We start from the raw sequence: 72,089 nt of genomic DNA, 5'->3' as shown, positions 1-72,089 counted from the left end.
TTTCAAGAGGTTATCTCTCATTCTGTAGCAATAGATGTGCTGATTTAATAAACTGGTTGCTTAGGAACATCATTACTTGATTGAGTTTGTGTTAGACATGTAGCTGGAAATGATGCAAAGATAGACATACACTGTGCTTAAATGTATTTTAGAAAAATCTAACTCAATTACAGTATGACACAAGACCTCAGAAAAAGCTAGAGATACTTTCTGATTCAACAACCTTGCACACAAATATTTCAGGCATGATTTTGTTTTATTTCTAAGCTGTGACTACAGAACGACAATTTATTTATGTTATTATTTATAACATTTATAAATTGCTTTACAGACTACATTAATGTCACCACCCTCCTGCGCTCCGTTATATCTGAGATGGTTTACCCAACACCTGCTGTTAGTAGTCGTGGTTAATGTTGGGTATCTCACGGAACTCAGGGGATGGTGCAGGAATACTAACCTCGTCCCACCCTTTCAAAAAGATGTGGGAGGAAAAATAAACTAAATTGGATACTTTTCTAAATTAACCAGAACCACCACACTGTTAAGATTTTTAAACAATAAGTCAAACTTTAATTTCAGAAATTACTATAACAATATTAATAACATTTAAAAGAAACATTAGCTGTAAAACAATGAGCAGATAAACCCTTTTGCTGTGTTATCTTACTTTCCTTTGTATCTCTTTTTCCTTCTAGGTACCTTTTACTCACGTCAGGACACCCAATATCAGATAAGTATGAAAAGAACCTTAACAACCTCAATTATTTTATGTATTTTCTCTCTCTGTGGGTATTTCCCTGAATTTGATTCTTTGTTGTTTCTTTTCTCTTCTCAGGTCACTGTAAGCAGCCCACCCCTCTCATCCAGGTAATAAGGTAAGTATGTTTTTTTTCTTCCCTATCAGTCTTTCACTCTTTACTTCTAATCTTTTTATATGTCCCAAAATGTCACTTATCTGTCGTTGGTTCACTCTCCGTTCCTGTCGCCGTCTTTCTTGCGTGGGGGCCCGTTGACAACAGATGTTCTATTTCTATGAAGTCTTCCTCCTAAACCTTTCTTTAAGCAAATGAAAAGGAGGCAAAACCCTCTCTTCCTGCTTCGTACTGGAACTCTAAAGGATTGGTTCAAAAACTGTGGCCAACTTTTCTTTAAAATCAAATTAACCAAAAGTTCCCTATCTTCCAGGTCTATACTTTAGTTTTGTTCCCTGAACTTGTGTTGAGAGAGATTGATTGTCCCTTCCACACAATCACTCCCTCACAATTCTTTTATTACTCTTATTCAAACTCTTATTTCAACTCACTACCCCTTAAGCTGTAACTCTACTTCCCTTGAAATAAACTTTAAATTTATTCCCAAACCCTTTCCCAAATACTCCTTATGCTACTACTACAATTACACTAATAACCCTCTCTTAACAAATTCCCCTTAACTCCTACCCTATTCATTCATTCACCCTACCCTAATAAAATTTTAAAACTTATTCCATAAATCACACCTTCTTTACATACCTTACTTTCATTCACCATCAATCACTAGAAACTTTTCCCAATATCTTAACTTTTACCATTAAAACCCTCCTCTCACTACCAGCACCTCCTCAGCACCTCCACTCTCTCAGACCATCAATCTCACTCTGCCCAACTGCCCACTCCCCGGTTGCCTTGGTTACCAGCCTCGGCTTGCCTTCCAAATCAGCCTTGGCTTGCGTTCCAAGACCCTTTCAGCCAATCCCTATTACCAACATTCTAATTCTGGCCAGCAGTGCAAAATCCCCATTTTAACCGCATAGAAACTAATAGAAAAATAATAAAATTAAATAAAAACCCAATAAAACTTTATCCGAATCACCCCAAAATTTCTATACCAATTAAACCTCCCATTCCCTATTAAATCATGCTTTTAAAATGTAAAAATACCAATTTTTACAGTCTGCCCGCAATTATCCCTCCTAAACCCCTCTCAAAAATCCCAAAATAATTTGAAACCCACTCTAAAAATTCAATACCCCTCCCCTCTACCTGCTACGTCGAATTTAAAAATTTACCACATTTTTTAACCCCTTAAAACCCACACTACTCCAGAACACCCCCCAAAAATATTAAAATTTAAAATCCAACCCACCACAAAAATAAACAAAAATACCCCGATCCCAAATATGCAAAAATAATTCCAATCCGTCAAACCCCCGATTTTTAAAAAATAAAAAACGCTATTTTAATATTTTAAAATTAAATAAATTTTCGGCTCAAAAGACCCCTTACCTTAATGTGGATTTTCCCCACACGTGATCCCAACCAACGGATCCGGTCCCGCTGGTCCTGGGCCAAAAACGGAGCGAAAATAGAAATCGGGCCCAAAAATGGCGATTCTTCTGGAGCTCCGGCTTAAAAATCGAGGCCCAGGCTTGTAGGCCTCGCCGGAGCTCCATCAAAAAAAAAAACAACTAGCGTGCGTGCGCGCACCCCCGTTACACCCGTCGCGCTCCTTCCTCTGGCCAGGCAGGCCCCGCTCACCACTCCCGCCCCGGGGATGCACCCGATCATCCCCGGAGGTCTAAAAATGACGGCGCTGTTCTGGCGCTCCTCTCTTCGCTCCCGGGAACGGGCCCAAACGTCCCCAGGAGTCCAAAACACGGCGGCTGTAGTGCCCGCAGCGCGACTCTCCCGAATGCCGGAGCGACCTGGCCCAAAACAAAAAGAAGCCCCGACGCATCCCCGGACCCAGCAAAATTGCGGCGTCCCTCCCACCGCGCTCCTCCAGGCCCCATTTCCTTCTTTTCTCCCGGGGACGTGCCCAATCGTCCCCAGCCACCCAAAAACGTAACGCTGTCTCCCGCAGCGTCTTTTCTGCCCCTGCAGCGTCCTGACCAGACTGCCTCCTCGTTCTCTCACCCCGGACCCCCAAGTAAGTATAATTTTACTTTTTTTTTCCTCTTTTAACCCTGGTTACATTAAGTTGGTAGGATCCTGAGGCCAGAGGCATACTGGGCAAGTGAAGGTCCTGAAAGGATCCTTAAACATTATTTCCATACCTTCCGGGGTGTCTCTGTGGCAGATGTTGTATTATCAGCAAAAAGACAAACCATTTACGATATTCCATTGTACAATAACACTTATGAAAATATTGATAAGAACTGGACCAAGAACAGATCCTTGTGACACACAAGTGGCTATACCTCTTTCCTTTGATAATACCACTTCTGGTAATACCCCTTTCCATTGTGAACCACTACTCTTTGTCTCTTCCAACTCAATCAGTTTCTAACCTAGTCAGTCAACTTTAGGGCCCATAGCAAGAGTGTATGATTTACCTTTGCAGAACAAAATTTAAGTATATCACATCTAGTGTTCTCCCCTGGTCCAACTTTCTGGTTAGCCAGTCAAAGAAATCGATCAGATTCATATGACAAGACCTATCTCTATTAAAACCATGGTGTCTCAGATCCTGTAATCTTGGATTCCAGAAACTGCACTGTTGCCCACTGTTGGCAAGAGGATGCTGGGCTTGATGGACCTTTGGTCTGTCCCAGTATGGCAATACTTATGTACTTATGTTTCAACAGTGACTCCACTGATTTACTTATTACTGAGCTCAATTTTTGTGAAGAAGGACCATATTTGTCTATCCCCAGTCTTCTGGATCTTATGTCTGACTTTAAAGAAGTGTTGTAAAGGTCAGCGAGCAGAGCTCCCAGTCTCACCCAGGTTTCCAAAATATCCTCACATGTGTCCGGTCCAGCCCAAACCTTTAAGATCTAACTTACTTTCCTTTCTACTCAGAAATATTTGTTAAGCGATTCCGTTGTTTCCTCATCAGTCTCTCTATATTTCTCCCTTTCACTACTGAGTTTTGAAATGTCACTTTTGTACTTTCTTCTCTTGTTAAAGCTACGGATACTGACATTCTCAAAGTTTTGGATTTGAAATAAACTGTGACAGAATTCAAAAAGCTGTGAAATAAATGCAGAAGATCCCCTATACTACAAGAAAATGGAGTCCAAGTAGAGAGTATGTCCACTCAAAGCAAACTGTAAATGACTATCTGATTTTAAAAAATCAAACAACCTTAAAGGTTTTGCTGTTGCAGTTCTTCCTTTTTCTGCAGTTCTCCTGTAGTTTATCGAGCTTTTTACCTTAACTTTTCATCTACTTTTTTAAAATCCATAATTAGTTTACTAACAAAATTGTTTGCTTCTCTTTTACAATATCTCCTTTCAGTTTTGCCCACTGCATCCCAAGATTAACCATAAACCTTTAATGCATTTTTTTTTTGGGGGGGGGGGGGGGGGATATGCAGAGTTACTGTAAAAAGATATGTCCAACATTTCTCCTTCTCTGGCTCCTCTCCCCTCTCCATGCAGCATCTCACCCTCCCCATGCAGCATCTCACCCTCCCCTCAACCCCCATATACAAGATTTCACCCCTTCCTCCCCCTCCAACTCATGTCCAACATTTATGTCCCTCATTCCTCCTGCATCATCTCTCTTTCCCTCTACCAACCCACCCACAATTCTCCCTCTGTTTGAACGGGTTCCTGGCACCAACAGCGATTCCCACATGGTGCTTGTCGCTAACCCAGAAGCCTCCCCTTGGTTTCATGATTTTTTTAACTTGTCATTTTTACAGGGTCAGGATTAATTGTGCTAGCTTACCTTTATCTCTTTCTCTCTGCCAGTTGCTTACAAAATCTTTCTCACCGATGGAGGACTGTTGTTTTCCTGTGACACATGGCTGGGGCCAGGGCCGGTCCAACCCAGTAAGCGAGGTAAGCATGGCAGGAGGGTGCCAACCTCTGGAGGGCGCCACCACGCCATGTTTACCCTCGCCACTTACCTCAGCTCCCGGACCCCAACAGCAGCCCTGCCTGCGGTTTCCTGCTCTGGTACCTGCGCCGCCCAGGGGCATTTAAATCTTGTATTTAAATTTACCTCCGATGTCGCAGCAGCTGCGCAGCGTCAGTGAAAGCGCTGCTGCCCGACGTCTCTAGCTTTCCCTTCGCTCGTTCGTTCCCTCTCAGTGTCCCACCCTCATAAGGAAATGACATCAGAAGAAGGCGGGACTCTGAGGGAACGAGCGAAGGGAAGGCTGGGAGACGTCAGCAGTAGCGCTTTCACTGATGCTGCGCAGCTGCTGCAATGTCGGAGGTAAATTTAAACACAAGATTTAAACCAGAGAAGAGGGCGGGCAGGTGGACATGGGAGCGGGAGGGCAGGGGAGAGAGGAGCATTAATCGATGGACATGGATGGGAGGGCAGGGCCCAGAGAGAGAGGAGAAATTGCTGGACATGGAGGGGAGGGAGGAGAATTGCTGGATATGGATGGATGGAGGAGGGAAGGGGAGAGAGGAGCATCAATGGACAAGGATGGACAAGGATGGGAGGACAGGGCCCAGGGAGAGAGGAGAAATTGCTGGATGTGGAGGGGAGGGAGGAGAATTGCTGGATATGGATGGATGGTGGAGAGAAGGGGAGAGAGGAGCATCGATGGACAAGGATGGACATGGATGGGAAAGCAGGGCCCAGGGAGAGAGGAGAAATTGCTGGACATGGAGGGGAGGGCAGGGAAGAGAGAGGAGAATTGCTGGATATGGATGGATGGAGGGGGGCAGCCGGGGAGAGGAGAATTGCTGGATATGGATGAATAGATGGATGGAGGGCAGGGGAGTTGCTGGACATGGGTGGATGGAGGGGAGGGCAGGGAGAGAATTGTTGGACATAGATGGAGGGAAGGGAAGACAGGTGTAATATTTTCAATGATGCCATGGCTAGTAAAAGGGGTGTGACTACTGTAGGGGCGGAGCCATAGTGATCCCGCCCCTGGATGGGTAGGGGTGCCGACTAATAGGCTGCAAGAGGGTGCCAGAAACCCTAGGACCGGCTGGGGCAAGCTACCAATCACAGCTCACCTGTGATTGGTCACCAGAGCCTGTCTAGTGCCTAAAAGGGCGATCCTGATTTGAAACAAAGAACCTCACTCCTTGCTTCCCAATCAGGATCGCCCTTTTAGGAGCCAGACAGGCTCAATGACCAATCACAGCTGAGTTGTGATCGGTAGCTTGCCCCAACCATGTAGATTTCCTGGAACTCCATACAACTTTGTTTAAATATGTTGATATTATTAAGTGATGTCCCGGCGCTTGCCTGTGAACCTCCCATCTGCCCTGCGGCACACCTGTGAGTTCGCCATGGTGCATTGAGGTGCTGCGGCGCACAGTTTGGGAATCGCTGTACTAGGTACTTGTGGCCTAGATTGGCCACTGTTGGAAACAGGATATTGGGTTGAATGGACCATTGGTCTGATACAGTATGGCTATTCTTATGTTCTTATGTTAGGATAACAACATAATATTTACCATATAGCCCCTCATTTGCATAGCTCATTCTTCCTTTTTTTTTTTTTTTTTGCATAGGCACTCCATTTTGGACCTCTTTCTGGAAGTGCCCTTTATAGAATAGTGCTGAGTGTGAATTTTTCCCGGCGCCTAATTTTCAGTGGTGTCATATACTGAAGTTGCCCCTTAGCACGCGTAATAACGCCTTCTTGTATAGCTTGCTAATTTTAGCATGAATTAAAGGACCTTAATTAATATGCACCATAAAAGCTATTACATAGGCCCCTAGGTGTCTTCAAAAGGCAAGAACTGGGAATCAAATTCATGGCAAATTCCTTCTCTGCACATATCCAACAGATCGCCAAAACCTGTCGTTTCTTTATTTACAACATTAGCAAAATTCGTCCCTTCCTTTCTGAATACGCTGCCAAAACCCTTATCCACACCCTTGTCACCTCTCGCTTGGATTATTGCAATTTACTTTTCATTGGTCTTCCGCTCAGTCATCTCTCTCCTTTCCAATCTGTCCAAAATTCTGAAGCACGGCTTATTTTCCGCCAAAATCGTTTTACCCACACTAGCCCACTCCTTAAGTCACTTCACTGGCTCCCTGTCCGCTTCCATATACAGTTCAAACTTCTCTTACTGACCTTTAAATGCATCCATTCTGCAGCCCCCCCATTACCTCTCCACTCTCATCTCTCCCTACATTCCTCCCCGTGACCTCCGCTCACTGGACAAATCTCTCTTGTCGTCCCCCTTCTCCTCCACTGCTAACTCCAGGCTTCGTTCCTTTTCTCTCGACGCACCTTATGCCTGGAATAAACTTCCTGAGCCTGTACGTCTAGCTCTATCTCTACCTGTTTTCAAATCTATACTGAAAACCCACCTTTTCACTGCTGCTTTTCACTACTAATTTGCCTCCCCCCCTTGTTCCTTCTCACCCAGTACTTCCCTTGCCCTTAATTGTCTTGTCTGTCTGCATTATTTTAGATTGTAAGCTCTATTGAGCAGGGACTGTCTCTCTGTGTCAGGTGTTCAGCGCTGCGTGCGTCTGGTAGCGCTATACAAATGCTAATAATAATAATGGCAACGCCCCAGTTGACAATGATATATGATATCTGACATTTGACATAAGTTTATGCTAATGAGAGAACAATAACCAGGCAAATTTTCAATTGATAGTGAACTTAGAGAACATATGTTAACTCATATTTTTAAACTTGCTGTTTCATTAGGGTCAAATACTGTAGATTCCTGCTGCTTCTGAAACTGGTGTTTAAGTGCCCCATAATAGTTATCTACAGGCAAGAAAACATGTTACCCATTTTGCCCATAGAGATGAATTACCTTTTTATTCCCATCTGTAAATCATTCGATATAAGGTACAACATTATGAAGCTTGTATGACCTTTTAAACTGTAAGAAAAATAATTGCTCTGAATTTATAGGGGTCAAAAAAATGGATTCCTGGGAATTACAATATGGCAGTGATTGAGTTACCATTAGATGATCTTGCTCTTCGGAGCCCATGAGATGTGACCTACATGACATTTTAATCTGATGTGTCATTTAACTCTCAATACCAAGGGAAATAACATTGTAAAGTTGTGTTACCCAGGCAGCATTAAGATACATGCCATGCTCAATAAGAATCATTTCTAAATGTTTTTCCTTCTTGAATACTCTGAAGTTTATCGATTTGAGAACATTTAAGCAGGGAATATCTCTTTGACCTAGCTTTACCTTCTTTTGAAACTGCATTTTTTCAGCCTGTGTACCTAATAGGATGCACAGCAATGTCCTTTAAACACAGATTTATTGAAACTAAGAAAGGATTATCAAATATTTCATTTTTTTCATATGAAGCATAGCAATACATTTGTACAACTATGGTATCAAACTTTAAAAACAAATTGTGATACAATTGTTTTAATTAAAAAAAAGTATAATTCACGGTGATTTTCTAATGTTGTCACTTCAAAATATATTCTGAGTGAATGTAAATTCTTAGCATTACCCATTATTGCCAGTTTCCTCTTTTATATTAGCATACATTGTTTTTGCCTGACATCAGGACTGAGTGCAACAGAGTTCTAATATTAGTCTCCAGATGGGTTAGCTTTGCACATACTGAGGCGAATTCCATATATGGTACCAAAAGAATCAGTGCCGTAAAAAGCGATATTCTATAAATCTCGCTTAAAGTTAGGCACAGTTTATAATAGTGCTTATACCTAGGAATTGCAAATGTATGTGCCTAAATTAGGCATGCATCCCTCTCGTTCTATAAAGTGAAGATACTTACCTGTAGCAGGAATTCTCCGAGGACAGCAGGCTGATTGTTCTCACAAGTGGGTCGTCGTCCACGGCGGCCCAGGAACCAGAAAGAAATTTTGCTAGCAAAAATAAAGACTTTCGGGAAAGTTCCGTCGCACGAGCAGCATGGACTGCGCATGCACGAACGATTTCACGCCTGCCGCATGAGCTTGTCCGCTTAGTTTAATCAAAAAGCATACAAACAAGAAACAACAATAACAACAACTCCAAAGGGGAGGAGGGCGGGTTTGTGAGAACAATTAGCCTGTTGTCCTCGGAGAATACCTGCTACAGGTAAGTATCTTCACTTTCTCCAAGGACAAGCAGGCTGCTTGTTCTCACAACTGGGGTATCCCTAGCATCCAGGTTCACCTAAAACAATGAACATTGGTCAATTGGGCCTCGCAACGGCGAGGACATAACATAGATTGACCTGAAACCAAAATCAACTAACTGAGAGTGCAACCTGGAACAGAATCAAAATGGGCCTAGGGGGGTGGAGTTGGATTCTAAACCCCGAACAGATTCTGCAGCACCACCTGCCCAAACCGACTGTCACATTGGGTATCCTGCTGAAGGCAGTAATGAGATGTGAATGTGTGGACTGATGACCACGTTGCAGCCTTGCAAATCTCTTCAATGGAGGCCGACTTTAAGTGGGCCACTGACGCAGCCATGGCTCTGACATTATGAGCCGTGATATGACCCTGTAGAGTCAGCCCAGCTTGGGCATAAGTGAAAGAAATGCAATCTGCTAGCCAATTAGAAATTGTGCATTTTCCGATGGCGACTCCCCTCCTGTTGGGGTCAAAAGAAACAAATAACTGGGTGGACTGTCTGAAGGGCTTTGTCCGCTCCACGTAAAAGGCCAATGCTCTTTTGCAGTCCAAGGTATGTAATCTGCCTTCGCCAGGGCGGGTATGAGGACGGGGAAAGAATGTTGGCAAGACAACTGACTGGTTCAAATGGAACTCCGACACCACCTTTGGCAGGAACTTAAGGTGCGAGCGGAGGACTACTACTACTACTACTTAGCATTTCTATAGCGCTACCAGGGTTACGCAGTGCTGTACAAGTTTAAACATGGGGAAGGACAGTCCCTGCTCAAGAGAGCTTACAATCTAACAGTAACAAACTATGTAGTCAGTGCAGATATCATGAATGGGGAAGGTGGTTAGGCGCCAAAACAAGGGAGAAGAGATGGGCTTTGAGTAAGGACTTGAAAATGGGCAGGGAGGGCGCATGGTGTATGAGCTCGGGAAGTCTGTTCCAGGCATAAGGTGATGCGAGGCAGAAGGGGCGGAGTCTGGAGTTAGCGGTGGTGGAGAAGGGTACAGATAGGAGTGATTTGTCCTGAGAGTGGAGGTTATGGGGGGGAACATAGGGGGAGAGGAGGGTAGAGAGGTAATGGGGGGCTGCAGATTGAGTGCACTTGAAGGTCAATAGGAGAAGCTTGAACTGTATACGGTAGCGGATCAGGAGCCAGTGAAGCGACTTGAGGAGAGGGGTGATATGAGAGTATCGGTTCATGCGGTAGATAAGACGTGTGGTGGAATTTTGGACAGATTGAAGGGGGGATAGGTGGCTAAGCGGGAGACCAGCGAGGAGAAGGTTGCAATAGTCAAGACGAGAGGTAACGAGTGAGTAGACGAGGGTTCGGGTGGTCTGTTCAGAGAGGAATGGGTGAATTTTGCTAATATTATAGAGGAAGAAGCGACAGGTCTTAGCTGTCTGCTGGATATGGTCAGAGAAGGAGAGGGAGGAGTCGAAAATGACTCCGAGATTGCGGGCTGAAGAGACGGGGAGGATGAGGGCGTTGTCAACAGAGACGGAGAGTGGGGGAAGAGGAGAGGAGGGTTTGGTTGGAAAGACAAGGAGCTCAGTCTTTGCCATGTTCAGTTTCAGATGCCGGTTGGACATCCAGGCGGCGATGTCTGAAAGGCAGGCCGAAACTTTGGCCTGGGTTTCGACTGTGATGTCGGGAGTGGAGAGGTAGAGCTAGGTGTCATCGGCATAGAGATGGTACTGGCAAGGACTACTCTGTTGTGATGAAATTTCATATAAGGTGCATGCACTACCAAGGCCTGAAGCTCACTGACCCTACGAGCTGAAATAACAGCCACCAAGAAAACGACCTTTCAGATCAAGTACTTCAGATGGCAGGAATTCAGTGGCTCAAAAGGAGCTTTCATCAGCTGGGTGAGAACGACGTTGAGATCCCATGACACTGGTGGAGGTTTGACTGGGGGCTTTGTCAAAAGCAAACCTCTCATGAATTGAACAACTAAAGGCTGTCCAGAGATAGGCTTGCCCTCTACACGGCGATGATAAGCACTAATCACACTAAGGTGAACTCTTACGGAGTTGGTCTTGAGACCAGACTCTGACAAGTGTAGAAGGTATTCAAGCTGGGTCTGTGTAGGACAAGAAAGAGGATCTAGGGCCTTGCTGTCACACTAGATGGCAAACCTCCTCCATTTGAAAGAGTAACACCTCTTGGTGGAATCTTTCCTGAAAGCAAGCAAGACTCGAGAGACACTCTCTGAAAGACCCAAGGAGGCGAATTCTAAGCCTTCAACATCCAGGCCGTGAGAGCCAGAGACTGGAGGTTGGGATGTAGAAGCGACCCTTCGTTCTGAGTGATGAGGGTTGGAAAACAGTCCAATCTCCAGGGTTCTTCGGAGGACAACTCCAGAAGAAGCGGGAACCAAATCTGACGTGGCCAGAAGGGTGCAATCAGGATCATGGTTCCGCGATCTTGCCTGAGTTTCAGCAATGTCTTCCCTACTAGAGGTATGGGAGGATACGCATACAGAAGGCCTGTTCCCCAATGTAGGAGAAAGGCATCTGACGTTAGTCTGTCATGGGCCTGAAGCCTGGAACAGAAGTGAGGGACCTTGTGATTGATCTGAGTGGCAAAAAGGTCCACCGAGGGGGTGCCCAATGCTCGGAAGATCTTGTGGACTACGCCCATGTTCAGTGACCACTCTTGAGGTTGCATTATCCTGCTCAACCCGTCGGCCAGACTGATGTTTACGCCTGCCAGATAAGTGGCTTGGAGAAACATACCGTGACAGCGAGCCCAAAGCCACATCTGGACGGCTTCCTGACACAGAGGGCGAGATCCGGTGCCCCCCTGCTTGTTGATGTAATACATAGCAACCTGATTGTCTGTCTGAATCAATGTGATTTGGTTTGACAGCCGGTCTCTGAAAGCCTTTAGAGCGTTCCAGATTGCTCGTAATTCTAGGAGGTTGATTTGAAGACCTTTTTCTTGAGAGGACCAAACTCCTTGAGTGTGAAGTCCATCTACATGAGCTTCCCACCCCAGGAGGGATGCATCCATCATCAGCCCTTTTTGCAGCTGAGGGATTTGGAATGGACGTCCCATGAGGTACTTTGTCAAATGCCTTTTGAAAATCCAGATACACAATATCAACCAGCTCACCTTTATCCACATGTTTGTTCACACCTTCAAAGAAATGTAATAGATTGGTGAGGCAAGATTTCCCTTCACTAAATCCACGTTGGATTTGTCTCATTAATCAATGCTTTTGAATATGCTCTATAATTTTGTTCTTTATATTAGTTTCTACCATTTTGCCCGGCACTGACGTCAGGCTCACTGGTATGTCATTTCCTGGATCACCTCTGGAACCTTTTTTAAAAATTAGCTTTACATTGGCCACCCTCCAATCTTATGGTACCATGCTTGATTTTAAAGATAAATTACATATTACTAACAATAGTTCTGCAAGTTCATGTTTCAATTCTATCAGTACTCTGGGATGAATACCATCCGGTCCAGGCAATTTGATACTCTTTAATTTGTCCTTTTCCCCCTCAGTCATCTAGCGGTCCAACTGATTCTTTTGCGGGCTTCTTGCTTTAAATATGTTTACTATGTATTTTTGCATCCAACACAATATTTATTTTTCAAAGTCCCTCTTTGTCTTCCTTATCAGCGCTTTGCATTTGACTTGCCATTCCTTATGTTGTTTCTTATTATTTTCATTCGGATCCTTCTTTCATTTTCTGAGGGATTTTATTTTAGCTCTAATACCTTCCTTCATCTCACTTTTTAAGCATGCCAGCTGTTGCTTGGCCTTCCTTCCTCCCTTTTTAATACATGGAATATAGCTGGCCAGGATAGTATTTTTGAACAGCATCCACACCTGATATACATTTTTCATCTTTGCAGTTGTTCCTCTAAATTCTTTTTTCACTGTTCTTCTCATTTTATCATAGACTCCTTTTTGAAAGTTAAATGCTAACGTATTGGATTTCCTGTGTGTACCTACTCCAGAGTTGATATCAAATCTGATCATATTATGATCACTGATATCAAGCAGCCCCAGCACCATTGCCCCCTGCACCAGATCATGAGCTCCATAAGGACTAGGTCTAGAATTTTTCTTCTTGTTGTTGGCTCCTGTACCAGCTGTTCCATAAAGCAGTCCCTGATTTCGTCAAGAAAGTTTACCTCCCTAGCATGCCCTGATGTTACATCTACCCAGTCAATATTAGTGTAATTGAAATCACCCATTATGATTGTGTTCCCCAGTTTGTTAGCCTCCCTAATTTCTGATAATATTTCTACGTCTGTCTATTCATCCTGGCCAGGTGGATGGCAGTACACTCCTATCACTATCCTTTTCCTCTTTACACATGGAATTTCAATCCATAGGGATTCCTAGATGTGTTTTGTGTCCTGCAGAATTTTCAATCTATTTGATTCAAGGCTCTCCTTAGCATACAGTGCTGCCCCTTCACCAATTTGATTCACCCTATCAGTACGATATAATTTGTACCCTGGTATGACAGTGTCTCACTGGTTATCCTCCTTCTACCAGGTCTCAGAAATGTCTGCTACAGTAGTACCTCAGTTTTCGTTGACGTCGGTTTCGGATTTCGTTGATTTTTTCGACGAGAAATTTGTCTCCATTTTCGTTGGTTGCCTCGGATTTCATTGAAAAAGAAGGACGTCCATCTCCCAATTTGTATCGGAAGATAGACGTCCTTCTCCCGATTTTGGCCGTCCTCATTAATTGCCTCGGTTTTCGTTGGTTTTGGATTTCGCCGATTGTTTTCTGACGGATTATTGATGAAAACCGAGGTTTCACTGTATATCTAATTTTTCATTTAGTGCAATATATTCTAACTCTCCTATCTTATTTCTTAGGCTTCTGGCGTTCGCATTTAGACATTTTAAGCTATGTTTGTTGTTCCTATTTACATCTTGCCCAGCAGTTGACAGTGATAATTTGCAATCTTTTGTCTGCTTTATATTTAAAAACACCTGGTCTATTACTGTCTCTTTTGCACCCTCGCTATCGGGATACTCTATCTTCCCTGTTTTGGTGATATCTTTGAAAGATACCTTGTTCTGATCCACGCGTTTTTGAACGATTGTTGGCAGGGCCGGTCTTAGGCAGGGGCAACAGGAGTGGTCACACAGGGCCTCACACCTCCAGGGGCCCCGCGGTGCTTCCTCTCGCTCTCTGCCATTTGATCTTCAGCTTTCATTCCAGCCGCCCTGCGTTTAAAAAGTTGTAGCGGCGGCAGCGAAAAAGCAGGTTTGCCTCTAGCTTTTAAGCCTTCCCTTCTCTCTCAGTGAGCACTGTGCCGCCTTTCTCTGATGCAATTTCCTGTTTCCGGTTTCCACGAAGGCAGCACAGTGCATGCTGAGAGAGAAGGGAAGGCTTAAAGGCTAGAGGCGAGCTTGCTTTTTCACTGCCGCCACTGCAACTTTTTAAACGCAGGATGGCTGGAAGGAAAGGAGAGCTGTGGAAAACTGAGGGCATGGGTGGGGCTGGGAACTGAAACTCAAGGGCTGAAAAGGGGGGGGGGTAAGTAAATTTGGGGGCTGGGTTGGGTGAGTCACTGGACATGGAGGGGAGGGCAGAAGAGAATCGCTGGACATGGATGGGATAGGATGGAATGGGAGGGAAGGGGACAGAGGAGAATCACTGGATGTGGATGAGAGGGGAGGACAGGGGGCAAAGGAGAATCAATGGGCATGGATGAGTGGGGAGGGCAATGGGGGGGAGGAGAGTTGCTGGACATGGATGGATGGATGGAGGGGAGGGCAGGAGAAATGCTGGACATGGATGGAGGTGAGGGAAGACAGGAAGGAGATGCACATGGATGGAGGGGAGGGAAGAGAGGAGAAATGCTGGACATGGATGGTAGGAGAGGGCAGGGGACAGGAAAATCACTGGATGTGAGTGAGAGGGGAGGACAGGGGGGCAAAGGAGAATCACTGGACATAGATGGGAGGAGAGGGCAGAGAAGAATTGCTGGACATGGATGGGTGGGGAGGGCAGGAAAGAGGAGAGGAGAGTTGCTATGGATGTATGGAGGGGAGGGCAGGAGAAATGCTGGATGGAGGTGAGGGAAGACAGGAAGGAGATGCACATGGATGGAGGGGAGCGGAGACATTCTGGACATGGATGGAGGAGAGGGGAGAGTTGGATTGCTGGATATGAATGGAGGGGAGGGAAGAGAGAGGACATGAGATGAAGTGAGATGAACATGGATGGAGGGGAGGAAAGAGAGGAGAAATGCTGGACATGGATGGAGGAGAGGGAAGAGAGAGGAAGGAGATGCATATGGATGGAGGGGAGGGAAGAAAGGGGAAGGGGATGCATATTGACGGAAATGGGAGAAAGGGAAAAGAGATAAACTGCACATGGCTGGAGAAAATAGGCAAATGTTGGATCCACTTTATACCTCCTCCAGTGAAGTCTGTGGAGGACCCAGCTTTTACCTATAGATGTAGGGCAAGAAATGAAAAAGAAAGGAGGAAAGTAAAGAAATAAATGGAAAGGAAGCTCTGGAAGTGGAGTTAAGGGAGCAGATAGAGAGCAGCAGAATCAGAGACTGGGACCAACATGATCAGATAAAGTCACAAGACAACAAAGGTAGAAAAAAAATCATTTTATTTTCATTTTAGTGTTTGGAATATGTCCAATTTGAGAATTTACATCTTCTGTCTTATTTTGCAATATATAGCAATGTTCTGTTTATCTGGTATTGTGCTGCATGCAGAGTCTGTGTGCAAATTTGGTGTGTGTCATTTTGGGTATACTGGAGCTGTAACAGCTTACAGAAATTATTTATAATGAAAAAAAACCCAAGTTATTTTTCTTCTGCACTGGTATAATTTTTTCAATGATTACTGTTTATATGCGCCATGGCTGGTAAACGGGTGTGGCTAAATGTGCCAACATTGTCCAGTTCAGCACACTATTAGCAGCCAAGTTCATACAAAGTTAATCATGTTCAGCGAGAAATAAATCTGTTGGCTCGGGCTGCTTGCTATCTGAATATTGTAAGGAGTATGGTAAGGAGCATGCAGGAAGAAATAGGCTGGGGAGGAACCCCAACTACCAAAAAAGGAAAGAAGATACTGGGGAGGGTCCGATCCTGCCCAAGAGGGACATAAGGGTAGAAAACTACAAGTCCCAGAAAGCCCCAGGAGAGCACCTAGTAAAGAGGAGAAATAGGGTGCACATCCCAGAAGCTCCAGAAGGGGGCCAACCAAAAAGGGAGAAAGCTGAGGCTCCACCTTGGTGGAAAAGGTGGTGGAATAAGTGGGCGGGGAAAGAAAAGCCCCAGAGCCCGGTTAATGAGGAAAAAGGGAATCAGCTGCAAGAGGGGTGGGGAGAGGAGAAAATGGACTGGGCTCCTGAGGAGGGAGGGGGGAGATGAGCCAGAGGAGATGGAACAAGGAGAACCAGAGGATGTACCAGAGGAACCCATGGAACTGTTGGCTCTGACTCAGTCAGAGCATGAGGTATAGTGGGCTGCCCGGGTCAAGCGGGAGGAGGTCAGGAGAATAAGGCTGACCAAGAGGGTGGGACCCGAGGCTTTGACCCCGCACAAAGCCTGAATGCGAGTGGGACTGTGTTTAAAAGAGCCTTACTGCAAGTAGGGCTGTATGTGGAAAAGCAGTGCTGCAATTGGGACTGTGTTGAAAAGAGCCTTACTGCAAGTAGGGCTGTATGTGGAAAAGCAGTGCTGCAATTGGGACTGTGTTTAAAAGAGCCTTACTGCAAGTAGGGCTGCATTTGGAAAAGCAGTGCTGCAATTGGGACTGTGTTGAAAAGAGTCTTACTGCAATTAGGGCTGTGTTTGAAAAGCCTGGCTATATTTTGAGAGACTGTGTTTGAAAAGCCTGGCTATATTTTGGGGGACTGTGTTTGAAAAGCCTGGCTATATTTTGGGGGACTGGGTTTGAAAAGCCTGGCTATATTTTGAGAGACTGTGTTTGAAAAGCCTGGCTATATTTTGGGGGACTGGGTTTGAAAAGCCTGGCTATATTTTGGGGGACTGGGTTTGAAAAGCCTGGCTATATTTTGAGAGACTGTGTTTGAAAAGCCTGGCTATATTTTGGGGGACTGTGTTTGAAAAGCCTGGCTATATTTTGGGGGACTGGGTTTGAAAAGTCTGGCTATATTTTGAGAGACTGTGTTTGAAAAGCCTGGCTATATTTTGAGAGACTGTGTTTGAAAAGCCTGGCTATATTTTGAGAGACTGGGTTTGAAAAGCCTGGCTATATTTTGGGGACGGTGTTTGCAAAGCTTGGCTATGTTTTGAGAGACTGGGTTTGAAAAGCCTGGCTATATTTTGGGGACTGTGTTTGAAAAGCCTGGCTATATTTTGAGAGACTGTGTTTGAAAAGCCTGGCTACATTTTGGGGGACTGTGTTTGAAAAGCCTGGCTACATTTTGGGGGACTGTGTTTGAAAAGCCTGGCTACATTTTGGGGGACTGTGTTTGAAAAGCCTGGCTATATTTTGAGAGACTGTGTTTGAAAAGCCTGGCTATATTTTGAGAGACTGTGTTTGAAAAGCCTGGCTATATTTTGAGATTGTGTTTAAAACAGCCTGGCTCTAGTGAGAGGTATGAGAAAAGCCTGGCTGTAAATTAACCTGTGTTTACACAGCCCTGGCTCTAGTGAGCTGTAGAAAAAAAAGCCTGCTGAAGAAAGAAAAAAAGGAAGAACAGGAGCTCTTAGCTGGTGGGGGCAGGGCTCCACCGCCGGGACCAGCAAGAGACTTTCTACAATATTCAATCACTGTTTCATTATTTCTACCGAGTATTACATATTAAGGGGATTCGTTTTAATTCATTTATCTAGTCCTTACGTGCACATGGTTTTTCTTTTTAAAACCAAAGGTTTCCTAGTATAGCATTTTTTCATGTTTGAATTTGGTTTTTGTATACAAGTTTTGCTTGATTTGTCTTTATTTGAAATAAATGAAAATGTAACATATCTTGTCAAGAAGGGCGGGACTGGGTGAGGGCGGGGATGGTGGGACTGGGGGTGGGGGACCCAGCGAACTGGTCTGCACAGGGCCCTGCAGTTGCTAAGACCGGCCCTGACTGTTGGCTTTCCCCCAGTTTCTAGTTCAGGACATTTATTTATTTATTTGCTGCACTTGTATCCCACATTTTCCCACCTATTTGCAGGCTCAATGTGGCTTAAAAAAATGTTACAACAACATATACACATCATAGAATAAGAATTTCAGAATATAGATACAGATAGGTGCATAAGAATATCATGGCAATCGTATTAACATAGTAACATAGTAGATGACGGCAGAAAAAGACCTGCACGGTCCATCCAGTCTGCCCAACAAGACAACTCATGTGTGCTACTTTTGTGTATACCCTACTTTGATTTGTACCTGTGCTCTTCAGGGCACAGACCGTATAAGTCTGCCCAGCACTAGCCCCGCCTCCCAACCACCGGCTCTGGCATAGACCGTATAAGTCTGCCCCGCACTATCCCCGCCTCCCAACCTCCAGCCCCGCCTCCCACTACCGGCTCTGCTATCCAATCTCGGTTAAGCTCCTGAGGATCCTTTCCTTCTGAACAGGATTCCTTTATGTTTATCCCACGCATGTTTGAATTCCGTTACCGTTTTCCTCTCCACCACCTCCCGCGGGAGGGCATTCCAAGCATCCACCACTCTCTCCGTGAAGAAATACTTCCTGACATTTTTCTTGAGTCTGCCCCCCTTCAATCTCATTTCATGTCCTCTCATTCTACCGCCTTCGTATCTCCGGAAAAGGTTCGTTTGCGGATTAATACCTTTCAAATATTTGAACGTCTGTATCATATCACCCCTGTTTCTCCTTTCCTCCAGGGTATACATGTTCAGGTCAGCAAGTCTCTCCTCATACGTCTTGTTACGCAAATCCCATACCATTTTTGTAGCTTTTCTTTGCACCGCTTTGATTCTTTTTACATCCTTAGCAAGATACGGCCTCCAAAACTGAACACAATACTCTAGATGGGGCCTCACCAACGACTTATACAGAGGCATCAACACCCCCTTTCTTCTGCTGGTCACACCTCTCTCTATACAGCCCAACAACCTTCTAGATACAGCCACCGCCTTGTCACACTGTTTCGTCACCTTCAAATCCTCAGATACTATCACCCCAAGGTCCCTCTCCCCGTCTGAACCTATCAGACTCTCGCCACCTAACACATACGTCTCCCGTGGATTTCTATTCCCTAAGTGCATCACTTTGCATTTCTTCGCATTGAATTTTAATTGCCAGACCTTAGACCATTGTTCTAGCTTCTTCATTAATGGAATAATAATTTTAGAATTGTTACAAATAAGAGTGTACAAGTAAATCATGTAGGATTGGAAGTGGATTGATAAATAAACATAGCATAATGATATCAGGACAAGATATAATATTCAGTCATGAGGATGTAATTAAGATGCACAAATGGGAGGGTTCCATAATAGTTGTAATTGGAATAATTTGGGAGTCAGATCGTTATGAGGAATCTTTTTTGTACGTCTTTATGAAGGGAGGAGTGGCCTAGTGGTTAGTGTGGTGGACTTTAATCCTGGGGACCTGAGTTTGATTCCCACTGCAGCTCCTTGTGACTCTGGGCAAGTCACTTAACCCTCCATTGCCCCAGGTACAAATAAGTACGTATATATAATATGTAAGGCACATTGAACCTGCTATGAGTGGGAAAGTGCAGGGTACAAATGTAACAAAAAAAAAAAAAGTCTTTAGTAATTTTCGGAAGGTTGCCAAGTCATGTGTTGTTTTTATGGTGATCGGTAATTCATTCCATAGTTGTGTGCAGATGTATGAGAAACTAGATGTATGTATAGATTTGTATTTAAGTCCTCTGCAGTTGGGATAGTGCAGGTTTAAGCAGGTGCGTGATGAACATCCCAAGCCAGTCAGGTTTTCAAGATATCCACAATGCATATGTGTGAGAAAAATGTTCATATACTGCCTCCACAAATTTAGGCATGCATTTTATAGAATAGGTCACAGGGCAGATCTGCCTATAAATCCAAAATGACAGCCAATTAACACCAATTATTGATTAACGGCTCATTAACTAATTAGTGTACAGTTGGATTTTGGATCCACAGCCAAATTTGGGTGACCTATATTCAGTCCACGGGATAGGCCTTGAGGGCTCCATATCTCCACACAGGGCATACTGATTGATCCTTTTAATCTCATTGGCCCTACAGCTTGCTTTGTAGAATTGCAAGAATAATGTGGTATTGTCTTTTGTGCAGAGGTAGAAGCTAGTTTGTGTTACTTATAAATATGAGAGAGCTGCAGCTAAGTGTTTTAATATTATATTAGGACCAAAAAATGGGAGCCATTGAAGCAATAAGTAGAATCTTAAACGTTTTATTTTGATAACACTGGGTGCTGCATAGTTCTATGTTTGTGCTGTTTTGTGTTTTTATTGAGAAAAATTAATAATGATATTGAGGAGAGACTTGCGGACCTGAACATGTATACCCTGGAGGAAAGGAGAAACAGGGGTGATATGATACAGACGTTCAAATATTTGAAAGGTATTAATCTGCAAACGAACCTTTTCCGGAGATGCGAAGGCAGTAGAACAAGAGGACATGAAATGAGATTGAAGGGGGGCAGACTCAAGAAAAATGTCAGGAAGTATTTTTTCACGGAGAGAGTAGTGGATGCTTGGAATGCCCTCCTGCGGGAGGTGGTGGAAACGAAAACGGTAACGGAATTCAAACATGCGTGGGATAAACATAAAGGAATCCTGCTCAGAAGGAATGGATCCTCAGGAGCTTAGACGAGATTGGGTGGCAAAGCCAGTGGCGGGAGAAGCAGATGGTGCTGGGCAGACTTATACGGTCTGTGCCAGAGCTGATAGTGGGAGGCAGGACTGGTGGTTTGGAGGCGGGGATAGTGCTGGGCAGACTTATACGGTCTGTGTCCAGAAAAGGACAGGTACAAATCAAGGTAAGGTATACACAAAAAGTAGCACATGTGAGTTTATCTTGTTGGGCAGACTGGATGGACCGCGCAGGTCTTTTTCTGCCGTCATCTACTATGATATTTGAACAAACGAAATACATAGAGACAAAGAAAGGCAGTGCGTCTATGTGTAAGCTAGTGGTTCCCAAACTTTCTCGGGTCACGGTGCCCCTGGGCTTCACATTTCCTCTCAAGTATTGCCCCCATCGCCGCCACTGATGGTATCGAGTCCTACCTTCCATCCAGCTTCTGACCACCTTCTCTCCTCTTCTATCTAGCTTCAGCTCCACCTTCTCTTCCTCTTCTATCTAGCTTCTGCCCACCTTCTCTATCCTTTCCATTCAGCTTCTACCTTCTCTCTTCACTCTTTGTCTTTTTACTCTTCTATCCAGCATCTTCCCTCTTTCTCTCCTCATCCTTCCAATGTCTTTCTCTCCCTACCCATCCATCCAGCATTCCCCTCTTTCTTTTCCTACCCTTCCATCCAGTGTCTTACCTCTTTCTCTCACCATCCTTCCAGTTTCTTCCTTCTTTCTCTCCCTCCTTCCATCCAGTACGTTCCCTCTTTCTCTCTCCATCCTTCCAGTCATGGTCTCCCCCTTTCTCCCCATCCTTCTACCCAGCATCTTTTCTCTCTCTTTCCCTTTTCCATCCAGCGTGTTCCCCAATTTCTGTCCACACCTTTCCACTTATCATCTCTCTGTCTCTGTCTCTCTCCCCCTCTTCTATCCAGCATCCCCACTCTTCTATCATTTTTCCTCCCCTCTCTCCATTCAGCATCTCCTGCCTTTCTCTCCACACACCCCCTTCCCCTTCCACCTGGTATCTTCTGTTTCCTGGCCACTGCTGCTTCTCCCGATGAGCAGCAGTGGCCCTCTGCACCTGCTTTCTGTTGTTTTGCTGCTGCTGTTTGGGAGTATGAAACACCTGGTGTCCTTCCTCTCTGAACACATATTTCCGTTGGAACATCTTGGAATCTGCAGAGTCTTCAGTCTCTCATCACCACCAAGGTTATATCCATGTGTATTTGCCATATATATGGGCCGCATAGCCTCAGTTCCAAGTGTCACCTTGACATGTAACATGTACTTTCCATTTACTGAGAAAGCACTGTAGCTTACATGCAGCTGCAGGAAGAAACTAAAAATATGCTGAAGACAGCAAGGCTAGGAAAACTGAGGGCTAGCAGGACCATATTACAGGTCTAGTAAAGGAAGGAATATACAGTAATTAAAGGCTAGATTCTATATATGGCGACAGAAAAATTTCACGTGGAAAAAAACATAGGCATATTCTCTAAAGTATGCCTACATTTTATAGAATAGGCTTAAAGTTTGCACGGTATATAGAATACGCTGAGCGCCTCTTCAAGAGGCCAAGTTTAGTTGCGGCCATCTACGACACATTTTACTTGGTGTAAATCCTGACTCCTAAATTAGGCGCAGAGTGGGTGTATTTTAGAAATGCTCATGCCCCTCCCATGGCCATGCCTCCTTTTCAACTCACGCGATTTAGAATTTAACACACACCACATTACAGAATATGCTTAGCGAGTTGTGTGCGTAAATCTTAATGCCAATTAATGCTGCTAATTGCTTGTTTAACATCAAACTGACAGCACTGATTAGCTAGTTAACCAATTAAGTTACGCGTATTGTTATAGAATAGGCTTTGATTTCCGCACGGAAATTAAGGCACGATAAATAGAATCTGGCAGTAACTGTGTAGCTGCACTTTGAGCAAACTGTAATGCACAAAGGGGTAGATTCAAGAAAAAGTGCCAAACTTTAGGTACCAGAATGATGCACGCTAAGCACAAAATGTATAATGGAAATTCAATGTGAAACTAGCCTTATAGAATACTAGAGTATATCCTCAGTTTTGCACCCAAATTTAGGCGCGAGCACTTAACGCTATGCCAAAGGCCGATGTAAGTGCTTGCGCCTAACTGATGGCAGTTAGGCATATTGGGCCTGATTCTATATACGGCGCCTAAAATTAACACACGCTAGGTAATTACTCCTAACCTTATTCTAAATACCGCAAGTAAATCTACATGCAGTATTTAAAATATCCTTAGGTGTAGTTAATGCGACTGAATCTACGGGCGCCCATTTACGCCAATGAAAAACGGGTGTAAATCCCTGCACATAGATTTACACACACTGGCCCATATTTTATAACAATGTGCGTAGATTTTGGAACGCCCACCCATTTCCATGCCCCAAAACCACGCCCCTTTTTGCCTGCATGTGTTAGAATTTAGGCGCAGTACATTACAGAATACGCTTAGCAATGTAGGTGCGTAAATTCTAATTTTTGTCAATTAGTGCTCATTATTGCTTGTTAAGAGCTGATAACAATGCTTAATAGATTGTTAAAACAATTCATCTACACACATAGTTATAAAATATGCCTAGATTCACGCACGGAATTGCGTATAACTCTAGGCATGCTATATAAAATCTGGGGGATTGGGGGGAATTCTATATATGACTACTACTACTACTTATCATTTCTATAGCGCTACAAGGCATACACAGCGCTGTACACCATACACAAAAGACAGTCCCTGCAAAAAATCCACAGGGAAAACATTTTCACTGAAGTATATTCTATAAATGGCGCCTAGATTTAGGCACGGTAAATAGAATACGCTTAGTTGATATCATAGCACCTAAAAGTACTTGCGTCAATTTACAACAACAAAAACATGGCATAAATTCCAGTGCGTAGATTTAGGCACAGAGGGCCATATTCTATATAACAACGCATGTAAATTTCAGAATGCCTATGAAACGCCCTTTTCCTTGCCTATAACCATGCCCCTTTTTGTCTGCGTACGTTAGAAATTAGGCGCAGTACGCTACAGAGTATGCTTAGTGAGTTGTGCACATAAATTCTAACTATTTCCAATTAGTGCTCATTATTGCTTAAGTGTTATCAATGCTAATTAGCTTGTTAAGCTAATTGTTACGCACGTTGTTATAGAATCCACCTGGATTTCGGCGTGGATCTCTAGGCGAGCTATATATAATCTGGGGGATCAGATTATTCTGTAAAGGTTATGTTCCTAAATTTACACTCCTAAATTTTTGAGCATAATTTATGCTCCTAGATTTACGCTCATAAATTTAGAAGCATAATTAATGCTGTTAAATGTATGCTAAATCTATGAGCGTAATAGGCCCTAAATTATTTTATATATTTATTTTTTATTGCATTTGTATCCCACATTTTCCCACCTATAGGTAGGTTCAATGTGGCTTACATGGAACAATGAAGGCGGTTACAAGGTATCCAGTGGGGATAACAGATCAATAGAGACAGCGAGTGGGGTTAACAGTTCAATAGAGACAGTGAGAGTCTGTAGCAGTTTCTCGCGGGAGTATTTAGCCAGGTTAAGACCTTTGGAGATTCAATGTGGTTTACATGATTCATCGTTAGAGAGTTACAAAAAGATTTGAATAGATTACACTTGTAATTTAGGAGTGTAAATTTAGGAACATAACTTTTATAGAAAAAGGCCCATAATTCCTGGTATTCCAAAAACCTGTATGCTTAATTCCTAGGCACGCACATGACCTGCCTGTGCACATCAAAACAACCAAAAAGGAGGGAAAAAAAAAAAACCTCACAAAGCCATGAGACGTAAAAAAGAGACAGTGAGGAAAATCCAAGGAGGATAACAAAGAAGTCTTTATTGAAGATACTTAAAAAACGACCCGACACGGCAGTGTTTTGGCCCGAAGGCCTGTCTCAGGGGTCTTGGTAAATCTCTGGTGTTGCAGTGTAGTACTCTAGAACGGAGAAATTTAATACATGGATCTGGCAATCAAAATCCTTTGTTTATCCTCTATCTTGTAAAAACGCTGAATAACAATTGCCGTGTTGTTGGCTGATGTAAATGATTGCCAGATCCGTGTATTAAATTTCTCCGTTGTAGAGTACTACATTGCAACACCAGAGATTTACCAAGACCCCTGAGACAAAAGCAGCCAGTGCACAAGATTGTGAGGTGTTTATAATTCTTTTACAAGAAGTGTTTTATTTTTCTTATAAGTGTGACCCAAACCAATCGGTGTCCTGTCTAATCTTGTTAGACAATAGTTTCTTAGTATTTATCTAGAACATGGACATTAATAATAGGAACTATAACTGAACCATTATTAGGAACCTGCATTGTATTAGTATCCAGTTATGCATCCAGTTTCTCCTACATAAGCACACAACTCTGGAACGCATTACCAAAAGCCGTGAAAACAACGTATGACCACCTAAAATTTCCGGAAATCACTAAAAACTAACCTGTTCAAAAAAGCATACCCTACTGACCCAACCTAAATGCCTGGACTCTGCAACACAACAAAACCAAAGCACGAAATGGACATAACATAACTCTTCCGCTCAACGATGCCCTAATGGTGTCTGTTCTACACGAACCTTATCTTATCACAGCATCACTTTGTATTTGTTCATACCAGAGTTGGCGAATGCCTCTCCGGTACTATGTAAGCCACATTGAGCCTGCAAATAGGTGGGAAAATGTGGGATATAAATAAAATGAACTTCTGCTTTAGCAACATTGAAACAGAATCTATTTGCAGATAACCAAGTTCTAGCTTTATGCAGTAAATGCTACAATTTTAGTTATTTATGTTTATAAATACTAACTAGTGTGAAAACACCTGCTTAATATTGATGGTGCATGCTTTCACTGTGGGTGTGCACAGGGAGGAGTTTGGGTAGAGTCTGCACCTGTGTGAGTAAACTATAATATTCCTTAATTTATGTGCACACCTGTGGAAAATGCATGCTAACATACCATCCCTCAAGCTGGTGTAAGTGCCAGTGACAAGAATCCTGAAACACTATGGTTCAGATCATTATCCCCAAAACAAAAACTAAATTTATATAAATATAAATTCTGCACAGAAAACCAACAAAGTGCTCTATAGTGCAAAACAAAAGTGAATCTCCACTTTTTCTATAATTGCACAACGTCATGTGATGTAACCAAATAGAACAAGTAAATTGTCTCTCTCAAAATCAACACTGTTTTGTCATTAAGATGTGGTTCTGTTTTATCAAGCTTAGGAGTAATTACCTAGTGTGTGTTAATTTTAGAAAGTTTTGGAAATCCTCCTGATGAAGCTCATTGAGTAAAGCAAGGATCCATGATGGGGATTTATGTATATGGGGACTGTTTTTAGTTATGTTAATGTCTACACAAGTGATAAACCATCCACATTCATAGTTTGTTCTTCTTTTGAGATGTTACATCAAGGGACATCACATTTCCTGCTGGATGCTTTCAGATAAGTACCAAGAAAAAATATTATATATTTTTTTTTTTTGAGAGAGAGAGAGAGAGAGAGACCCCATTGATCCGGCATTCAGGCCCATTTCTAACCTCTCGTTTTTCTCTAAGGTTCTAGAAAGAATACATCAGCAACTTTCCTCTTTCCTGGACAAAACATTCATTCTTCTCCCCCTCTAAGCAGGCTTCAGACAAAGCCACAGTACTGAGACATTTGCTTGACTTTCATGATACCATCCGCATTGCCCTCGATCAAAATTTATCAGTAATCGTTGTATCGCTTGACGTATCTCATACTTGGCAGTTCCTTCACCACCATGCTTAACAACCACCCTCTGCCACTCAGATTCCATTTAAAGTCTGTGAGTTATCTTCGACTAACATCTCTCGTTCAAACCACAGATTGACTCTGTTCTCTGCTCTGCGTTTTTCACTATTCAGTGCAATTGGCCTGCCAAAGGAATCCTACCTCTAACCGCCGTACGCTCCCTCCTCCTCAGCTTAGTCATCCCTACTGCAACTTCCTTTACATTGGCCTCCCTCTTTACTCATGGAAATGTCTGCAACTGATGCAGTCTACCGCTATCCACTTACTCCACAATTCTAAATCATTTGATCACATTACTCCTCTCCTGCAAGTGGAACATTGGCTCCCAGTTTCCTCACATATTTCGGTCAAAATTCTCTTCATGGTCTTCAAAGGTCATCTCCCATCTGCCCCTGATTACAGTTGACTACTCTTCCCTTACATCTCTACCAGGTCACTGCGCTCTTCCAGTACTGGCCAACTCTCCATCCCACCCCCATCCATAATCCGTCTGGACACAACTCGTACCTCTTCCTGTAGCTACATCGGCCCAAGTTTATGGAACTTCCTGTGAGTACAATTACGCCTAAGTTGCCCTTAAGACTTATTTGCTCCAAACTCCTGATACCTCTTCACTCAGCTCTGCTCCTTCCACTGTTTCTTTACACTTATCCCTCCTCTGTGATATGCTATCAGTACAGCTTTTATTTGCCATTGGCTGGCCATTCCTCCCCCCTTCCCCTTTTGATTGCTTTCTCTGATTCATGTCTGACTTTTACTCAAAAATATATCATCAGAATTCCTTTATTTTATTGTAAACTGCCTTGGCGCCAGTTCTGGCTTAGGCGGTATAGCAAGCCCGGTGTATAAACAAATAAATATCAGAGGTAGGAACTGATGTAGATCTGGTGTTTTATATGTAGGGCATGACAGTGCATGTGGGGGTGTGAAGGTGGTACCTAGGAGTATGAGGGAATGACTGCTATGGTTGAGATGTCTAAGACGTCTTCCTCACACAACAATGGGTACAGAGTAGAACAAGGGCATTTTTCTGTAGAATACACCATATAAAACGTCTGATACTGTTTTCATTTCCATAATAGAAATGTGACCCCTCTCAAGTAGGAGGTATATTATAAATTAATACACAACCCTAGAAATGTCATTCTGTACCTATAGATCTTTTCTACCATTCTATAACAGCCCCAAGAAGGACCTTCCAAAGAAAAGACACTGTAAATATTGTTGTGAGCTCTGAATTGTCAATGCACCTATTGGATTACTACAGTTTTCTACAAACCCTCAATGCAAACAGAAACCATGACCTCAGACAGACCCTCTCCGAATGCTGAATAAATGACCACAAACTAAAAGTAAAAATACGTAGATGAAAATTAACCTGAAATCTCAAGATACCAGACTTTGCATGTAATACAACACCAGGGAAACTGAAAGAGATGCAATTCCTCTTTTACGTGCAAAATATAAAAATAGCCAGTGGCGTTCCTAGGCTGGCTGACACCCGGGGCAAATCGCCGATGCGGCCCCCCGGCGAAATTACACACCCCCGGGTGCATTTTTACCTGCTGGGGGGGTGCCGCGCGCCTGTCAGCTCCGAGTCCACTCATTCCCTGCTGCTCCCTCTGCCCCGGAACAGGAAGTAACCTGTTCCGTGCAGAGGGAGCAGCAGGGAGGGAACGAGCGGACTCGGCTAACAGGCATGCGGCACCCCCCCAGCGGCGTGCATCTGGGGCAGACCACCCCCACCGCCCCCCCCCCCCTTGGTACACCACTGAAAATAGCAGATGTCAATTCTCCAAACAGACATATTCCAACCACTAAATAGAGAATATAATTTTCTGCCTTTGTTTTCTGGTGGTTTTATGTTTCCAATTATATTCATGCCGGTCTCTGATAATTCTTTCTTCTATCCTCTTTGCTAGCAGTCCAGGGCCTCCTATTCACTTGCCATTTCTTGTTTCTCCTTCTTTCCTTATGTCTTCTTTCCTTACATTCAGTTTTCTTCCATTTATTTATTTATTTTAATTTTTTTATTTTATTTTTACTTTCAATAAATTACACAAGTAAGAAAATTTCTTGAACAGAAAGAACAATGTCACAAATCTTTAAAGGAAAATTATTATAGTTAACGATATTCTCATATGTTTCTTAAGTCTACAAATTAACAGATGCAAGGTACAATTCAAGGAATCATATCCAAATGATAAAGGGAAAAAAAAGTGAAGGAAGAACCCCCCCCCCCCCCCCCAGGTTTTATAATTCGTTTTACGAAGTAGATATTACAGAAGCTGATAACACTCAAGTGGTATCTCAGAATTCGTTGTTAATAATTGATCCGTAGATTTCTTAACATAGGGTAAAACATAATAAATTCTTGATACTGGAGGATAAAGTTGCTCTGGTATTTTCAAGACTTCTGATAAGTATCTCTTAAAAGTAATTAAAGGAGCCACAGCTGGCACTTTAGGAAAGTTTATAAATCGCTAAGTTTTCATTCTTTTCTGATTTTCCAGACTTTCTATTTTCCTTTGTAACAATAAGTTCTCTTTGATTAATGCAGCTTGTCCATCTTTAATTTTATCAGTATCAGACTTAATTAACTGTTCAAAAGACTTTGTTGTATTTTAGTTTCCAATTCCACAATTTTTTCAGGAAATACCTGAGTAGCCATCAACATTGAAGCAAACTTGTTAGAGAAAGTGTTCTCCAAACTCACCAAAGCGTCCCAAATCGTCTCCAAAATAATTTGTTCTGGATTTTTTAACATTGAAATACCCAATTGAAGCTGTATCTTTGCTTGGGCTCTTCCACTGCCCGGATGAATCACTTCCTCAATCTCTGCTCAAGAATCCCCAGTGGAAAACTGAGCAACTCTGTTCTGCGTTGCTACACTCGGCAAACCATAGCTTAGGGCTGCCCCTGCTCCCAGGTCAGACAACCCCTCCATAGGTTTTGTCGATCCAGGATGCCCGTCCTGCAAGGCTGACTGCATCACCAGAGGGCTCCGCACGTCTGGGCTCAAAGAGATGTTGTCTTCAAGCGGGGAGAGCGGTTCACTCCTGCTGCTTCTCCCTGCAGCAAAGAAATCTGCCTAGCAAGATCGCCTGGGGTTGTGAAGCAACTAGCAGAGGGAGCAGGGAATACCCTCTGCTTTCCCCTTCTTTTATGCATAAAAGAATGAAGGAGAATTAACAAACTCGAAGTTAAGGTGGGTTAGAGGAGCAGCTTCCAACACTTCCTACATAGACGCCATCTTGCCTCCCCCTTGTATCTATTTTTTTATTTTTCTACTACCTAATCTCTCAAATGTCATTCCTCCTTCTCACCATCTGGTCTTCAAGCTTTACTGTTCCTATATAGCTTTCCATTTTCCCACACCTATGTCCAATATCTTTCTTCTCTCTCATCTTCTCCTCCACCTATGTAAGGCATCTCTCCTCTGTTCTCTTCCTTTATGCCCAGCAACTCCCCTCTCATCTCTTCCTGCACCTTTCCCAGCATTTCCCACAATCTTCCCTCCCATTTCCCCATGTTAAACATCTCCAATCTCCCACTTCTCTTATATCCTGCATTTGTCTCAATTATCCCTTCCACCTCCCTCATGTACAGCATCTCCTCCAATCTCCCCTTCTATCTTACCCTTTCCTTATATCCAGCAACTCCTATGATCTTCACTTTTATTTTCTACCTCCTCCATGTCTAGCATATCCCTTGACCACCCCTTTCTCCTTCCCTCCTTTCACCTCCACTATGTCCAACATATCTTTTGATCACCCCTTCTATCTCCCCCATATCCAGCATCTCTCCCCAATCTCTTTTCTACAACTTTCTTGCACAGCATCTCTCCCAGTCATCCCTTCCATCTGCCCCATGTCCATTATTTCCCCTCACATCACTTTCTGCACCGCCCCACTAAGGCTTGAAGAAGAAAGACAAAATTACACTGCATGCTCAACATCTTTCAGTCCCACCCCCTCTGATGTAACGTCTTATGTCAGAGGGGGCGGGACCAGCAGATGCCCAGCATACGCATATATTGTGAGGCACCACTCTGCTGGTTTTTTTCTGCCTCATTGGTCTAGTGCCCAGGGAGGGTGTTTGCAGGGCCATGCCTAGGGTCTCTGGCGCCCCCTGCAGACCATCAGTTGGTGCCCCCCTGCAGACCATCAGTTGGCGCGCACGCATGCGCTTTAAATGTACCTCTCTCCGGCTCCGATGTCTGCGCAGCGTCAGTGAAAGCGCTGCCTGTCTGACGTCTCTCCACCAGCCTTCCCTTTGCTCGTTCGTTCCCTCTGTGTCCCACCTTCCTCTGACATCATTTCCTTGAGGGCGGGACACAGAGGGAACGAACGAGCAAAGGGAAGGCTGGTGGAGAGACGTCAGACAGGCAGCGCTTTCACTGATGCTGCGCAGACGTCGGAGCTGGAGAGAGGTAAATTTAAAGCACCGGGGAATCGGGGATGGAGTGAAGGAGTAGTTTTTTTTAATACAACTTGACGGCGCGGTGCCCTTGAAGGCAGGCGCCCCCCTGCAGCGCTTACTGCGCTTACTGTGTTGGCACGGCCCTGGGTGGTTGGCTTGTGGTCTGGACAGAGGAAGCAGCCCCTACCATTGATCAGTCCCCAGCTTTTTGCTGGGCTCACTCTATGGTAGCTATGGTAGCGTGTGAAAACATGTTATGTAGGTGCAATTTCATAATACTACCCTCTTTATTTGCAGTTAAAAATGTCTAAAAACCTTGAACATTCAATAATATTATGCACCTATGATTATTACAGAAACAGAGAGTGGTGAGACATAATAACAGAGACTTGCTTCATTTTTACAATGGTCTTTTATTTTTCCAGGTAGTGTGCCCCTCCTTTCTACAAAAAAAAGTAGATTAATTTGGAAGTGAGCTTTCTTAATTGCTGGCTCAGACACAGACCCTTCCAGTTCAGTGGATTCTGGCTCTGCAGTCTAGATATCAAACAATTAAGAACATGAAGGAATGAGATGCAGAAATGCTTTCGTAAATAAACCATCTCTTTTCTTCCCATCCAGTTATGCATGAGCTGCCCGGGTGGAAAGAATATTGTTTAATTTTCCTTTTGAATAAAGGACATAGGAACCTGAGTAATATAAAGGGTAATGATGAACTTGACTGTACTGAAGCTCTATTGAGGGCAATAAAAATGTATTAAAACAAGAATTATTTTGTACACTGTGCTGTACTTCAACATCCAATTCTCAGCAGGCTATAAAATTGCTTCCAGGGTAATGAAATTACAGAAGAATTTTAATTTCATTTTGGATCTCTTAGCATTACAAATTATTAGGGAAAGATGCTTGGAGAAGGTGATTTGCAATTTCCACTGAGGAGTTTCTGATTGGACACTATTTATTAGCAGATTAGCGCCTGTGAAATGTTTTTATAAATATTAGGTTGTGTAAATTGCCCTATGCATGGATTCTCACAGTTTATTCTGGTTTCATTGTTGTAAATGATAGAGAATAGTGATTACTGGAATGTATTATGTGTCTGCAGTACTTGTGGATGCATAATTCCTTAGACTCAACTCCCTGACGCTTGCAGGAATTTTATTAACTCCTCCCTACCTGTATTATTCTGTTTCTAATGTTTCTCCATCTATTCCTCTCCTGAAGCCCAGCTGTCATGGTTTGCTTCCTCAAAATCATTTGCAGCGGACACTTGTGTGTCTGAAAAACATTTGATTCTCTTGGTTTCAAATGCTGCTTTTCCTAAATCTCCTAAGCCAGATGTTCCCAATCTTTCTGGGTGTGGGGACTCCCCATCCAACTGCCAAAAATACCCCATGCACTTAATGTAGGAGTCCTGAGGCAACTTTCAGTACACACGAAAATATATGCACAAAAATTTCAAAATGATAACTCTTAGGGGAAGTCTGTGCAACGAGCTTGGAGAATTCTGCTCGTGGAATTGGAGGAAATATAAGCATCTTTGTGTAGAATTCCAAGTATAAAATGAAAACCAACTAGAAACTGTGGACTGTTATGTTGACCACCTCCTCCCCTCCACCACCGTCAACCACCACCACCACCATACACGTACAACCTATACCTCCAGTACATATACACATCCCCACTCCACACCCACATCCATCTCCTGCTGGTTGCTTCGCCTCCTGCCGTCTTTGATCTTTGTTTTATGTAAAATGATGATCAATATGTACTGATATTCATTCACTACAGGCCTCTTTTACAAAGCTGTGGCAGAAGGGGGCCTGCACTGGCATCAGCACGTTTTTGACGCTCATTGAGGCCCCTTTTACCGTAGAATTGGAAAAGGTGCAGCGAAGGGCGACTAAAATGATAGCGGGGATGGGACGACTTCCCTATGAAGAAAGACTAAGGAGGCTAGGGCTATTCAGCTTGGAGAAGAGACGGCTGAGGGGAGACATGATAGAGGTATATAAAATAATGAGTGGAGTGGAACAGGTGGATGTGAAGCGTCTGTTCACGCTTTCCAAAAATACTAGGACTAGGGGGCATGCGATGAAACTACAGTGTAGTAAATTTAAAACAAATCGGAGAAAATATTTCTTCACCCAACGTGTAATTAAACTCTGGAATTCATTGCCGGAAAATGTGGTGAAGGCGGTTAGCTTAGCAGAGTTTAAAAAGGGGTTGGACGGTTTCCTAAAGGACAAGTCCATAAACCTCTACTAAACGGACTTGGAAAAATCCACAATTCCAGGAATAACATGTATAGAATGTTTGTACGTTTGGGAAGCTTGCCAGGTGCCCTTGGCCTGGATTGGCCGCTGTCGTGGACAGAATGCTGGGCTCGATGGACCCTTGGTCTTTTCCCAGTATGGCATTACTTATGTACTTATGTACTTACGGGTAAAAGAGAAGTTTTTGTTCTTTAAGGAAATGCGACCATTTTGGAGGGGAGCACTTACCTAAGGGCACCTGCACTAACCAGGAGGTAACCGAGTAGCACGCGGCACTGCCCGATTACTGCCTGGTACACACCGGTGGGACCTACCACTGGGCTGCTGCGGTAGCCTGGCGGTATTTCACTTTTAGCGGTCGGTAAGCCCGTGTTGGGCTTACCGCTGCTTTGTAAAAGGACCCCTATCTATATATGTATGCAAATTTCAGCTGTTGATATTCAAATTGTTTTATAGTTAACACATGGGAACACATAATACAAGATTCACAAGGTGGATACCCACAAACTCTCTGTACAGGTTTTTTTTTTATTTACTAATAGATATGATGTAATTAACCTAATTGTATGTGCCAACACAAACACATATATACATGCATATGTCAGTATTGCAGAGCATATATGTGTATGTTAGTTAATTCTGAAACATACATTTGTATGTTTTCCAGCTCTGACACAGAGCTTAATATCCTTTGCCAGTATCATTTTTGTGTTTGTGTGTGTGTGTGTGTGTGTGGGGGGGGGGGGGGGGGTAGTGGGGGGAAATATGACTCCTAGCAGTAGTAGGGTGAGACTACCACTAGGGGCACCATTTTGGAGGCAAAAAGAGATCACTTCTACCCATGACTCATTGAGGTCCAGATGCACAAAACTTAACAAGCCAGCAATGTGCTTTTTATCCTGGGTTCTAGCCAGTTTAGCGAGCACGAGTTTAAAGAGACATGCACAAAGGGGTTCTGCGGCTCTTTTACTGTGACGGTAGCAGCCAATGAGAATTGTATGCAAAGTTATTTTAATAAACTAATTACTATTCAAATGTGCATTCTAAGTGATGGATAGGACTAAACTAAACAATACAAATGGGGGTGAGATACCTAGATCAATCGGATGAAAATCAAAAATTGTTGGTTAGGTACTCAAAATAGTATTTCTTTAGGTAAGTACTCTTTAAGAGGAAAAAGCCTCGAGAAACCCCTTGACATAAGAAAAAAGTCAAACAGGGGTTGGATTTCCTCATCATCGGCCAAAAACCTCTATGTGATATCTTTAAATTGGCTCCACAAAGCCTGCAAAGAGGTGGGAAAATGTGGGATACAAATGCAATAAATAAACAATATTTAAACAAACTTAGCTCAATAAAGTTGGTCTCTGTGCTTCTTTGTTGATTTTAACCGTGATCACGGTTGCACTGCCACAGTTTAGAGGCCCTTGCTCACATGTGGAAGCCAGTTCCTGCAAAGGAAGTGCACAGGTGCTGGACACAGGAGACACTCCAGTGGTCAGACTGCAGCTCCATGCTGCTGTCGAGCAGGGGGAGAGCACATCTCTCTAGAAATCACAGGCTAGCAATTGTGCTGCTGATAAGTTAAAATTAAAAAAAAGCTACATACAGTTTTCTTACATGCTGTTTGTATGTGTGTATGAAAGTCATAGCACCAGGGGCGTATCTGAGGTTCGGCAGTAGGGGGGGGCAGGGGCTAGAGTGAGGGGGCACATTATAACCCCCCCCGGCCGCCGTCCCCCCCCCCACCGCCGTTAACCCTCCCCCACCTACCGCCAACCCTTTCCCCGCCTACCGCAGTCACCTACCCCCCCGAGGTCCGCTCCTGCCGTTTTTTAAAAATATTACTTCAGCTGGCGGGGGACCCCAACCCCCACTAGCCCAGCCGAGGTCTTTAACTTCTTCATCCTCGTGCTGTTAAACCTGCAATGCATCCTTCCAGTTGGACGGAGTTTGACGTCGCAGCACGTTGACATCCTGCACGTGCAACGTGCTGCGACGTCAAACTCCGTCCAACTGGAAGGTTGCATTGCAGGTTTAACAGCACGAGGATGAAGAAGTTAAAGACCTCGGCTGGGCTGGGGGGGTTGGGGTCCCCCGCCAGCTGAAGTAATATTTTAAAAAAACGGCAGGAGCGGACCTCGGGGGTAGGTGATCGCGGTAGGCGGGGAAAGGGTTGGCGGTAGGCGGGGGAGGGTTAACGGCGGTAGGGGGGTCCAGGGCGAAATCTGCGGGGGCCCAGGCCCCTGTGGCCCCACGCAGATATGCCCCTGCATAGCACATACTGCTCTGAGCATGCGCAGAACAGCCAGTCTTAGCGTTTGGCTGTTCTGTGCATGCTCAGCTGACTGATTAGCTTCCCTCCTACCGAGCTGCTCGCTGTTTTTGCAAGAAGCTCATTTGCATCCTATTTCTTTTAAGTATTGCTCACTATTTGCAACTCAGTAATTTTTACCGAGGTGGAAATAGCAATCAGTGTTTTACCAGAGCTTTGATGCATCTGCCTCTGAATCATCAGGTACGGGACCCTTAGGTCCTTACTGATTTGGATGGGCTTTGGGTGGGGGCGGGGTCTGCATCCAGGGGGCCTGATCAGGGGATTGGGAGGCTTGATTGGAGGGGTTTTCATCTGAGGTAGGAAGTTTGATTGGGGGAGTGTTCATCCAGGGGCAGGGAGCTTGATGGGAGGTGGTTGTGATGGGGGAGGGGATGCAAGTAGCCCCACTACTTCCTTAAAGTTGGGGCCAGGAGCGTCAAGCCCTGGCTTTGAAGCCCAATGCTCCTGGCAGAATAAAATAACTTCAGCTTTTTATTGTGATGGCCATAAAGTGACTTGTGGTGTGCACCTGCAAGTCACGTTATTGTTTTTACATAGAAACGAGGTGCTTTACATTAATTTGCATCTCATTTTACCGCTTGCCCCAGGATTGGTAGCATGGAATGTTGCTGCTAATTGGGTTTCTGCTAGATACTTGTGACCTGGATTAGCTACTGGTGGAAGCAGGATACTGGGCTAGATGTACCATTGGTCTGGCCCGGTATGGCACCCCAGCCTTGAGCAGGCTATGTCCTGCCCTGAACCCCACTTACGAGCTGGACTCCAGGAGTGGAGGAGTGGCCTAGTGGTTAAGGTGGTGGACTTTGGTCCTGGGGAACTGAGGAACTGAGTTCAATTCCCACTTTAGGCACAGGCAGCTCCTTGTGACTCTGGGCAAGTCACTTAACCCTCCATTGCCCCATGTAAGCTGCATTGAGCCTGCCATGGGTGGGAAAGTGCAGGGTACAAATGTAACAAAAAAAAAAAAAATCCACCCAAAGCTCTGACTCCTTCACCAGTTATTGAGAGTAGGGCATAACTGCTCCTCATTTTTTGCTCAGTCTTAAGGTTGTGCTTCAGGATCCCCTTTCTCTTTCTTTGGGTCACTTGGCAGGGGCTTGCAGGCAACCAAAGACCCCTCTAAAGGGCAAACTATCATTTTGATCTCCTCTCAATCCCCTCCCCCCTCTATCATTCTTCAGAACTAGGGCACTATCTCTATGCATTTTATTTTCAAACTACTCCCCATGGGCTGGGCCTCCTCCTACATAGGGACTTCTCAGTCACTCCCCCCCCCCCCCCCCCCCCGTGACTCTCTACAGGGACCTATTCTATTAATACCTGACCCAATAGGGGATCACATTTATATCAGGTAGCCTCCAAGAACAGTGGGATAAATATCCTCACATCCATTCCACTTAGCCCAATGTGGGAACAGTTCTCCAGCTCTACAAAAACTTGTGAGAGCCTCCTACTGCACTCTCTGACCTGCTGTTGTTGCATGGGGCCTGATCACTGAAATCCCCAGCTTTTAGAGTTCAACTGCAAGGGGAGGAGGGAAGGTAAGTGAGGATATATATCCTGCTGTCCTTGGAGAACATCTGTTACAGGTAAGTGTAATACCCCATGATATGGGTATTACTAAGCAGTGAGAGATTTTTCCAGAGGCTCTTGGAGGAGGGAGGTCCCTACCAGTGGAGTTGGAGGCCTACACAGGGTAGGGGTTGGCAGAGAAGTTGTTCCCCTGTAGTGAGTGACAGCAGGGGTGGAGTTAGAAAATTACAAAAGGGATTGCAAGGAGCTACATGAGGTCTTTGGTTGCCTGTACTCCAACCAAGACGCTTGGGAGCCCTGGGGGATCCTGGAGTAAAAGAATGAAATGCAGGCTGAGTAAAGGAGTAGTTGTTGCCCCTCTAAGTGGCAACTGAGAAGGAGACAGAGCTTCAGGTAGATAAGGGGAATCTTCATCTTGGAAAAAAGACGGATGAGGGGGGATATGATCGAGGTCTACAAAATCCTTAGTGGTGTTGAATGAGTAGAAGTAAATCGACTTTTTACTTGTTCCAAAAGTACAAAGACTAGGGGACACTCAAGGAAGTTATATGGAAATGCTTTTAAAACAAATAGGAAGAACTATTTATTCACTCAACGAACAGTTAAGTTCTGGAACTCTTTGCCGGAGGATGTGGTAACAGCGGTTAACGTATCTGGGTTTAAAAAAAGGTTTGGACAAGTTCCTGGATGAAAAGTCCATAGTCTGCTATTGAGACAGACATGGGAAGCAGCTGCTTGCCCTGGGATTTGTGGTATTGAATGGCATGATTTGGGTTTCTGCCAGGTACTTGTGACCTGGCCTGGCCACTGTTGGAAAACAGGATACTGGTCTAGATGGACCATTGGTCTGACCCAGTATGGCTACTCTTATGTTCAGCCTGGAAGCAGGAACCAGAGCAGGGAAAGCCTGTTCAAAGCCAGGGTGCAGTCCTGTGAGGTGCATCGCTGGAAGAAAGGACAGCCTAAAAGGTCTGTGTCTGAAAGAGTTGGATTGGTATCAGGAGTAACAGAAGCAGCCTTGTTCCTGACACAACAGAATCCACGAAGGACAGGAGTCTGTGTAAATATGTACAGCTTGGAAAAGCTCAAAGAGTGGCGCAGATTGGCTAAGATTATCATGAATAGTCTTAGATGGACAATGTACATAAAGAGTTTCTGAAGAGTTTACCTGCTGGTTGCACAAGTTCCAGTAAAGTTGGTTTGCACTTTATCAAACTACTGGAGTGTAGTGTGAGTCTTAGTGAGAGAGTGAGAATGCTCGTTCTTGGAATGAGCTCCCAAAGCCCTGGATCTCTTTCCCTAGCTCGACTTCAGGTGAACTGAAACTGTGAGCATGTTGTGTGTGGTCTCCTGGCACATCTGTTAAAATTTAGTTTTGTGGCCCGGGTCAGACGTGAGTTAGCGGGGCTGTGAGACCCAGGTTACATAAGTAACTTTGTTTTCTCTGAGGACAGGCAGGATACATTCATCCTCACATGTGTAACTCCTTAGGCACAGGCTTCCTTCAACAAAAAGGGAAAATAATTGAACCTGAGCCTCACTTATGCAAAGACCACTCTGTTGTTGAAAAACTTCATGTAATGTGGGTCAGCTACTAGAACCTGGAGCTCACTGACCCTGCGAGCAGAAATGACTGCCACCATCAACATAACCTTCCAGGTCAGGTACTTTAAACGGCAGGTATAAGTGGCTCCAAAGGAGCTTTCATCAGCTGGGTTAAGACAACATTGAGGTCCCATGACACTGCATGGGAGGCTCCAATAGAAGCAAGTATCACATAAAATGAACAACTAAAGACAAAGCAAAGGTGGGTTTACCTTCTCCTTGTGATCATATGCACCATTCATAGTAAGGTGAACCTAATGCAGTTGGTCTTGAGAACTGTCTTCAAAAGTTGTAGAAAGTATTCAAGTAGTTTTTTATGGGACAGGAAAAAGGATTTAAGCTCCTGCCATCACATCAGATAGTAAATTTCCTTCATTGAAATTCATATGCCCTTCTAGTGGAAACTCTTCTAGAAGCCAATAGAACCTGAGCCACACTAGTAAATTCAGGGAATCAACCATTACCCTTTCAACATTCAAACCATAACTGCTAGGGACTGGATGTCAAGATGTAGAAAGGTTCCCAGACCTTGAATGATCAGTATGGGAAAACACTCTAGTCTCCAATGTTCTCTGAAGGAGACCTCCAAAAGAGAAAGCCATATCTGTCTTGTCCAGTGAGAGACAATCAGACATATATAATAGGCCCTTCCCCTAATGGAGAAGGAAGGCATCTGAGGTTAGTCTGCTGTGTGATCTTAGTCTGGAACAGAACTGAGGAACTTTCTTTTTGTGGTGACCGGCAAAATGGTCTATCAAGGGGATACCTCACTTTCAAAAGATCTTTTGGATTGCCCCCTCACCTAATACCACTCATGAGGTTGCAGAATCCAACTCAGCCTGCCCCCCTGACAGATGTTTTTTTTTTGCCAGAAATGTAGCTCATAGGGACATTCCATGAGAAATGATGTATTTTCACATTCTGTCTCCCGCTTTTGTTTGAATTAGAATGATGTAATTGAATATCCAATCTCTGAAAGTCTTTAGAGTGTTCCAGATTGCTGTTAGCTCTAGGAGGTCTGTCTGATGAAGCCTCTCCTGAGCAGACCAAATTCCTTTGAGTGTGGTGCTTATCTATATGAGCTCCCCCTCCCCCCCAACCCAGATTGGATGAATCTGTGTTGAGGACTTTTTGAATTTGAGGAATTTAGAAGGGGATTCCTTTAACCAGCTTGGATTGATCCATCCACCAGGACACAGAGTCCTGAAGAGGAGATGTAATAGATATAACATCTTGAAGACAACCTATGGCTTACTTTGACTGGGTAGACAGTGTCCATTGAGCTCGTCTCAAATTGAGGTGTTTCAAGAGAGTTACATGAACTGTGGAGGACATGTGGCCTAGCATCCTCAATATTTGACCAGCTGATACCTACTGGCTCTTGTGCACCTCTTCTGCTGTACAATAGAATAGAATACAATACAATGCCATCAGCTCTTTTATATTTCACCAAATCACCCCCAGGGACCCAGAGTAGATTACAGAAATGTAACCAAACAGATACTAGGAATTTTACAATTCTACAGTCATCAACCCCCCTCCCCCGAAACAATTTAAAAAGAAATTTACAAAATTGAAACATTTTTAAATGGCAGCAAAAACCAAGTAAGAAGGTTTAGAACAAAGAGACTAGGAGTCTGGACTTCTACATGGCAGATGAAATTTAATGCAGACAAGTGATACCACAGGGAAAAATAATCTCAACTATAAGTACAAATTGCTGGGTTATGAGTTAGGAACAAATGGAAAGTTAGGAACTATCCAAAAACAGATGGAGAACAAAACTGAGACTATTATTATGCTTCTGTGTAGGTCTCTGGTGCAACTGCACCTTGAGTGCTACTACTACTCATATCTATAGTGCTACTACATGTACACAGCATATGCAGGTACTTTCTCTGTCCCTAGAGGGCTCACAATCTAAGTTTTTGTACTTGGGGCAATGGAGGGTTAAGTGACTTGCCCAAGGTCACAAGGGGCTGCAGTGGGAATTGCACCCAGGTTGCCAGGATCAAAGCCTGCTGCACCAACCATTAAGCCCATTCTCTACCCTTAGAAGATGGCTGTGGGACAGGATCTCATTTTGGAGCCTGTCCTGTCTACACAGGGACTTGAACTCTGGACCCTCGGATTAAGTCTGATGCTCTACCGACTGGGCTATGCAGGCCCTGCCTGCAGTTCTGATTGTCTCATCTCAAGAAGGATATTGTGCAACTAGAAAAGGTTCAAAGAAGGGCAGCAAAAATTATAACGAGGGTAGAACACCTCCCTTATGAAAAAAAGAAAAGATGACTGAGAGGAGCGGTCTAGTGGTTAGGGTGGTGGACTTTGGTCCTGAGGAACTGAGTTGGATTCCCACTTCAGGCACAGGCAGCTCCTTGTGACTCTGGGCAAGTCACTTAACCCTCCATTGCCCCATGTAAGCTGCATTGAGCCTGCCATGAGTGGGAAAGCGCGGGTTACAAATGTAACAAAAATAAAATAGATACTATTGGAGGTTCAACATGGAATGTTGCTACTATTGCAGATTCTACATGGAATGTTGCTATTCCACTAGCAAGAATGTTGCTATTCCACTAGCAATAGCAACATTCCATGTAGAAGCCTGTGCAGCCACATTGGTGATCTGCAAGGGCCGACTTCTACATGGAATGTTGCTAGTGGAATAGCAACATTCCATGTAGAATCTCAAATAGTAACAACAGTGGAGGAGTGGCCTAGTGGTTAGGGTGGTGGACTTTGGTCCTGAGGAACTGAGTTGGATTCCCACTTCAGGCACAGGCAGCTCCTTGTGACTCTGGGCAAGTTCACTTAACCCTCCATTGCCCCCATGTAAGCCGCATTGAGCCTGCCATGAGTGGGAAAGCACAGGGTACAAATGTAACAACAAAAAAAAGTATAGCAGAAGTTTGTAAAATTTTGAGTGGGTTGGAATGGTTATAACCTATTAGACAACACAAAAACAAGAGGGCAGAGGTTTCTGAAAATCTATTTTCTCCCAGTTCTAAAAACCTGTGAACATAATACATTGGGAAGTTTTAACTTTTCTTCTAATGGTAGTTGCCTCTCCAAACAGGCTCCTTTCATACCCCAGGGAGGGGGGTTTCATTTAGGTCAGATAAAAAGTTAATTCTAGCCTTTAACCTTCTTGAATATCTTCCCTAACAGCTGTCTCAGTGGAATGCTGAGGTAAGGTAAGAAGGAGCACCATCAAAACCAATTTTGTTGTCCTGTAGAAAAAAAAAAAATCCTTGCCTTGATGGATCCCAAAATAGTATCTGCCTGCATCAGCACTGAAATCAAATCAGATAATCCTACTGCCTAATCTGTAGTCTGCTGGGGAAACTCATCTGAGTTGTCTTAAACGTAGGCACTGATGTACTGCAAGCACAATTTTCTCTGGAGGTGATGGACAATGCTTCTGTTTTTCACAATTTCAGAAGCTCCAGAATTTGGACTCGAAATATTTTCGGTGGATCTGAAGGACAGACTGAGGCCAAGAAATCAATCCACTTTTCAGCTGCTTTCACCCGTTTACCATCAAATGATTTTGGTATCTACTCTCTTAGGTGAATTAAAACATGACACATCACTGCAAAAGACATGCATTGCACAATCTTCTGATACATTAAGATTGTATAGGAAGCAAAATTGTAATGAAATAAAAACCCCTGTTATTTCCTTGACAATGAGTGTAAAGGGTACCTTGACTCAGGGCATCCATTTGGAGGCTCTCACCCCCAAAGACTCTCAGAACAATTTTTTGCCCTCCACTCAGCATACGTACAATGTTCCTCAAAGGAGTAGTTTGTCTCCGTGGGGAAGGACTTCCCTTCAAGGCCCAGGAATAGATTGCCCCTTCACCATGAATAGACACTGATATGAGGTGCTCTGACTAAACGAGCAAAACATATAGAGGGAGATTCTATATAAAGCCCCTGAAAAATCTGCACAGAATAAAATTACGCCTAGGCGTTTTCTCTAAAGTACGCCTCAATAATTTAATAGAATAGGTTTACATTTCTGTGCGATATATAGAATAGGCCGAGCGCCTCTCCACGCGATCAAATTTCATCGTGGCCATGTATGCCGAGAAAAACCTGGTGTAAATGCCAGCGCTTAAATTATGCACGAAGCAGGTATGTTCTATAACCATGAGCGTAGTTTTTTGGAACAAGCACAACACGCCCATTTCTAGGCCCATAGCCACGCCCCTTTTTGGATGTGCACGTTAGAATGTAGGCGCAATGAGTTACAGAATACACTTATGGGGTATGAACATTAATTCTAATTATTGACAATTGGCGCTCATAACTGCTTGTTATGGACTGTGATCAACATTGATTGGCTTGTTAAGCCAATTAATTTACACACATTCTTATAGAATACGCCTGGATTTCAGCATGGAATGTTGTGCGCTATATAGAATCCGGGGTATGGGGGGGGGGGTCATTCCATAAAGAAGGCATTAACATTTACATGTCAAATTATGCATGTAAATGACTAGAACACTGGCATATAGGAGCATACTTGAGCACATCCTATATAATAATTTCCACCTCCAACGCTCTGAAGCTGACTCCCGTGGCACTGAAGGGTTCGTAGGCGGTTCATGGGGTTCGTGCTGCCTGTAACCATCTGTCTCAATGTCCCATCCTCGCGTCATAACGTTATGACGTCGAGGGCTGAACACTGAGAGGAGAAGGGACGCAGCATAGTTGCCAGGCAGAGTTCAGGGTCCCTCCCTCTGTCCGAGTTTCAGGCTCCCTCTCTCCCTCCACTCCCAGTTCCCTGGGAGGGAGGGAGGGGGGACCTTGGAACTGGGAGGGAGGGGAGCACCCGTGGCACACACTCTCAATTTCACACACACTCAACTCACACACACACACACACACACACTGTCTCTCTCAAAGACACACTTGCACCCAGTCTCACTCTCTCTCTATCACACACACACACTCGCACATTCTCTCTCTCTCTCTCTCTCTCTCTCACACACACACACAGTCACTCTCACACACACTCTCTCAAACCTACACACTCCGAGGAAAACCTTGCTAGCGCCCGTTTCATTTCTTTCAGAAACGGGCCTTTTTTATTAGTATACACATAAATGCTAAAAATCTGGCTACACACTGTTCTATAAATATGTGTATATCTTCCATAACGCATATTTTATAGGTGCGCTTACTTATACGTAGAATCTGGATGGAGCATGAAACTCACACTTATGTGAATATCCCTGGATTCTATAAATGGCGATGAACGTTACGTACGCATATCAGTGCACACAGCCAGTTTGCGCAAGCAACTTAGTTGCTTAACAAGTCAATTAGTGCCAATAATTGACTGCTAACAACCAATTATTGGCGTTAATTGACCTTAATTAGGATCTATGCACAAATTGTACTGTATAACAATCTGCGTGTAAATCTTAATGTGTGTAAATGTTTTGGGGCACGACTAGGGGCATTTCGGGGTGTTCCACAATTTTATGCACATAAATACAGAATTCAGCCGAATCACACCTAATTCAGGCGCCGACATTTACACCTGCTTTTTAGTAGGTATAATTGCTGGAGCCTAAAGTTAGGCACAGTTTATGCTCTAAGTGCACTTCTATGAAGGACATACACCTTTTATAGAAAAGCGTTCAGCGTTTTAAAGTTTCAGCGCCAATGTTTAGGTCCTACTTATAGAATTTACCCCAGTATAGAACAATATGAATGCTGTGCATAATTCTGGCATCTAGGCCCGAGCATTTACATCAGATCTATGGCTGACACAGGTGTTGTGGCCTAACCAGAGGCATGTGCATGCTCCCAGTTATGCTACGATTCTATAAAGGAAAGAAGTGTCTACTTTCCTTTACAGCATAGGCTCCCAATAGGTGTCTAAATAAGTACATAAGTACATAAGTAATGCCACACTGGGAAAAGACCAAGGGTCCATCGAGCCCAGCATCCTGTCCACGACAGCGGCCAATCCAGGCCAAGGGCACCTGGCAAGCTTCCCAAATGTACAAACATTCTATACATGTTATTCCCGTTATTTAGTAGCAGTTTATGGACTTGTCCTTTAGGAAACCGTCTAACCCCCTTTTAAACTCTGCCAAGCTAACCGCCTTCACCACGTTCTCCGGCAACGAATTCCAGAGTTTAATTATGCGTTGGGTGAAGAAAAATTTTCTCCGATTTGTTTTAAATTTACTACACTGTAGTTTCATCGCATGCCCCCTAGTCCTAGTATTTTTGGAAAGCGTGAACAGACGCTTCACATCCACCTGTTCCACTCCACTCATTATTTTATATACCTCTATCTTGTCTCCCCTCAGCTGTCTCTTCTCCAAGCTGAAAAGGCCTAGCCTCCTTAGTCTTTCTTCATAGGGAAGTCGTCCCATCCTCGCTATCATTTTAGTCGCCCTTCGCTGCACCTTTTCCAATTCCATTATATCTTTCTTGAGATGCGGCGACCAGAATTGAACACAATACTCAAGGTGCGGTCGCACCATGGAGCGATATAATGGCATTATAACATCCTCACACCTGTTTTCCATACCTTTCCTAATAATACCCAACATTCTATTCGCTTTCCGAGCCGCAGCAGCACACTGAGCAAAAGGTTTCAGTGTATTATCAACGACGACACCCAGATCCCTTTCTTGGTCCGTAACTTAGGTGCTTCTTTATAGAATGCCCTCATACTGCACTGAGGGGTCTATTTATCTCTCTCTCTCTCTCCTCTCTCTCTCAGGCTGCGTAGATGGTCAGCCAGAGCCAAATACTACCTCCATAAGACTTGAAGTCTTGTGATGGCAGAAGTCAGGTAGGTTATGATAGGGGAGCATCAACACATGGCTGTCTGAAAGTGGTCTACAGTCTGGATAGATTTTCTGTCACCAAAGGAAAGTGTGAGTTCACTGATTTGTACTACACATTATTACATACTGAGGCCCCAATGCACAAAGCTTACTATGCTGGTTGTAGCCAGTCTAAAGCAAACGTTATTTAGCAAGTAATGAACAAAGGCTCTAACATATGCCGTTAGCAGCCACCGAGAACCCCATGCAAATGTATTACAATGAGCTCATTAGTATTCTAATGAGCATTCCAGGAGATACACAGCTCCAGAGCTCCTTGCTTTAACTAGGCCATCAGGGTAGTCTTTGCTGTGCGTGTGTGTGTGTGGGACCACCAGGATGATTTAGTGGAAAGGGTGGGGGTTACTAGACCACCAGGGAGTTTCTTAAGTTGTGCAGGGGGGGTGGGAGGTTTAAAGGGGTCTGCTGGACTCCAGTAGACCCCTCTTGAGCACCTCCCTGCGCAACTCAAAAAGCTCATCGGGGCTGTCTGTGGCAAGCTGCCAAATGCACAAATATATTTGACAGCTCAGGTTACAAATAGCAACCCATGCTCAAAAGGGGATCCTTTGTATCTCATTTGCATGAGATCTCTTTTCTGCATCGGTTGCTGTTTGCAGCACCTGTATTTAATGAGTGCTGCGATGCATCAACCCCTGAGTCATTTTGATTAGATTCAAAAGTTGAAACCCTCAGTAAAGGAGTTATAGTTGTACAGTACTAATAGTAAAATAATATATTTTATACTGTACAAGAGATTTAAGGCTACCTATTAATGTAAATAAATAGTTGAGTATTGTGGATTTAAAACACTTTTATCCTCCCCTCTGAAGGGATACCACCTTGTTGTGGTGGAGGGGCTCATGTGTTTTGTTTTGAGAGAGCTCTGCTGTAGGGCCACCCATATCAGACAGACCTCTGACCAGAGAAAAAGTATCCCACCAGGACAAGATGGCTGACTGAGCAGATGTGTGGTAGGGAGCTCCGTGATGATCTGTTGGGTTAAAATCTGCAGGAATAACATGATGACATGCTAAGGGAAAATATGCTCCTGTCCACCTGCGGAAGCATTACCTGTTTCAATAGTATCCTTTGAGGAAACTCCACAACGAACCCATTTTAGTTTAAAAGCTGCTCTATCTCCTTTTTAACAGTTAGTGCCAGCAGCCTGGTTCCATCCAGGTTAAGGTGGAGTCCATCCTTTCAGAACAGGCTCCCCCTTCCCCAGAATGTTGTCCAGTTCCTAACAAATCTAAATCCTTCATCACTGCATCATCGTCTCAACCACACATTGAGACTGTGGAGCTCTACCTGCCTCTTGGGTCCTGTGCGTGGAGCAGGGGGTGTTTCCCAAAATGCTACCCTGGAGGATCTGGATTTCAGCTTTCTACCTAAGAGCCTTAATTTGGCTTCCAGAATCTTCCTCCCACATTTTTCCTATGTCATTTGTACCCACTTGTACCAAGACAGCAGACTCCTCCCCAGCACTACAATTAATTGACAGGCGCCTCTACAGCTCTATAGGTCTCCAGGGAACCTGTCTGTCCCTAGCAATTTAAAACAAAATACTGAAGCCTCCTTCCCCCCCCCCCCCTTTACTGGCAGCAATTCAGTTCAAGGACTTCTGCTCAGCTTAGAGGGAACAATGGCCATAGGACCTAACTGTAAGGGGCACACACATGGCCATGTCTGTCAGGTACGTGCATAGTTTATACAGTAAATGCTATAAATTGTGCACATCACTTGTTGAACCAAGGTGCACCACGGTCATGCCTACACATGGGTGCATCAATGCCAGCCTTATGCTAGTATTCTATAATGGAACCTTGTCACCATAATTTTATTTTATTTATTTATTGCATTTGTATCCCACATTATCCCACCTCTTTGCAGGCTCAATGTGGCTTACAATGTATCATGGATAGTGGAAATGAAAGGAGAATTGACATTTAGTGTTACAGAAGTATTTTGGGTTGCATGGTAATGGAAAACATGATAATGATATAATGTAAGGCATTCTGAACATTATTAGATATATGTGGGGATTTCACATGTTTTGGTCTTTGTGGTATGTCTTGTCGAAGAGATGGGTCTTCAGCAGTTTGCGGAAGTTGGTCAGTTCATAGGTCGCTTTTAGGTTGCGTGGCTATCCAGCTTATAATTGAAATAGAAAAATGCCTATATTGTGACCCAAATCGGGAGATAGACGTTTATCTCACAAAAACGAATAAAGCGGTATAATCGAAAGCCAAATTCGGACGTTTTCAACTGCACTCCATCGTGGATGCGGACAAAGTTGATGGGGGCGTGTCGAAGGCGTGGTGAAGGCGGAACTGGGGCGTGGTTATCGGGCGATCAGAGATGGGCGCCTTTCGCCGATAATGGAAAAAAAAATATGCGTTTTTAGCGAGAATTTAGGGCACTTTTCCTGGACCCTGTTTTTCCACGAATAAGGCCCAAAAAAGTGCCCTAAATGACCAGATGACCACTGGAGGGAATCGGGGATGACCTCCCCTGACTCCCCCAGTGGTCACAAACCCCCTCCCACCACAAAATATGCCGTTTCACAACTTTTTATTTTCACCCTCAAATGTCATACCCACCTCCCTGGCAGCAGTATGCAGGTCACTGGAGCAGTTATTAGGGGGTGCAGTGGACTTCAGGCAGGTGGACCCAGGCCTATCCCCCCCCCCCCCACCTGTTACACTTGTGCTGGTAAATGGGAGCCCTCCAAACCGCCCCTCAAACCCACTGTACCCACATGTAGGTGCCCCCCTTCACCCCTTAGGGCTATAGTAATGGTGTAGACTTGTGGACAGTGAGTTTTGAGGGGGATTTGGGGGGCTCAACACCCAAGGGAAGGGTGCTATGCACCTGGGAGCTGTTTTACCTTGGTTTTTTTTTGTAAAAGTGCCCCCTAGGGTGCCCGGTTGGTGTCCTGGCATGTGAGGGGGACTAGTGCACTACAAATCCTGGCCCCTCCCACGAACAAATGCCTTGGATTTATTCGTTTTTGAGCTGGGCGCTTTCGGTTTCCACTATTGCTGAAAAACAAAAACGCCCAGCTCAAAAAAAGATAAACGTCCATGTTTTTCGAAAATACGGTTCGGTCCGCCCCTTCACGGACCCGTTCTCGGAGATAAACGCCCATGGAGATAGACGTTTTCCTTCTATTATGCTCCTCCATGCGTTCCAGAATTGCGTGCTCTTATAGGAAAATGTTGATGCGTGCATTAGTTTATATTTTAGGCCTTTGCAGTTATGCCATTATAAGTACATAAGTATTGCCATACTGGGAAAGACCAAAGGTCCATCGAGCCCAGCATCCTGTTTCCAACAGTGGCCAATCCAGGTCACAAATACCTGGCAAGGTCCCCAAAAAAGTACAAAACATTTTATACTGCTTATCCCAGAAATAGTGGATTTTCCCCCAAGTCCATTTAATAACGGTCTATGGACTTTTCCTTTAGGAAGCCGTCCAAACCTTTCTTAAACTCCGCTATAAGTAATTATAGAATTGACGCTAAGTGCATGGCATTGCAGTGCCTAGACTGAGGCGTCAATTTATGGAATTGCCTTGTTTGTCCTTTTCTTTTCCATCTTAGCCCTTCCTCCCTCCTCCCTGTTTCTGGAAGATGCTTTAACTGCGTTTCAAAGAGCAGACAAAAGAGGCAAAAATATGGCCGCAGTGTAGGGTAAATCCAAGAACATTGCAGACAGGCAGGAATAGTATAAATTAAACCAACAATAATTCAACTATTTCCTTACATTAATAGATATACTCAGAACACTTGTGCAATATATAACTCATTGTTTCACCACAATACCATTTTCAGATAGTACCAGAATGACAATGCTTAGGATGCCATACTTGTTAAACTTTGTATTGAAGGGGGGGGGGGGGGGGGGGCTGGTTCTAGAGCAGTGATGGGCAACCTTTTGAGCTTGGTGTGTCAAAATTCATCAAAAAACCAAGCATAACTCGGGTGGTGTGTCACTTCAAGAAAAATCACTGCTACTAGGACCGCCCCCGGGCCCCCCCTACCCGAGATCGCTGCCCACCCGAGGTCGCCGGGCCCCCCCTCCACCCGCTACCGGGCCCAGAACTAACCTTAAAGCTTCCTTTCACGTTGCAGCAAGCAGCAGCAGGGCAGACCTCTCCTCCTTCCTTCTGTGCTCCGCCCTCACGGACGTTACGTCAGGCGAGGTCAGGACACGGAAGGAAGGAGTGGCCTGCCCTGCTGCTGCTTGCTGCGACGTGAAAGGAGGCTTTAAGGTTAGTTTCTGGGAGCGAAGAGGGAGGGCGGACCACACTGCGGTGGCGCCGTGTGTCATCGAAAATGGCTACGCGTGTCAGTGCTGACACGCGTGTCATAGGTTCGCCATCAGGGTTCTAGAGAGAGAGAGAAGAATATTAAAAATGTTCACTTGGAGCATTTGTGTGGCAATTACAGTGCATAACATCTATGTGGTTTTCCTTACAGATTTAACACCATTATACAATTGAATTAAGCAGAATCTCTTCAGTGCAGTGCAATTTGCACAGGAAGCTGTTAACCTGATAAAACAACAGAAATTGCAGGAAGAGACTTAAGCAGCACAGCTTGTAAGAGGCTAAGAGGACCAGCTTCACCAACTTAGGTAATGTACTTTCACTTAACTCAGCAGCAGTGAAATGTGAGAGTGATAATAACGTTTCATGGGGAGAAGCAATGAGGCATTCAGCCAGGCCTAAAATAACTTAACAGAATTTGGAGAAAAAAGAAAGTATGGGTTAGTTGTCTAAAGAATTGCATCCTCAATGACTATTTAACATGAACTGGGCATTTATTTTATCTAGTTTTATACATAATTGAATCTGAAGATCTGAAGATCCTTTTCATATTCTGCCTTAGGTTTTGCAAATTAGTTAAGTAGCATGGCTGCCATTCTAGATAAATATCAAACATATAAACGGCGAGTGACCGTACTCACTCACAAATGCGCAGTAGACACTTCCCTGTCTGTCCCGCCCCCGCGTCAATACGTGATGACGGGAGGGGCGGGACAGAGAGGGAAACTGCGCCGCCGAGGTTGCTACCCCTCCCCCCCCCACTCGGAGTCGCCGCCGCCGCCACCCCTCCACCCGGCCCGGGCCCTTTCTTCCCTTCTGAACTTACACATCCATTCGCCGCACGCAGCAACGCACATCAGCTGAGCTGCCCCTTCCTTCTCTGCCTGTGTCCCGCCCTTGCTGACGTTACGTCACAGGAGGGCGGGGCCACAAGCAGAGAAGGAAATGCCCACGGCAGCTCAGCTGATGTGCCTTGCTGCGTTTGGCAAACGGATCTGTAAGTTCAGAAGCGAAGAGAGGGCCCGGGCCGGGTGGAGGGGTGGCAGCAGCGGCGGCGACTCCGAGGGGGGGGGGAGCGGTGGTGACCTCGCAGGGGGGGGGGGGGGGGGGAGGAAAACTCCAATACCAGCCCGTTTTTACGGCCTCAACGGCTAGTGAAGACATAAAAGACAAAAAAAGATTGTTGGCTGGGCTTCAGTGATATTGAAGCAATTGTGTGTGTGTGCATGTGTGTGTGTGTGTGTGTGTGTGTGGGGGGGGGGGGGGGGGGGGGGTTGCTGGCCTGTTGGTTCCAACACAGCACCAATGGTGTAACTAGGCCTCACCCCTAACTCCGATTCCTAGGATTTCAAGTCCCTACTTTCCTTTTCCATCTGCCTCCTCCTGTTCTTGACTTGCTCTCCCATCTCTGTTCTTTCTAACTGAGCCACTTCTCCAGCTACTGGTCTCCCTCCTCCTCTTCCTCCTCCTCCTCCTCAGTTGAATGATTACCTGTTTGATGTGTGTAGGGCTCCGGAAGCTGGGACAAATAGAAATCTGAGGTCTCATGAGGAGAGTGGAAACATGGGGTTTTGTCCTCAAAGTCTCATACCTCAATAAACTGATTAGGCATCATCAAACTTTGTTTCTATCTGGGTTAAATTATTTAGACAAAGTTGTCTGATTAATTTTATCTGGATACAGACATGTGAATATTGGTATCAGTCAAGAAATCATAGAATAATCACAAGACATCCTGAGCTGCTGGGAAGCAAAGATAGAATCAGAAATCAAGTAGAATTCACAAACTTCTTTAGAGGAAAGGAAATTGAGCAAAGTAACTGGGCTTTGGACCTGTGAGGTCCCATTTTGCATAACATGTCTAGATATGAATATGGTTGTTTAGGTCAGGCCATTTATTCAGGGGTGGACTGAGATCCAAAATTGGTCTGGCAAGAGGATGCTGTCCCTGCCCCCTCCTCTCCCCTCAGGCTCTCTCTCTCCCTCCCTAACACTTTTCCGGGGATATATGTGAAGTCCCGTAGTCTGGAGAGGGAATCCCAGCAGAGTAGGAGCTGATAAGTTCAGAGAATAGTTGGAAGAGAGAAGAAGAGTAGATTGAGAAAAAAGGCCTACATGCCTAAGGTGAAATCTACCCTGGTGAAGGTGAAAGAAATCTTCAACTTTCTTGGCCTATGTTAAGGTGTGGTGGGTCTTTGGGGCACAGTATCAGGAGCAATCATTAAGGTCTCTATAGATGAGCTCTTTGCCTTTCGCCCAAAAGGGGATAGATAAAGGGTTATCCCTTGTTTCTGTTCTGGTCTATGAGGCAGCACTAGCATGCTGTGGGGGAAGGTGCAGGGTTAAGTCACTGGCAGCTCAGCTAGTTGTCGTGCGCTTCCTCAAAGAAGAGAAACATATCAGGCCAGTAGTCAGATCAATACTACCTGAACTTATTTCTGAAGGCATTCATTTCAGTGTCTTCTGATCCCTTGAAGCAGACCTTGGTCGACTACTTATCACTCAATGGCCCTAATTTTAGAAGCTCTATTCATGGTTTTTTTTTTAATTTGTTACATTTGTATCCCACATTTTCCCACCTATTTGCAGGCTCAATGTGGCTTACATAATACCGGAGAGGCGTTCGCAGACTCCGGTGTGAACATATACAAAGTGAAATTGTGGTAAGATAAGGTTCATGTGGAACGGTCACATTAGGGAATCGTAAAGTGGAAGAGTTGTGTTATGTCCCTTACGTACTTTAGTTTTGTTGTGTTGTAGAGTTCAGGCATTTAATTTGGGTCAGTAGGATATGCCTTTTGAAACAGGTTAGTTTTTAGTGATTTCTGGAAGTTTAGGTGGCCATGTTGTTTTCAAGGCTTTTGGTAAGGCGTTCCACAATTGTGTGCATATGTAGGAGAAACTGGATGCGTAAGCTGATTTGTATTTAAGTCTTTTGCAGCTTGGGTAGTGGAGATTTAGATAAATCCATGATGATTCGGATGTGTTTCTCGTTGGTAGGTCTATGAGGTCTGTCATATATCCCGGGGCTTCACCGAAGATAATTTTATGAACTAGGGTGCAGATTTTGAAAGCAATACGTTCTTTGATTGGGAGCCAGTGTAGTTTTTCACGGAGGGGTTTTGCGCTTTCAAAATCGCGGTTTACCAAATATAAGTCTGGCTGCCGTGTTTTGAGCGGTCTGAACTTTCTTTAAGGTTTGTTCTTTGCATCCCGAATAAATTCCATTTTAGACATCTGAAAGCTGGCATTTAGACATCCATATCGCATACACATCCAAATCCCAGTTTTATAAAGCCAGGATACCAATATCTACAACAGCAATACATGCTTATGGGAAGGGGCGTGGTCTGGGTGGAACTAGGGAGGGGTCAAAATATGGACGTACAATTTTGATAAGGGGAAGGGATATTTATGTTCAAAAAGATGGACATTGGTATTTAGACTTGATACCTGGCCCATCCAGGTTACAGAAAGGTGCTCTGTTGAGCAGCTCTCTATTGGATGGAAGTCTCCCTCTAAGGGCTTTGTGACAGCTTCAGGAATTAGGGAATTAATTTTTAAATTAATTCCTTATATACCACTTGCAAGCTTGAAGGCTATTGAAGCACTGTACATTCAGGTACAGTAGATATTGTTCTGTCTCTGAAAGGCTAATAATGATAATAAAACACTATGCTACTCCTCCACTTCACATGGATGTCTACTGTATGTGGCCATTTTATGACATGGATGTTTCTATGTTGCCACACTGACATCCCTGCTCCTTGTTTTGCCCTGTTCATAGTTTGGAAGTTATAGTTTATAAGAGGGATGTTCATGCTGAGAGCAACCAGCACGTAAGGGTCCATTTCTCACGGAGTGGAAGAACAGCCTAAAGGTTAGTATTGCAGCCTGAAAACCAGCAGAAACGGGCTCAATTCCCACTATAGCTCCTTGGGACTGTGGGCATGGGCGCCTGAAAACTTGACTCCACTCAGTCCATCAACTGATTTCAGGTGCCCCAGCTTAAGTGCCTTCCTTTCAGAGTTTTTGATATTTCGATTTCAGAGTCTCTTGAAGACGCCGTATTGAGCGAAACATGGCAGCCATGTAGCGATTCTGGGTATATGGATATAGGTTTTTGAGAACAAATCTGTAAGAAAGCTTTACACTTGTATATTATGTTTTGAGCACTGTACTATATCACTATTGGATTAAAGTTGGCACCTGCAAGTGGACTTTGACTCATCACTGCTGCACCCCAAATGGATTTTTGGAATTTCAGAGGATTATTTTCATCATCATATGAAAGCTAAGTACATTGCATTTCATATTTGATATCAGTAATAGAAGTGTGCTATTTTTGCTGATTTTATAATAGAAAACTGGTTCAAATATCTTAAGTACATAAGTATTGCCATACTGGGACAGACCGAAGGTCCATCAAGCCCAGCATCCTGTTTCCAACAGTGGCCAATCCAGGTCACAAGTACCTGGGCAAGATCCTAAAACAGTACAATACATTTTATGCTGCTTAGTCTAGAAATAAGCAGTGGATTTTCCCCAAGTTCATTTTAATAATGGTCTATGGACTTTTCCTTTAGGAAGCAATCCAAACCTTTTTAAAACCCTGCTAAGCTAACCACTTTTACCACATTCTCTGGCCTAAAGTTAGGTTTCTTTATCATCCGCACTAAGACAATATTCTGTAAAGCATGCTCTGCACAGAGCATCCTTTATAGAAAACTAGCTTGGCGTAAGCCCTTATGCATGCCAAAATCTGGTGTAAATGGTCGCACCCGGTTGATGGCAGTTAGGCACGCAAATGCAGGTATTGTATAACATTGCACCTAATTTGACTTGAACTTGTGGTTAAGGAAGCTGCTAGTATTCGGACAAAGGACTTAGCTGTCAGGGGCAGCAGGTGCAATGATTGGATGGGGATTGCTTCTCCACTTGCTGGCTTAGCGTCACAATTTGGAGCACCTAAAACATCTTTTAAAGGTTTGTAAATCTCAGTTTTAGTCTCTAAGTTGTTCAGGTGTATATCAGGCCACAAGAATCTGGAATGGCCTACTACTACACATTAGATTGCAATCTTCTTGCCAGTTCTATCACAGACAACTGAAAACTTTTTTTTAATTTTATAAATACCTAGTACAGGAATAGAGTTAATTTACTACCGGGTATTATTATTGTGGTTTTCTGTATTTTTTTAACTATTGTAAATTTTGTATTTTTACTGTTATAATTTCCAAGTGAATTCACTGGTCTTTTTTGTAGAATCTGTTTTGGACCAATTTGGGAGAAAGTGGGCTATAAATACCTGAAATTAATATTACGATTAAGGTTAAATTGTCTCCTCTAGGGAGCCTTACTTAAGGATGCTGAGGAAGGAGGATACTTCTACGGCCAATGCACTAATTTCTTCCTAAGGTAGTTTTTCAGTTTCATGTGAATCAAACAATTTTTGTTCTCATTTTTGTGAGGATAGAAGACGATAGAGAAAAATCTGCATTTCATGAATGTTAAGTGCATATTGAGGCAGAATCTCAATGTATCAGCATCATTTAGAAAATCAGCATCAGTATACTTTCCCTTCTTAGTTTGGGGCAGTGGTGTAGCCACAGGGGGCTTTGAGGGCCTGGACCCCCCCAATTTGGATTTGGGCCCCCAAAGTCTGCGGGTTTGGCGTGCTGGCCCCCAGAGAAGTTTAGTCAGCTGAAAATTTATACCCCTGTAACCATGTTTAAACTGTGGTTCCTGATGAAGCCATGAAGCGGGTGAAACGATTTGGGCCCCGCTGAACGAATGAAAGTTAACAGTTGGAGTGTGGGGTTACCAAGCCAGCTTTGAGAAAGCTAAGTTTATTTATGCTATGCTGTAGCTTGGAAAGATTTTATATTTTGATAACGTTTTTGGACTATCAGTTCTATTGTGAACAGTCTTGATTGAAAATAGGTGGGATACTGTACCCTATGCAAGAGACAAGGTCACAGGCACAAAAAGTCTCATGTAGATATCAGTGTCCTGGTGTTCAGACCTTGGTAGAGACCTTGGTTTCTGAGGGTATTTCCCACCAGTTAGCTATTGCTGTGCATTCCTTTTTACACGACCCTTTGAGATTGTGTTTGGCTGTTTTTCAGTTTTTGTTGTATTGGACCACAAGCCCCACCAGCAGAAGTTTTCCTGCGGTAATATTTCACTAAATCTGAGCACGCACACTGGGGCTGGGAAAACAGGGCAGGCAGGGCATCACCAAAGTATTGCCACAGGAAGGTTTCTGCTGGTGGGGCTTGGGGTATGTTGGGTTGCAGCAGGGGCAGAGAGCAGCGGGGAGGTGGGGCAAAATATGCCCCCCAACTTTGGGCTCAGGCCCCCTCATGAAATCAAGGTCTGGCTATGCCTCTGGTTTGGGAGAATGGAACAAGGATTGGGGGGGGGGGGGTCATATTAGCAGTGGGGGGAAGGAAGCTAATTCATTACCATATTTTGGATATTTGGAGGGTACCACTTCCCCCCCCCCCCATGCTTCCCTCAAACTACACTTGTGGAAATCAGACAGGCTCTTTATGCTGTTTGAGGGATCAAGGAAGGGAGAAACTGGATTTAAAGCCTCTTAATCCAGAAAAATAAGGGGAAGGGAAATGGGACTTGATATACTGCCTTTCTGAGGTTTTTTGCAACTAAATTCAAAGCGGTTTACATATATTCAGGTACTTATTTTGTACCAGGGGCAATGGAGGGTTACGTGACTTGCCCAGAGTCACAAGGAGCTGCAGTGGGAATTGAACTCAGTTCCTTAGGACCCAAGTCCACTGCACTAACCACGAGGCTACTCCTCCACTCATTCCACCAATAAGAGCCAACCTCATCAGTGATGTCACAATGGCTTGATTGCCTGATACTTGGCTCACTTCTGATATTGTGATGTCATAAGGGAAAGGGAAATGGGACTTGATATACCGCCTTTCGGAGGTTTTTGCAACTACATTCAAAGTGGTTTACATATATTCAGGTTCATATTTTTGTACCTTGGGCAATGGAGGGTTAATTGACTTGCGGAACCCATTGCTTTGACTTACATCTGCAAAGATTTGAAAGTTCCCAAAGCTTTATGGGTGCACTTAATGAGGATTCAAGTATCTTCATGGGTACAGCATTAATGCATTCCACTTGAAGAAACATGGTTCTGTCTGCACTCTTTTTACCAAGCTATATTTGTAAGAGAATTTTTGCAGGGTATTGTGACCTCCCACCGGGTCTCAAAATGCTTTTATTCATCCCATTTGTCTGTACTGGCCTGGCAACAGATGTGACAAAAAGGAAGGTAAAATTATGCTTACCTGATCATTTTATTTCCTTGATTCCCACCAGATCAGTATAGATTCTAAGCAGGAAGCCCATGAAACCCAAAATCTTGAGGTCTGAACTTGTGTACCCTTGTTTTAGGGTCCAGTGCTCAGAGAAGGGGATGGTCTGCACCTAGAACAGGGTATCAACTCGGAAAGTAGGGCAGAACAGCGCCTGGATATGACACAGTAATGCTTATTAACATACCAGCTGCACCAGAAGCTAAGCAGTTTTGCTCTGTCTCCATCTGCTGGCAGGAGGGACATAATTTCTGTCTGTACTAATCTGGCTCAAGGAAATTATCAGGCATGCAGTGCATATATTTCATCTTTGTTTCTTTTCAAACCTCAACACTCTAAAATATTTAAATAGCCAGCAATACTAGCATGGTTGTTGCCCAAGATCAGTTTCCTATGTCCCACATGCAACCTAATAGACATTTCTTCTAGGTCTTCTAGTTATTACAGTACCTGCAGTCTCTCAGACTGGTCCAGATGCTAGTTTGATTTTATAATCACAGCCCTGATCTAAATAGCTAACACTACCAGTGAGCCTCATAGGTCTCCTAGAATAGCCTGCCAGATTTCTAGTTATTGTGGTAATTGCAGCTTCCCAGATAAAGCCAGCTGCTAATCAATTCTATGATCATAGCCCTGCCAGCAAATTCCTATGTTTCCGTGAGGATTTCTAACCTCTCATATTAACCTCTGCATTTCATTCTGGCAGTTCTAATATTCTTTGTTGAATTAGGCCACTCTAAACATTTACTCTTGTGTCACTACATTTTTCTCCTGCATTTTCATTTTCAGCTGTGCTTTTCCTATGTCATTTGTTTATTTTATTTTTTATTTTATTACATTTGTACCCTGCGCTTTCCCACTCATGGCAGGCTCAATGCGGCTTACATGGGGCAATGGAGGGTTAAGTGACTTGCCCAGAGTCACAAGGAGCTGCCTGTGCCTGAAGTGGGAATCGAACTCATTCCTCAGTTCCCCAGGACCAAAGTCCACCACCCTAACCACTAGGCCACTCCAACACCTACCCTGGGAAGGTGTTCTACATTCTTCAGACTTAAATAAATCCTACTCCAATATGAACCAAAAAAAACATCTCAGAATATTGTAAGTTCAACAGTCTTACATTAAACAAATTCGAGATTAATTTAAACGAATAGACATGGGGAAGTCACTTCTTGCCCTGGAATTGGTGCTATTGCTTGGAATGTTTCTACTATTTGGGTTTCTGGCAGGTACTTGTCACCTGGCTTGGCCACTGTTAGAAACAGGATATTGTGCTAGATCAGAGGTTTTCAACCCAGTCCTCGGGGAACACCCAGCCATTTGGGGTTTTCAGGATATCCCCATTGGTCTGACCCAGTGTGGCTATTCGTATGTTGTTATCTATGACATACGGAAGGAAAAGTCTCAGAACCCAGTCCAGAATAATCTTGGACTAAACGGGTAGATACCTCATAGGCATAAAAACCTTCCATAAAACTTCCATTGAGTGCACAAAACAAAAATGATGAATGCTATGGTTGTAGATACTGTAATATCAATTCCTTAAAATAATTTTTACTTAAACTAGTCTTATCTTGAAAGTGCTACAGTGCAGGAGCAGTTAAAGGAGCAGTTTCATAAGGTCTCACTGTTTCGCTGGAAAAGCTGCTTCAGAGTATCTGGGACCAAACATCTGAAACAACAATTGTTATAAATATGTTGCTGTGGAAAATATTTTTATATTATTGTAGTACTTACTTGCATTACAAAGGTTCCATAAAACTCAATTAACTCCAGCACCAGAAGAGAGGGGGAGAGAAGCTGGATCCATGGGGAGAAGAAAGGTGGGACACATGAGGGAGGGGAGATTGGGAAAAGTTGGATCTTGGGAGGCGGAGAACGAGATGCAGTACTATAGGTCAGGGGAGAAAAGAGGGAGAGATGCTGGCCCTGGGATAAGAATGCAGAAGAAAGGGATAAAGAATAGGGAGGGACATTGGAACAGGGGGAGGGAAGGGGAAGCAGAGGAAAAATGCTTAAAATGGGGAGAATAAGGACAGGGACACAGAGGGGAGGTTATAGACAGGAGAGTTAGGTATCCAGAGGGAATGATGGTGGACATGGAGAGAGAAAAAAAAAATCAAATAGACAGGAGATACTGGAAAGCAGAAGAGGGATGTGGATGGGGTGAGGTAGGGGGATTGGGAACAGAGAGAGAGGAGAGATAAAGATGGAGTGAGGGGGAGATGCTGGAATGCATCATGTAAAAAATAGACAGCGGGGCACAGGATGGATGGAAGGGAAAGAAAGGGCAGGAAGTGGATGGACGGGGCAGAGAAAGCAGGCAGACACCATATGGTGTCAGAAACAGATGATCACACAACGAAGGCGCCGGAGTCGACTGGCGCTGAAGAAGACTCTTCGGCTGGCGGGGATTGGGGACCCCCGCCAGCAAACAAGGTACCTGATGCAGCGTCGGGGGGGGGGGGGGGGGTTGTGGTTGCGGCGGGGGGTGTTCAAAGTGGCGGGGGGAGGCGGCTTAACAGTGCCTCCCCACCTTGGGCTCTGGCCCCCCCTCCCGCCGAGGTCTGGCTACACCCCTGGTTTGCAGGTGGGAATACACATGGTGGGCTTCTTATACCTGTTTTTCCTAATACTTGAATGTCAGTGCCTTTCTTCTGTCTTCTTTGTCCTCCTGACCAAAGAACTGGGCAGGGCTCTCCTTCTTCCTCAATGCTTCCAATGTTTAGACACATTAAAAAAAAATACTTACGTCTACTCCCACAAAGATCTTCCTCCTGGAACTCTGGTACTCAGATCAACATACTTTTTCCCAGAAAAGACAAACCCAGAGTGAGTTGAACTCCCTTGGAAAAGAGATTTTCTCTATTCCACTGCTGGATCCCTCAGGAACAGCGGCTTTTAGTGAAATGCCCGAAACAGCCACTAAAGGAACTTTATAGACAAGAAGTGTGCTTCTTCCTTCTGTAGCTCCCTTCTCAGACTAAGAGATAGGAAACAGATCTTGTTCTCTTACAGCAATAAACCCTCTTCTATTCCATAGTGGCTGCTCCTAGAGGGGAATGCTGTAGCAAATGGTACAGTTTACTTACTATTCTGGAAACCATAATATGTCTTCTGCTGTGAAGACTATAGGCAATGGTCCCTAAACCTATCCTTGGGGACCTCCCGCCAGTTGAGTTCTGAAGATATCCACAATGACACAATGAGCATGCATGCATTTATTGCTTGAGGAGAGAGATTAATGTAAAATAAGCAGAAAGGTAATTAATCACACTGAAAGGGTGAACATATTTAAAACATGAGAGAAAGAGAGAGAGAGAGAGAGAGAGAGAGAGAGAGAGAGAGAGAGAGAGAGAGAGAGAGAGAGAGAGAGAGAGAGAATGCATGCAGTGGAGGCACAGCATGTAAATCTATCTCATAAGAACATAAAAATAGCCATACTAGGTCAGACCAATGGCCCATCTAGCTCAGTATCCTGCTTCCAACAGTGGCCAATCCAGGTCACAAGCACCTGGCAGCAACCCAATTAGTAGCAACATTCCATGCTAAGAATCCCAGGGTAAGCTGTGGCTTCCCCCATTTGCATTTCAATAACAGACTATGGATTTTTCCTACAGAAACTTGTCAAAACCTTTTTAAAACCCAGATACACTAATCACTGTTACCACATCCTCCTGTAGCGAGTTCCAGAGCTTAACTATTCTTTCAGTGAAAAAATATTTCCTCCTATTTGTTTTAAAAGTGTTTCCATGTAATTTCATTGAGTGCCCCCTGGTCTTTGTACTTTTTGAAGGAATGAAAAATCGATTCACTTGTACCCGTTCTACACCACTCAGGATTTTATAGACCTTAATCATATCCCCCCTCAGCCATCTTTTTTCCAAGCTGAAGAGCCCTAACCTCTTTAGCCTTTCCTCATATGGGAGGAATTCCATCCCCTTTATCATTTTGGTCACTCTTCTTTGAACCTTTTCTAATTCCACTGTATCTTTTGAGATACAGTGACCAGAATTGAACGCAGTACTCAAGGTGAGGTCGTACCATAGGGTGATACAGAGGCATTATAATATTCTTGGTCTTATTTTGTATCCTTTCCTATTAATTCCTAGCATCCTGTTTGATTTTTGGCCGCCACATACTGGGCAGATTTCAGCATATTGTCTACAATGACACCTAGATTTTTTTTTGAGTGCTGACTCCTAAGGTGGACCCTAGCATCAGGTAACTATGATTTGGATTATTCTTCCCAATATGCATCACTTTGATTTGTCCACATTAAATTTCATCTGCCATTTGGATGACCAGTGTTCCAATTTCCTAAGGTCTTCCTGCATTTTTTCACAATCCGTATGCGTTTTGACAACTTTGAATAGTTTTGTGTCATCTACAAATTTAATCACTTCACTCGTCCTGATTTCCAGATCATTTATAAATATGTTAAGTAGCACTGGTTCAAGTACTGATCCCTGCATCACTCCACTATTCACCCTCCTCTATTGAAAACAATGGCCATTTAAACTTACCTTCTGTTTCCTGTTCAATAACTAATTCCTAAGCTCTTTTTTCCACCTTTGTTAATATGTGGAATACGTCTGGTCTGGGCTTCCGCAATGGTATTTTTAAACAACGTCCACGTCTGCTTTAAAGTCCTAACGTCTTGCATATTTCGTTCCCAGTATGCTGAAAACCTGACTGACTGGGGTTTGTGAACTGCTAGATCTTAATGTACACTTTGTTTATGACCTGCCATGTCAGCTAATTGACCGCTTTTTTAGGTACTAACAGATTTTTATAGTCTTGAGTGTTATAATAAAGAGTTGTGTGAGTGCTTTTTTGATATGTTCTTGGTGAGGTGGGAGCAACGAGTGATTTGAACTGTAGCAAGGTGGAACAGCTGTGCGCTGTAAGAGGTCCAATGATTTGTTTAAAAAAATTTTTTTTTTTATTTATAACCATTTAAATTTTTACAAGCGATAAAACAACTTGCTGGAAATATAGAGAAAGTAATATATAGGAATTATTTCAGTTAGGTAATTCTATTCTCTTTCTTAGACCACTAAATAGGGAGAGTGAAACAAGACAAGGAGATCAATTAAACAGTAAACAGAAAAAAACGTGGTATTAAGCTGATTACCCCAGATATTACTCATCTAATTCATTATTCCACATTGATCATCTGGTTGGCTTCTTCAAGGCCAATACGGTGTATAGTCAAATCATTTCATTGAAAACATACTTATTGTCCAAATATTAGTTAGAAATAATACATCTGATTACATTCTTTCTCTTTTAAAACCAGAAGTTATTTAACAATACATATACTTTGGTCCCTAATTCAAATCCCACTGATTAAAGTAATCCCAGTTTTCACAGGCTTCACTCCTTTTAAAGTAATAATTGAGGAAAACTTTAGGAGTAATACCCGGAACTCTGGGAAAAACAATAATCTCGATATTAATCATATATAATAATATTCATTTTATTATTCAAAGTTTCTGGTCTATTATCATTTTCAAAATCATAACCACTTCTTGCTCGTGTAGAATCATTTGTTATATCAATTTTTCACTCTCAAAGGGTTCAGTTAAATTGTCCATGTTACTCTCTAATAAAATTATATCTGAAACAAAATTATTTACTGCCACCGTTAGGTCCCGAAGCGCCTTCCAAATGGTACTCAATGTAACCTCCATGGGAGCCAAGAACTCCAAGTTGATTTCTCTTAGGTGTTTAGGAGTGGTTCCGCCGATTCGGGTTCTGCTGTAAACATCCTCCGTTTCAGCATATGCCTCTAACTCACTCCTCCACTCCTTTGGACATGGTGGTTGAATAATTCAGGAGCGATGGAGTTGTTTTTTCCAGGTCCAAGAGCGTCGATGCTCCTTCGCCGGCACTAATCAAAGGACTCACCAACCCTTTCATCTGTGGGCAGTTCGTCGCACAGCGATCCCGCACTTGCTGCTCAGGGGACAAAACGCTGGCCATCGGTGGCTGACCGCCAGTTGTCCCTTTCCTCTCAGTTAAGGTAACTGCAATTGCAGAGAGGAAATTTACGTAAAAAATACGAAACTTCAGAGGGCAGCTGGGCCTTTGGGCATACGAACTTCAGGTTGCCATCTTACCACTCTCCCAGTTTGGGACACTCTTTGTCTGGTTTCTCCTCAGAGGCCTGTCTGATATGGGTAACCCTTCAGCATAGCCCTCTGAGTCATTGAAACACAGAAGCCCCTCCACCACTACAAGGTGGTGTCCCTTCGGAGGGGTCCAATGACCTGTTTTAAACTTCTATAATGTCCTCCCTTCCTCTACTTGTATTTTTTGATGGTGTCTATTGTAGTGATGTTTAAATATCTTTTATCAGAGTGATGTTTAAGTATTTTTCTATATATTATGCTTATTTGGATTTTTAGTTTGCCACCTTGTACCTTTTCCTTTTTTGATTAATATGCCATGCAGGATGCAGGCCTGGTATGCCTTCAGGCCAACAAGCTGGCAGCCAAAAGTAACTGGAAAAAAAACCAGGTAGATACTCTGTAGGTTTTGCACATTCCAGTTGATGGTCACTGAGAAATTTTGGGAAACCACAGCTCCCTTGCGCTGCATACGTCTACTAGCTCTATAGAAATAAGTAGTAATGGTGGATAAGTATTTACTTGGGGTGAGAAATCTTTCAACCATATGGTCTGTGTGGCTGTGCTGGAAGCAACCATTTCAGAGCTCTGCTTGGAATATATCTGTTCCTGGGCTGACTAGTTCTAAACTCAGTCCCTTCCTACATCACAGAAGGGTAGATTCAGAAAAGAGCACCAGATTTTAGGCACTGAGATGATGCGAAGTATGCACAAATTCTATGATGGCAGTTTCTCAAGGAACTGCCCTTATAGAATACTAGCATAAGTCTGCAGTTTGTACTAATTTTTAGCTGTGAGCAATTATGCCATGTCACAAACTGGTGTAAGTGGTCACACCTGTGTCCTGATTGTGACTGAATAGATATGGATGGGCTGGAGTATAAATTTTAAGGGGCTTCGACGTTAGCTTTAGAACTTTTAGTACAAGAACAGTGCTGGGCAGACTTCTACGGTCTGTGCCCTGAAAATGGCAAGGGCAAATCAAAGTCAAGTAGACATATAAAGTATTGCATACCATGTAAAATGAGTTTATCTTATTGGGCAGACTGGATTGACCGTTCAGGTCTTTATCTGCCGTCATTTACTATGTTACTATTGGGCTCATTTTTGAAACAGAAGGACGTCCATCTTTTGACATAAATCGGATGATGGGCGTCCTTCTCCCAGGGACTTCCAAATCGATATAATCAAAACCCGATTTAGGACGTCTCCAACTGCTCTCAGTCGCAAGGACGGCCAAAGTTCAAGGGGGTGTGTTGGAGGCGTAGTGAAGGCGGGACTTGGATGTGCCTAACACTTGGACGTCCTTGACCCATAATTGAAAAAAACAAGGACGTTCCTGACGAACACTTGGACATTTTCACCCGGACCTGTTTTTCTTATGACTAAGGCACAAAAAGGTGCCTGAAATGACCAGTTGACCACCGGAGAGAATCAGGGATGACCTCCTGTTACTCCCCCAGTGGTCACCAAACCTCTCCCACCCTCAAAACATCTTTCAAAATATTTTGTGCCAGCCTGTATGCCAGACTCGGATGTCATACTCAGGTCCACGTCATACTGCAGATCCCTGGAGCAGTTTTAGTGGGCATTGCAGTGCAGACAGGCGGACCCAGGCCCATACCCCCCCCTACCTGTTACATTTGTGGAGGAAACAGCGAGCTCTCCAACACCCACCACAAACCCACTGTACCCACATCTAGGTGCCCCTCTTCACCCGTAAGGGCTATGGTAGTGGTGTACAGTTGGGGGTAGTGGGTTTGGGGGAGGGGTTGGGGGGCTCATCACACAAAGGTAAGGGAGCTATGTTCCTGGGAGCATTTTATGAAGTCCACTGCAGTGCCCCCTAGGGTGCCCGGTTGGTGTCCTGGTGTGTCAGGGGGACCAGGGCACTATAAATGCTGGCTCCTCTCTCAACCAAATGGCTTGTATTAGGACGTTTTTGACATGGACGTCTTTGGTTTCGAAAATCACTGAAAGTCAGAAACTTCCAAATTTAAGGATTTGGACGTCCCTGACGGCATTTTCAAAACAAAAGATGGACGTCCATCTTGTTTTGAAAATACCGGTTTCCCCGCCCCTGGATTTGGCCGTTTTGCAAGGACATCTAAATCATAACTTGGACATTCCTTTCGAAAATGCCCCTCCACGTTACCTAAGTGTTGGCAGTTAGATGCCTAACTCACAGTATACTATCACCTACACATCTAACTCCTAGGCACTCGTCTGATCCATTCATAACCCTCCCATGTCCACGCTCTCTTAGAAGTTGTGTCCAATAGAAATTGTATGCACAACTTTGTACGCTAACCCCCAGATTCCATGTATGGCACACACAACTTAATTGAATAATGAGCCGAATAGCACTGATATTCGGCATCCTAACAAGCAATTATTAGCACTAATTGGATTTAATTAGCAGTTACGTGCAAAAATTTAGGTGCCTACATTTTATACACAAGTCCAAAAAGGGCGTGCGGAAATGGGAGGGTCATGGGTGGATCAGAGGCGTTCTTAGAATTTATGCATGTTGTTATACAATAAGGGGGATCTATGCCTAATTTAGGCTTGAGGATTTGCACCATTTCATGCCTAAAGTTAGCTGTGATTCATGGGCTTAAGCACTATTCCTAAAACCACACCTAACTTTAAGCATGGTTTATAGAATAGCTCTGAGTATCAGGTAACTATGATTCGTCCACATTAAATTTCATCTATTATTTGGATGCCTAGTCTTCCAGTTTCCTATGGTCTTCCTGCATGTGTTTTAACAACCTTGAAAAGTTTTGTGTTATTTGAAAATTTAATCAGCTCACTCATTGTTCCGATTTCCAGATCATTTATAAACATGTTAAATAGCACCGGTCCAAGTACAGATCCCTGCGACACTCTGCTATTCACCCTTCTCCATTGAAAGAAATGGCCATTTATCCTCACTCTCTGTTTTTAATGTCTAATAACCAATTCCTAATCCACAACAGATCATTGCCTCCTAACCATGACTTTAATTTTCTCAGGAGTCTCAGTTTACTCATCAGGCTTCACCTACCTATGCACTAAGAGCTGGAATGCACTCCCTAAAGCATTGAGGATCCTAGATACTTACCTGATCTTTTCATAAATGACTCAAGGTCCACTTCTTCAAAAATTCCTTCCACGAAGCTACACTGTGAATCGGCTATGAATTGTCATCACTGTTACTCAGCAACGTCCCCTCTATCCCTTGCCTGGTCACGACCCCGCATTGGCTTCCACTAGTAGATCCACCTCCCCACCCTGCCGTCCTTCCCCTGTCCCTCATATTTCCTCATGCCTTACTTCTCTCCCTATCCCTCTTCAAGCCACTTTGATTCTGTGTAATTCAGATACCCTGTCTTACTGTATTTCTTAATTCCACGTAAGCCACTTTGAAACAACACCAATTGGAAAATGTGGGATAGAAATACTGTAAATAAATAAAATTAACCAGCTACATTCCTGTGCAGCTCAAACTAAGGCAAGCTAAAACTGATAGTTATGAACTCCCTAGTCACCTTTGAAAGAATAAACCTGCTTGTGTTAGTTCACCAAAATTTCTTCTCTCTCCTTATTCTCAATAAAAACCTACCCACAAAAGGGTGGGGGTGGGGTTTCATCTGTTTCTGGTTGTACTTCAACCAGGGAAAAAAAAAAAGCTCCAGAGCTTGGTAAGATTAGTTCTCAGTTCTTTTGAAGCTTAAAGGGATTGGAACCTCTTTAAACTGAGGCCCCTCTCACGTTGAGTAAAGGGTTCTTAGTCTCCTTCACAAATAGAGAGGCTCATTTTCAAATCTGAAAACCGTCCAAACAGCAGCACAAAGGGCATATGGACTTTTTTTTTTGCCGAAAACTTTCAAATTGCTACTTTCAAAACCCATTTTAAAGACATTTTTCTATGCAGATCATCTGCAGTATGTCCAAGTCAAAAGGTATGTTGGGGTTGGGATTTGGGCATTCCCAAAACTTGGGTATTTTTCTGACATAATGGAACAAAGCAAAAACATCCACAGCTAAAAGTTGGATGTTTTGATCTAGACCTGTTTCAATCACGAATAAGTCACAAAAAGGTACTCTAAATGACTAGACGACCACTGGAGGGTTTAAGGCATCATTCCCCCTTACTCCTCCAGTGGTCACTGACCCCCTACCGCCCCCCAAAGATGTGAAAGAAACAGGACATACCTGCCTCTATGACAGCTTCAGATGTCATGGCCAGGCCTATTAGAGCAGCAAACAGGTCCCTGGAATAGCCTAGTGGTCAGTGTAGTGCACTGTAGAGAAGGGGACCCAGGCCCACATTCCACTCTGACAGTTAGACTTGTGTTGGAAAGTGTGAGCCATCCAAATCCCACCAAAAACCTACTGTACCCACATATAGGTGGCACCTGTAAACATAAGGGCTATTGTAGTGGTGTACAGTTTGACATACTAGGATTTTGGTGGGTTTTGAAGGGCTCCCCATACAATATAAAGGGGTAATGGTGAGATGTGTACCTGGGACCTTTTATGTGAAGTCCAGTGCAGTGCCCCCTAGGGTACTCCACTGCCCTGCTGGGATGTCTGTATGACCAGTCTACTAAGAATGTTGACCTCCCCATACATCCCAATGGCTTGTTTTTGTGTGTTTTTCCCTTTGGCATTTTCTTTTAAATGATCCATAAAGATAGATGCATTGAGCACAACAAAGTCTAGCAAATGACTATTTTCAAAACAAAAAAGTAGATGTTTTGCTGGTTTGTAAGTGGCAATGCTCGCAACTTCATATTTGGATGATGTGAAGAAACAGTGTGTTTTAAGCATGTAAAATGTATTGGATATTTTCCTGCATTATTTTCTGAAGTGTATTTCTCCGTTTGGCCAGCAAATGATGCATGTTTATGCTTAAAGCTGATACAGAGGACTGACTTGTCTTTGTTTATTTGGCACACAGATAATAGGAAGTGTCTATAGTGATGTAACCAGTTTTTATTTGAAACTTGACTGTTCTGGACTCTGATTGGCCTGGAGTTTTGAAAATTACCCAGTAGTGCTGACTGTTGCTTCAGTCTTAGCCAGGAAGAAACAGAGACAGATCTCTTTGCTGAGGCTCGGTAAATTATATGTCCTGATCTTCCCAGGTACTGTTTAGCCAGTATGAAAATGTTTAGTTAGTGTTATAATTGATCCATATTTCAGTTACTTGTTATTGTATGCTAATTGCACATTTTATTTTTTGTTCCTGTGTGAGTATAAACACATTTGTTTGTTCGTTCTGCCTGTCTGGACTGATAAAAAATCCTGGTGGTTTTTGTGTTGGGTTTGTGAGTGCTTTCTGGGAATTGTGGGACCACTAGGAGTGTGGCCCCAGTAACCTAGAAATCACTGGGGATAATTTGAGTGCAAGAGACTTGCCCAGAGGCGGTTGTGACCCAGTTGGTGGGAAGAGGGTGTTAGTGTAGAGCACAAGTGGCAAGTGGAGGCTGACCTGAGCAGTGCTTGGGATAGACCCTCTAAGTGGCCGCGGGGTAACCCCAGATGGATGGCTAGGCGTTTTGTGACATTATGGCTTTTCAAAACCAAGTTAAAACTGCAGAAGCATGGGCTAAAGAAGTACAGTATGTGTCATAAAGTACCAGGCTCTGCACCATGTTTCCTCTAAGGCGTGGCCTGGTGCGTGCAAATTGTTTTTTTGTGTAAGCTACAAGTTTTAAAAACCAACCATATTTGAACAGCAGTGAATTAGCAATGCATTTCTGTATATAGCAGAAAAATGTTTTTTTTTTTTGTGAGCAACCATGTAAAATCTGTGAGCGACGCTCCTATAATATAGGAGCAATCGCTCAAGCGCTCCACTTAGAGGGAACATTGCTCTTCACCTACATTTGTAAATGAACCTCATGCTGTGCATTCCTGCAGGCAAACTTTCTCCCATTTGATTTGCTACAAAGAGGATTCTTTTCAAGTCTGGGGTACATTAGGTGCACTTGAGGAATGAGTGTAATCCTTAAAGTCATGCCACTTATGTGGAATGCTCCAGAATAAGGGACAGATAATGAGGGTATAAATGGGATAGATTCAGAAGCAACATCACAAAATATTTCTTTATTGAAAGGATGGTGGATGCATGGAACTGCCTCCTGGCAGAGACAAATATGGTAGTGATTTCTCAAAAGGCGAGGAATCGGACAGAAGATTCCTAGTATTGTAGAAAATCGTTAGCATCATATCTATGTTAGTTGAACGCTCTAAAGCATGCGTATTAGATGTATCATCAGTATTATGCTAACATTGTATTATATCTGTGGTATTTGAATTCCAGTGCTCTTAAATGTGTATATTTTTGATACTGTTTCATGGAGGTTCTATTATTAGGTTTCAATTTACCGTTTTCAAGTTTACCTCGTTTATTGTATTTATGTTTATTCTTGGTTATTTTACTATTGTTATGCTGTTAACAAAATTGTAAGCTTTTATGTTAAACTGTACCTGTTGTATACCGCCTTGGAGAATCTCTTCATAAAGGCAGGTAATAAATCCCAATAAATAAATAAATAAATAATTATCAAGTCAAGGCAAAACCAGAGATCAAATGGGGTCTGTGGCATTTTACCAGGATTGAAACTAGGCAGACTAGATGGTTCTTATTCTGTATGGATCCATCATACTCTGTATTTTTATTTGTGAAAGTCAGATAAGTAGCAGTACAGTTAATTTATTTACAGAATGGAATAAAATGGCTGCAAAAGATATATTGAAGGAAGTTAGGGTTAGAAAGGGCTGTGAAAATAGCTAGGTCATGCCTCATTTCTGCACAAGAAATACAGCAGTAACCGAAAAAGCCCTGAGCAAGAGTGCAAAGTAAGATTTACCAAGCCCTGCTTTAATAAATAGTTCCACTTACGACTAAAGGAACTGTGTCCGCATGTATACATAGATCCCCAGAGATACCCCTGACAGGATCCTCTAGGACCCCCACTAATCCATTTAACCTAATAAACCAGTATTGCCAAAGTATATTTGCAGAGCTGAAGCCCTTTAATTGCAGACTTCAGTGATAATATAGGCTCCCGCATCAGCCTGGAAAATGGCTGAGTACAAACCATTTAGGAACAGATATGCTGGCTCATAAGTGACAGCCAGTCAAAGGCAGCCTCTGATAAAGATAAATAACCTGTGCTCAGGGAAATTTTGTGCATCATTAAACATGGTGAGCATATTAGCTAGCAGGGGGTGGAGTTGAATCGTGAAAGAGATAAATCTAAATTATGTTCTCTGCGGTGATCATAATGGTACGGCTCCATATTGGCTAAGTAGCTGACATCAACAGGGAAGGAAATTTCAGCTTCAAATGAACCAGACAAAAGAACACTGCGGCGTGCATACAGATTACTAATTAATTGAAAAGCATTTTTATAAACTTTTTAGTCTTTATTTTTTTTTTTCATTTTACCATTTTTGAGGAGCACCAGAACTACAAAAAAGCTTAGAATCTGCATGTCAGACCTTGAATTTTCAGCCTCTCTTGCTTTAAATGTCCCCCTCCCTTGCAGTTTGATTAATTATCCCTCAGTTTACTTTCCATTAATCTCCGTCCTCAAGCATAGATTTTTGTTTGCCCTTTTATTTCTGAAGTTAAGGTATAACACTGCACAGTACATTAGAGACTGAATGAGCAAAAAACAAAACAAAAAAAACCCTTGAATATCTCTAAAATGTGGAAGAGAAAGGTAAAACTTTCGACTCTGCAAAACTACTTTTACGCCAACATCTTATTTCCAGTAAATGGTAACAAAGGAAATAAGAGAAAATCCTGCAGCAAAACATGCTGGGTTAAATTCTATCAATGGCACCTAAATATAGGCACTGGGATCAGGGGTGGATTGACGGTGATCTAGAACCCCCCCCCTCCCCATTTCCATCCCATCTCATCCCAGATTTCAACTACCATCAAATCAATGAGGGCAGATCTGGGCAGTAACAGAACATCTTATAGGCAAAGATAAGAATAGCCACACTGGGTCAGGCCAATGGTCCATCTAGCCCAGCATCCTGTTTCCAACAGTGGCCAATTCAGTTCACAAGTACCTGGCAGCAACATTCCAGGCTACCAATCCAAGTTGGCTTCTCCAAGTCTATCTCAATAACAGACTATAGATTTTTCCTCTTGAAACTTGTCCAAACCTTTTTTTAAGCTCAGATACACTAACCACTGTTACTACATCCTCTGGCAACAAGTTCCATTGAGTGAAAAAATGTTTCCTCCTATTTGTTTTCAAAGTATTTCCATGTAACCTTATTGAGTGTCCCCTAGCCTTTGTACTTGTTGAAAGAGTAAAAAATTGATTCACTTCTACCCCTTCTACACCACTCAGTATTTTGTAAACCTCAATCATATCTCCCTTCAGCCATCTATCTTCCAAGCTGAAGAGCCCCAACTTCTTCAGCCTTTCCTCATGTGAGAGGAGCTCCATCCCCTTTATCATTTTTGAACCTTTTCTAATTCCACTATATCTTTTTTGAGATACGGCAACCAGAATTCAACACAATACTCAAGGCTAGGTCGCACCATGGAGCAATACAGTGGCATTATAGTATTCTCGGTCTTATTTACCGTCCCTTTCCTAATAATTA

This window comes from Microcaecilia unicolor, chromosome 3, assembly GCF_901765095.1.
Source record: "Microcaecilia unicolor chromosome 3, aMicUni1.1, whole genome shotgun sequence".
Lineage (NCBI taxonomy): Eukaryota > Metazoa > Chordata > Amphibia > Gymnophiona > Siphonopidae > Microcaecilia > Microcaecilia unicolor.
This window is presented reverse-complemented; position numbering follows the sequence as displayed.